Below are 69,677 nucleotides of genomic sequence, written 5' to 3' on the forward strand. Positions count from 1 at the left end.
TTGGTGTAAGTGTGTGTCTTCGTTACTTGGTGTCCATGTGTGTCTGTGTTACTGGTTGTCAGTGTATGTCTTTGTTACTGGGTGTCAGTGTATGTCTTTGTTACTTGGTGTAAGTGTGTGTCTGTGTTACTGGGTATCAGTGTATGTCTTTGTTACTTGGTGTCAGTGTATGTCTGTGTTACTTGGTGTAAGTGTGTGTCTGTGTTACTGGGTGTCAGTGTGTGTCTGTGTTACTTGGTGCAAGTGTGTGTCTTGGTTACTTGGTGTCCGTGTGTGTCTGTGTTACTGGGTGTCATTGCATGTCTTTGTTACTTGGTGCCAGTGTATAACTGTGTTACTTGGTGTAAGTGTGTGTCTTTGTTACTTGGTGTAATTGTATGTCTTTGTTACTTGGTGTCAGTGCATGTCTGTGTTACTTGGTGTAAGTGTATGTCTTTGCTACTTGGTGTAAGTGTGTGTCTGTATTCCTGGGTATCAGTGCATGCCTGTGTTACTTGGTGTAAGTGTGTGTCTGTGTTACTGGGTATCAATGTATGTCTTTGTTACTTGGTGTCAGTGTATGTCTGTGTTACTTGGTGTAAATGTGTGTCTGTGTTACTGGGTGTCAGTGTTTGTCTGTGCTACTTGGTGTAAGTGTGTGTCTTTGTTACTTGGTGTCCATGTGTGTCAGCGTTACTGGGTGTCAGTGTATGTCTGTGTTACTTGGTGTAAATGTGTGTCTGTGTTACTGGGTGTCAGTGTGTGTCTTTGTTACTTGGTGTAAGTGTGTGTCTGTGTTACAGGGTATCAGTGTCTGTCTTTGTTACTTGGTGTAAGTGTGTGTCTGTGTTACTGGGTATCAGTGTATGTCTTTGTTACTTGGTGTCATTGTATGTCTGTGTTACTTAGATTAAGTTTGTGTCTGTTTTACTGGTTATCAGTGAATGTCTTTGTGAGTTGGTGTAATTGTATGTCTTTGTTACTTGGTGTCAGTGTATGTCTGTGTTACTTGGTGTAAGTGTATGTCTTTGTTACTTGGTGTAAGTGTGTGTCTGTGTTACTTGGTGTAAGTGTGTGTCTGTGTTCCTGGTTATCAGTGTATGTCTTTGTTACTTGGTGTCAGTCTATGTCTGTGTTACTTGATCTAAGTGTGTGTCTGTGTTACTGGGTATCAGTGTTTGTCTTTGTTACTTGGTGTCAGTGTATGTCTGTGTTACTTGGTGTAAGTGTGTGTCTGTGTTACTGGGTGTCAGTGTGTGTCTGTGTTACTTGGTGTAAGTGTGTGTCTTCGTTACTTGGTGTCCGTGTGTGTCTGTGTTACTGGTTGTCAGTGTATGTCTTTGTTACTTTGTGTCAGTGTATGTCTTTGTTACTTGGTGTAAGAGTGTGTCTGTGTTACTGGGTATCAGTGTATGTCTTTGTGACTTGGTGTCAGTGTATGTCTTTGTTACTGGGTGTCAGTGTGTGTCTTTGTGACTTAGTGTCAGTGTATGTCTTTGTTACTTGGTATAAGTGTGTGTCTGTGTTAATGGGTATCAGTGTATGTCTTTGTTACTTGGTGTCAGTGTATGTCTTTGTGACCGAGTGTCAGTGTATGTCTTTGTTACTTGGTGTAAGTGTGTGTCTGTGTTACTGGGTATCAGTGTCTTGCTTTGTTACTTGGTGTAAGAGTGTGTCTGTGTTACTGGGTATCGGTGTATGTATTTGTTACTTGGTGTCAGTGTATGTCTGTGTTACTTGGTGTAAGTGTGTGTCTGTGTTAATGGGAATCAGTGTATGTCTTTGTGACTTGGTGTCAGCGTAAGTCTTTGTTACTGGGTGTCAGTGTGTGTCTTTGTGACTTAGTGTCAGTGTATGTCTTTGTTACTGGGTGTCCGTGTGTGTCTGTGTTACTTGGTGTCAGTGTATGTCTTTGTTACTGTTTATTAGTGTTTCTCTCTGTTACTGGGTGTCAGTGTGTGTTTGTCTGTGTTACTGGGTGTCGGTGTATGTCTTTGTTACTTGGTGTAAGTTTGTGTCTGTGTTACTGGGTGTCAGTGTCTGTCTTTGTTACTTGGTGTCAGTGTATGTCTGTGTTACTTGGTGTAATTGTATGTCTTTGTTACTTGGTGTAAGTGTGTGTCTGTGTTACTAGGTGTAAGTGTGTGTCTGTGTTCCTGGGTATCATTGCATGCCTTTGTTACTTGGTGTCAGTGTATGTCTGTGTTACTTGGTGTAAGTGCGTGTCTGTGTTACTGGCTATCAGTGTATGTCTGTGTTACTTGGTGTAAGTGATTGTCTGTGTTACTGGGTGTCAGTGTGTGTCTGTGTTACTTGGTGTAAGTGTGTGTCTTTGTTACTTGGTGTCCGTGTGTGTCTGTGTTACTGGGTGTCAGTGCATGTCTTTGTTACTTGTTGCCAGTGTATATCTGTGTTACTTGGTGTAAGTGTGTGTCTTTGTTACTTGGTGTAATTGTATGTCTTTGTTACTTGGTGTCAGTGTGTGTCTGTGTTACTTGGTGTAAGTGTATGTCTTTGTTACTTGGTGTAAGTGTGTGTCTGTGTTACTTGGTGTAAGTGTGTGTCTGTGTTCCTGTGTATCAGTGTATGTCTTTGTTACTTGGTGTCAGTGTATGTCTGTGTTACTTGGTGTAAGTGTGTGTCTGTGTTACTGGCAATCAGTTTCTGTCTTTGTTACTTGGTGGAAGTGTGTGTCTGTGTTACTGGTTTTCAATGTATGTCTTTGTTACTTGGTGTCAGTGTATGTCTGTGTTACTTGGTGTAAGTGTGTGTCTTTGTTACTTGGTGTAAGTGTATGTCTGTGTTACTTGGTGTAAGTGTATGTCTTTGTTCCTTGGTGTCAGTGCATGTCCTTGTGACTTGGTGTAAGTGTATGTCTTTGTTACTTGGTGTCAGTTTACGTCTTTGATACTTGAGGTAAGTGTGTGTCTGTGTTACTGGGCATCAGTGTCCGTCTTTGTTACTTGGTGAAAGTGTGTTTCTGTGTTAGTTGGTATCAGTGTATGTCTTTGTTACTTGGTGTAAGTGCATGTCTTTGTTACTTGGTGTCAGTGTATGTCTTTGTACTTGGTGCAAGTGTATGTCTTTGTTAATTGGTGTCAGTGTATGTCTGTGTTACTTGGTTTCAGTGTGTGTCTTTGTTACTTGGTGTCAGTGTTTCTCTTTGTTACTGCGTGTCAGTGTGTATCTGTGTTCCTGGGTGTCAGTATATATCTTTGTTAGTTGGTGTCAGTGTATGTCTGTGTTAATTGGTGTAAGTGTGTGTCTTTGTTACTGGGTATCAGTGTATGTCTTTGTTACTTGGTGTAGGTGCGTGCCTGTGTTACTGGGTATCAGTGCATGTCTTTGTTACTTTTTGTCGGTGTATGTCTTTGCTACTTGGTGTCAGTGTATGTCTTTGTTACTTGGTGTAAGTGTGTGTCTGTGTTACTTGATATCAGTGTATGTCTTTGTTACTTGGTGTCAGTGTATGTCTTTGTTACTTGGTGTAAGTGTATGTCTTTGTGAGTTGGTATCAGTGCATGTCTTTGTTACTTGCTGTCAGTGTATGTCTTTGATACTTGGTGTAAGTGTGTGTCTGTGTTACTGGGTATCAGTGTCTGTCTTTGTTACTTGGTGTAAGAGTGTGTCTGTGTTGCAGGGTATCAGTGTATGTCTTTGTTACTTGGTGTCAGTGTAGGACTCTGTTACTTGGTGTAAGTGTGTGTCTTTCTTAACTTGGTGCAAGTGCATGTCTTTGTGACTTGGTGTAAGTGTATGTCTTTGTTACTTGGTTTCAGTGTATGTCTTTGTGACTTGGTATCAGTGTATATATTTGTTACTTGGTGTCAGTGAATGTCTGTGTTACTTGGTGTCAGTGTATGTCTGTGTTACTTGGTGTCAGTGTGCGTCTGTGTTACTGGGTGTCAGTGTGTGTCTGTCTTATTGGTTGTAAGTGTGTATCTTTGTTACTGGGTATCAGTGTATGTATTTGTTACTTGGTGTCAGTGTATGTCTTTGATACTTGGTGTAAGTGCATGTCTGTGTTACTTGGTGTAAGTTTGTGTCTTTGTTACTTGGTGTCAGTGTATGTATTTGTTACTTGGTGTCAGTGTATGTCTTTGTTACTTGGTGTAAGTGTGTGTCTTTGTTACTTGGTGTAAGTGTATGTCTTTGTTACTGGGTGTCAGTGCATGTCTTTGTGACTTTGTGTAAGTGTGTGTCTGTGTTACTGGGTATCAGTGTCTGTCTTAGTTACTGGGTGAAAGTGTGAGTCTTTGTGAGCTGGTGTAAGTGTGTGTCTGTGTTACTCGCAATCAGTGTCTGTCTTTGTTACATGGTGTAAGTGTGTGTCTGTGTTACTGGTTTTCAATGTATGTCTTTGTTACTTGGTGTCAGTGTATGTCTGTGTTACTTGGTGTAAGTGTGTGTCTTTGTTACTTGGTGTAAGTGTATGTCTGTGTTACTTGGTGTCAGTGTATGACTTTGTTACTTATGTCAGTGCATGTCTTTGTGACTTGGTGTAAGTGTATGTCTTTGTTACTTGGTGTCAGTGTATGTCTTTGATACTTGGTGTAATTGTGTGTCTGTGTTACTGGGTATCAGTGTCTGTCTTTGTTACTTGGTGTAAGATTGTGTCTGTCTTGCTGGGTATCAGTGTATGTCTTTGTGACTTGGTGTCAGTGTAGGTCTGTGTTACTTGGTGTAAGTGTATGTCTTTCTTACTTGGTGTCAGTGTATGTCTTTGATACTTGGTGTAAGAGTGTGTCTGTCTTGCTGGGTATCAGTGTATGTCTTTGTGACTTGGTGTACGTGTATGACTTTGTTACTTGGTGTCAGTGTATGCCTTTGTTGCTTGATGTAAGTGTATGTCTTTGTTACTTGGTGTCAGTGTATGTCTTTGATATTGAGGTAAGTGTGTGTCTGTGCTGGTGGGCATCAGAGTCTGTCTTTGTTACTTGGTGAAAGTGTGTGTCTGTGTTACTGGGTATCAGTGTATGTCTTTGTTACTTGGTGTAATTGCATGTCTTTGTTACTTGGTGTCAGTGTATGTCTTTGTATATGGTGTAAGAGGATGTCTTTGTTAATTGGTGTCAGTGTATGTCTGTGTTACTGGGTGTCAGTGTGTATCTGTGTTCCTGGGTGTCAGTATATATCTTTGTTAGTTGGTGTCAGTGCATGTCTGTGTTACTTGGTGTAAGTGTGTGTCTGTGTTACTGGGTATCAGTGTATGTCTTTGTTACTTGGTGTAGTTGTGTGCTTGTGTTACTGGGTATCAGTGTATGTCTTTGTTACTTTTTGTCAGTGAATGTCTTTGCTACTTGGTGTAAGTGTATGTCTTTGTTACTTGGTGTCAGTGTATGTCTTTGTTACTTGGTGTAAGTGTGTGTCTGTGTTACTGGATATCAGTGTACGTCTTTGTTACTTGCTGTCAGTGTATGTCTTTGTTACTTGGTGTAAGTGTATGTCTTTGTGAGTTGGTATCAGTGTATGTCTTTGTTACTTGGTGTCAATGTATGTCTTTGCTACTTGGTGTCAGTGTATGTCTTTGTTACTTGGTGTAAGTGTGTGTCTGTGTTACTGGATATCAGGTAATGTCTTTGTTACTTGGTGTCAGTGTATGTCTTTGTTACTTGGTGTAAGTGTGTGTCTGTGTTACTGGGTATCAGTGTATGTCTTTGTTACTTGGTGTCAGTGTATGTCTTTGATACTTGGTGTCAGTGTATGTCTTTGATACTTGGTGTAAGTGTGTGTCTGTGTTACTGGGTATCAGTGTATGTCTTTGTTACTTGGTGTCAGTGTCGGACTCTGTTACTTGGTGCAAGTGTGTGTCTTTCTTAACTTGGTGTAAGTGCATGTCTTTGTGACTTGGTGTAAGTGTATGTCTTTGTTACTTGGTGTCAGTGTATGTCTTTGATACTTGGTGTCAGTGTATGTCTTTGATACTTGGTGTAATTGTGTGTCTGTGTTACTGGGTATCAGTGTCTGTCTTTGTTATTTGGTGTAAGAGTGTGTCTGTCTTGCTGGGTATCAGTGTATGTCTTTGTGACTTGCTGTACGTGTATGCCTTTGTTACTTGGTGTCAGTGTATGCCTTTGTTGCTTGATGTAAGTGTATGTCTTTGTTACTTGGTGTCAGTGTATGTCTTTGATATTGGGGTAAGTGTGTGTCTGTGTTACTGGGCATCAGTGTCTGTCTTTGTTACTTGGTGAATGTGTGTGTCTGTGTTACTGGGTATCAGTGTATGTCTTTGTTACTTGGTGTAAGTGCATGTCTTTGTTACTTGGTGTCAGTGTATGTCTTTGTACTTGGTGTAAGTGGATGTCTGTGTTACTGGGTGTCAGTGTGTATCTGTGTTCCTGGGTGTCAGTATATATCTTTGTTAGTTGGTGTCAGTGTATGTCTGTGTTACTTGGTGTAAGTGTGTGTCTGTGTTACTGGGTATCAGTGTATGTCTTTGTCACTTGGTGTAGGTGTGTGCCTTTGTTACTGGGTATCAGTGTATGTCCTTGTTACTTTTTGTCAGTGTATGTCTTTGCTACTTGGTGTAAGTGTATGTCTTTGTTACTTGGTGTCAGTGTATGTCTTTGTTACTTGGTGTAAGTGTTTGTCTGTGTTACTGGATATCAGTGTATGTCTTTGTTACTTGGTGTCAGTGTATGTCTTTGTTACTTGGTGTAAGTGTATGTATTTGTGAGTTGGTATCAGTGAATGTCTTTGTTACTTGGTCTCAATTTATGTCTTTGCTACTTGGTGTCAGTGTATGTCTTTGTTACTTGGTGTAAGTGTGTGTCTGTGTTACTGGATATCAGTGTATGTCTTTGTTACTTAATGTCAGTGTATGTCTTTGTTACTTGGTGTAAGTGTATGTCTTTGTGAGTTGGTATCAGTGTATGTCTTTGTTACTTGGTGTCAGTGTATGTCTTTAATACTTGGTGTAAGTGTGTGTCTGTGTTACTGGGTATCAGTGTATGTCTTTGTTACTTGGTGTCAGTGTAGGACTCTGTTACTTGGTGCAAGTGTGTGTCTTTCGTAACTTGGTGTAAGTGCATGTCTTTGTGACTTGGTGTAAGTGTATGTCTTTGTTACTTGGTGTCAGTGTATGTCTTTGTGACTTGGTATCAGTGTATGTATTTGTTACTTGGTGTCAGTGTATGTCTGTGTTACTTGGTGTCAGTGTGTGGCTGTGTTACTGGGTATCAGTGTCTGTCTTTGTTACTTGGTGTAAGAGTGTGTCTGTCTTGCTGGGTATCAGTGTATGTCTTTGTTACTTGGTGTCAGTGTAGGTCTGTGTTACTTGGTGTAAGTGTGTGTCTTTCATACTTGGTGTAAGTGCATGTCTTTGTGACTTGGTGTACTTGTATGTCTTTGTTACTTGGTGTCAGTGTATGCCTTTGTTGCTTGATGTAAGTGTATGTCTTTGTTACTTGGTGTCAGTGTATGTCTTTGATACTTGGGGTAAGTGTGTGTCTGTGTTACTGGGCATCAGTGTCTCTCTTTGTTACTTGGTGAAAGTGTGTGTCTGTGTTACTGGGTACAGAGTACGTCTTTGTTAATTGGTGTCAGTGTATGTCTTTGTTACTTGGTGTAAATGTGTGTCTTTGTTACTTGGTGTAAGTGTATGTCATTGTTACTGGGCGTCAGTGCATGTCTTTGTGACTTTGTGTAAGTGTGTGTCTGTGTTACTGGGTATCAGTGTCTGTCTTAGTTACTGGGTGAAAGTGTCAGTCTTTGTGAGCTGGTGTAAGTGTGTGTCTGTGTTACTGGCAATCAGTGTCTGTCTTTGTTACTTGGTGTAAGTGTGTGTCTGTGTTACTGGTTTTCAATGTATGTCTTTGTTACTTGGTGTCAGTGTATGTCTGTGTTACTTGGTGTAAGTGTGTGTCTTTGATACTTGGTGTAAGTGTATGTCTGTGTTACTTGGTGTAAGTGTATGTCTTTGTTACTTGGTGTAAGTGCATGTCTTTGTGACTTGGTGTAAGTGTATGTCTTTGTTACTTGGTGTCAGTGTATGTCTTTGATACTTGGTGTAATTGTGTGTCTGTGTTACTGGGTATCAGTGTCTGTCTTTGTTACTTGGTGTAAGTGTGTGTCTGTCTTGCTGGGTATCAGTGTATGTCTTTGTTACTTGGTGTCAGTGTATGTCTGTGTTACTTGGTGTAAGTGTGTGTCTTTCTTACTTGTTGTAAGTGCATGTCTTTGTGACTTGCTGTACGTGTATGTCTTTGTTACTTGGTGTCAGTGTATGCCTTTGTTGCTTGATGTAAGTGTATGTCTTTGTTACTTGGTGTCAGTGTATGTCTTTGATACTTGGGGTAAGTGTGTGTCTGTGTTACTGGGCATCAGTGTCTGTCTTTGTTACTTGGTGTAAGTGTGTTTCTGTGTTACTGGGTATCAGAGTATGTCTTTGTTACTTGGTGTCAGTGTATGTCTTTGTACTTGGTGTAAGTGGATGTCTTTGTTAATTGGTGTCAGTGTATGTCTGTGTTACTTGGTGTAAGTGTGTGTCTTTGTTACTGGGTATCAGTGTATGTCTTTGTTACTTGGTGTAGGTGAGTGCCTGTGTTACTGGGTATCAGTGCATGTCTTTGTTACTTTTTGTCGGTGTATTTCTTTGCTACTTGGTGTCAGTGTATGTCTTTGTTACTTGGTGTCAGTGTATGTCTTTGTTACTTGGTGTAAGTGTATGTCTTTGTGAGTTGGTATCAGTGTATGTCTTTGTTACTTGGTGTCAGTGTATGTCTTTGATACTTGGTGTAAGTGTGTGTCTGTGTTACTGGGTATCAGTGTCTGTCTTTGTTACTTGGTGTAAGAGTGTGTCTGTGTTGCAGGGTATCAGTGTATGTCTTTGTTACTTGGTGTCAGTGTAGGACTCTGTTACTTGGTGTAAGTGTGTGTCTTTCTTAACTTGGTGCAAGTGCATGTCTTTGTGACTTGGTGTAAGTGTATGTCTTTGTTACTTGGTGTCAGTGTATGTCTTTGTGACTTGGTATCAGTGTATGTATTTGTTACTTGGTGTCAGTGAATGTCTGTGTTACTTGGTGTCAGTGTATGTCTGTGTTACTTGGTGTCAGTGTGTGTCTGTGTTACTGGGTGTCAGTGTGTGTCTGTCTTACTGGGTGTAAGTGTGTATCTGTGTTACTGGGTATCAGTGTATGTATTTGTTACTTGGTGTCAGTGTATGTCTTTGATACTTGGTGTCAGTGTATGTATTTGTCACTTGGTGTCAGTGTATGTCTGTGTTACTTGGTGTAAGTTTGTGTCTTTGTTACTTGGTGTCAGTGTATGTATTTGTTACTTGGTGTCAGTGTATGTCTGTGTTACTTGGTGTAAGTGTACGTCTTTGTTAATTGGTGTCAGTGTATGTCTTTGTTACTTGGTGTAAGTGTATGTCTTTGTTACTTGGTGTCAGTGTATGTCTTTGATACTTGGTGTAATTGTGTGTCTGTGTTACTGGGTATCAGTGTCTGTCTTTGTTACTTGGTGTAAGTGTGTGTCTGTCTTGCTGGGTATCAGTGTATGTCTTTGTTACTTGGTGTCAGTGTAGGTCTGTGTTACTTGGTGTAAGTGTGTGTCTTTCTTACTTGTTGTAAGTGCATGTCTTTGTGACTTGCTGTACGTGTATGTCTTTGTTACTTGGTGTCAGTGTATGCCTTTGTTGCTTGATGTAAGTGTATGTCTTTGTTACTTGGTGTCAGTGTATGTCTTTGATACTTGGGGTAAGTGTGTGTCTGTGTTACTGGGCATCAGTGTCTGTCTTTGTTACTTGTTGTAAGTGTGTGTCTGTGTTACTGGGTATCAGAGTATGTCTTTGTTACTTGGTGTCAGTGTATGTCTTTGTACTTGGTGTAAGTGGATGTCTTTGTTAATTGGTGTCAGTGTATGTCTGTGTTACTTGGTGTAAGTGTGTGTCTTTGTTACTGGGTATCAGTGTTTGTCTTTGTTACTTGGTGTAGGTGTGTGCCTGTGTTACTGGGTATCAGTGCATGTCTTTGTTACTTTTTGTCGGTGTATTTCTTTGCTACTTGGTGTCAGTGTATGTCTTTGAAACTTGGTGTAAGTGTGTGTCTGTGTTACTGGGTATCAGTGTCTGTCTTTGTTACTTGGTGTAAGAGTGTGTCTGTGTTGCAGGGTATCAGTGTATGTCTTTGTTACTTGGTGTCAGTGTAGGACTCTGTTACTTGGTGTAAGTGTGTGTCTTTCTTAACTTGGTGCAAGTGCATGTCTTTGTGACTTGGTGTAAGTGTATGTCTTTGTTACTTGGTGTCAGTGTATGTCTTTGTGACTTGGTATCAGTGTATGTATTTGTTACTTGGTGTCAGTGAATGTCTGTGTTACTTGGTGTCAGTGTATGTCTGTGTTACTTGGTGTCAGTGTGTGTCTGTGTTACTGGGTGTCAGTGTGTGTCTGTCTTACTGGGTGTAAGTGTGTATCTGTGTTACTGGGTATCAGTGTATGTATTTGTTACTTGGTGTCAGTGTATGTCTTTGATACTTGGTGTCAGTGTATGTATTTGTCACTTGGTGTCAGTGTATGTCTGTGTTACTTGGTGTAAGTTTGTGTCTTTGTTACTTGGTGTCAGTGTATGTATTTGTTACTTGGTGTCAGTGTATGTCTGTGTTACTTGGTGTAAGTGTACGTCTTTGTTAATTGGTGTCAGTGTATGTCTTTGTTACTTGGTGTAAGTGTGTGTCTTTGTTACTTGGTGTAAGTGTATGTCTGTGTTACTTGGTGTAAGTGTATGTCTTTGTTACTTGGTGTCAGTGCATGTCTTTGTGACTTGGTGTAAGTGTATGTCTTTGTTACTTGGTGTCAGTGTAGGTCTTTGTTGCTGGAGTAAGTGTGTGTCTGTGTTACTGGCAATCAGTGTCTGTCTTTGTTACTTGGTGTAAGTGTGTGTCTGTGTTACTGGTTTTCAATGTATGTCTTTGTTACTTGGTGTCAGTGTATGTATGTGTTACGTGGTGTAAGTGTGTGTCTTTGTTACTTGTTGTAAGTGTATGTCTGTGTGACTTGGTGTAAGTGTTTGTCTTTGTTACTTGGTGTCAGTGCATGTCTTTGTGACTTGGTGTAAGTGTATGTCTTTGTTACTTGGTGTCAGTGTATGTCTTTGATACTTGGTGTAATTGTGAGTCTGTGTTACTGGGTATCAGTGTCTGTCTTTGTTACTTGGTGTAATAGTGTGTCTGTCTTGCTGGGTATCATTGTATGTCTTTGTTACTTGGTGTCAGTGTAGGTCTGTGTTACTTGGTGTAAGTGTGTGTCTTTCTTACTTGGTGTAAGTGCATGTCTTTGTGACTTGGTGTACGTGTATGTCTTTGTTACTTGGTGTCAGTGTATGCCTTTGTTGCTTGATGTAAGTGTATGTCTTTGTTACTTGGTGTCAGTGTATGTCTTTGATACTTGGGGTAAGTGTGTGTCTGTGTTACTGGGCATCAGTGTCTGTCTTTGTTACTTGGTGAAAGTGTGTGTCTGTGTTACATGGTATCAGTGTATGTCTTTGTTACTTGGTGTAAGTGCATGTCTTTGTTACTTGGTGTCAGTGTATGTCTTTGTACTTGGTGTAAGTGGATGTCTTTGTTAATTGGTGTCAGTGTTTGTCTGTGTTACTGGGTGTCAGTGTGTATCTGTGTTCCTGGGTGTCAGTATATATCTTTGTTAGTTGGTGTCAGTGTATGTTTGTGTTACTTGGTGTAAGTGTGTGTCTGTGTTATTGGGTATCAGTGTATGTCTTTGTTACTTGGTGTAGGTGTGTGCCTGTGTTTCTGGGTATCAGTGTATGTCTTTGTTACTTTTTGTCAGTGTATGTCTTTGCTACTTGGTGTAAGTGTATGTCTTTGTTACTTGGTGTCAGTGTATGTCTTTGTTACTTGGTGTAAGTGTGTGTCTGTGTTACTGGATATCAGTGTATGTCTTTGTTACTTGGTGTCAGTGTATGTCTTTGTTACTTGGTGTAAGTGTATGCCTTTGTGAGTTGGTATCAGTGTATGTCTTTGTTACTTTTTGTCAGTGGATGTCTTTGCTACTTGGTGTCTGTGTATGTCTTTGTTACTTGGTGTAAGTGTCTGTCTGTGTTACTGGATATCAGTGTATGTCTTTGTTACTTGGTGTCAGTGTATGTCATTGTTACTTGGTGTAAGTGTATGTCTTTGTGAGTTGGTATCAGAGTATGTCTTTGTTACTTGGTGTCAGTGTATGTCTTTGATACTTGGTGTAAGTGTGTGTCTGTGTTACTGGGTATCAGTGTCTGTCTTTGTTACTTGGTGTAAGAGTGTGTCTGTGTTGCAGGGTATCAGTGTATGTCTTTGTTACTTGGTGTCAGTGTAGGACTCTGTTACTTGGTGTAACTGTGTGTCTTACTTAACTTGGTGTAAGTGCATGTCTTTGTGACTTGGTGTAAGTGTATGTCTTTGTTACTTTTTGTCAGTGTATGTCTTTGTGACTTGGTATCATTGTATGTATTTGTTACTTGGTGTCAGTGTATGTCTGTGTTACTTGGTGTCAGTGTATGTCTGTGTTACTGGGTGTCAGTGTGTGTCTGTCTTACTGGGTGTAAGTGTGTGTCTGTGTTACTGGGTATCAGTGTATGTATTTGTTACTTGGTGTCAGTGTATGTCTTTGATACTTGGTGTCAGTGTATGTCTGTGTTACTTGGTGTAAGTTTGTGTCTTTGTTACTTGGTGTCAGTGTATGTATTTGTTACTTGGTGTCAGTGTATGTCTGTGTTACTTGGTGCAAGTGTACGTCTTTGTTAATTGGTGTCATTGTATGTCTTTTTTACTTGCTGTAAGTGTGTGTCTTTGTTACTTGGTGTCAGTGCATGTCTTTGTGACTTTGTGTAAGTGTGTGTCTGTGTTACTGGGTATCAGCGTCTGTCTTAGTTACTGGGTGAAAGTGTGTGTCTTTGTGAGATGGTGTAAGTGTGTGTCTGTGTTACTGGCAATCAGTGTCTGTCTTTGTTACTTGGTGTAAGTGTGTGTCTGTGTTACTGGTTTTCAATGTTAGTCTTTGTTACTTGGTGTCAGTGTATGTCCTGGTTACTTGATGTAAGTGTGTGTCTGTGTTACTGGGTATCAGTGTATGTTTTGTTACTTGGTGTCAGAGTATGTCCGTGTTACTTGGTGTAAGTGTGTGTCTTTGTTACTTGGTGTAAGTGTATGTCTGTGTTACTTGGTGCAAGTGTGTGTCTGTGTTACTGGGTATCAGTGTATGTCTTTGTTACTTGGTGTAGGTGTGTGCCTGTGTTACTGGGTATCAGTGTATGTCTTTGTTACTTGGTGTAAGTGTATGTCTGTGTTACTTGGTGTCAGTGTATGTCTTTGTTACTTGGTGTAGGTGTGTGCCTGTGTTACTGGGTATCAGTGTATGTCTTTGTTACTTGGTGTCAATGTATGTCTTTGTTACTTGGTGTAAGTGTATGTCTTTGTTTCTTGGTGTCAGTGTATGTCTTTGTTACTTGGTGTCAGTATATGTCTTTGATACTTGGTGTAAGAGTGTGCCTGTGTTACTGGGTATCAGTGTATGTCTTTGTTACTTGGTGTCAGTGTATGTCTTCGTTACTTGGTGTCAGTATATGTCTGTGTTACTGGGTATCAGTGTATGTGTTTGTTACTTGTTGTAGGTGTGTGCCTGTGTTACTGGGTATCAGTGTATGTCTTTGTTACTTGGTGTCAGTGTATGTCTTTTTTACTTGGTGTAAGTGTATGTCTTTGTTACTTGGTGTCAGTGTATGTCTTTGTTACTTGGTGTAAGTGTGTGTCTGTGTTACTGGGTATCAGTGTCTGTCTTTGTTACTTGGTGTAAGAGTGTGTCTGTGTTGCAGGGTATCAGTGTATGTCTTTGTTACTTGGTGTCAGTGTAGGACTCTGTTACTTGGTGTAAGTGTGTGTCTTTCTTAACTTGGTGCAAGTGCATGTCTTTGTGACTTGGTGTAAGTGTATGTCTTTGTTACTTGGTGTCAGTGTATGTCTTTGTGACTTGGTATCAGTGTATGTATTTGTTACTTGGTGTCAGTGAATGTCTGTGTTACTTGGTGTCAGTGTATGTCTGTGTTACTTGGTGTCAGTGTGTGTCTGTGTTACTGGGTGTCAGTGTGTGTCTGTCTTACTGGGTGTAAGTGTGTATCTGTGTTACTGGGTATCAGTGTATGTATTTGTTACTTGGTGTCAGTGTATGTCTTTGATACTTGGTGTCAGTGTATGTATTTGTCACTTGGTGTCAGTGTATGTCTGTGTTACTTGGTGTAAGTTTGTGTCTTTGTTACTTGGTGTCAGTGTATGTATTTGTTACTTGGTGTCAGTGTATGTCTGTGTTACTTGGTGTAAGTGTACGTCTTTGTTAATTGGTGTCAGTGTATGTCTTTGTTACTTGGTGTAAGTGTGTGTCTTTGTTACTTGGTGTAAGTGTGTGTCTTTGTTACTTGGTGTAAGTGTATGTCTGTGTTACTTGGTGTAAGTGTATGTCTTTGTTACTTGGTGTCAGTGCATGTCTTTGTGACTTGGTGTAAGTGTATGTCTTTGTTACTTGGTGTCAGTGTAGGTCTTTGTTGCTGGAGTAAGTGTGTGTCTGTGTTACTGGCAATCAGTGTCTGTCTTTGTTACTTGGTGTAAGTGTGTGTCTGTGTTACTGGTTTTCAATGTATGTCTTTGTTACTTGGTGTCAGTGTATGTCTGTGTTACGTGGTGTAAGTGTGTGTCTTTGTTACTTGTTGTAAGTGTATGTCTGTGTTACTTGGTGTAAGTGTTTGTCTTTGTTACTTGGTGTCAGTGCATGTCTTTGTGACTTGGTGTAAGTGTATGTCTTTGTTACTTGGTGTCAGTGTATGTCTTTGATACTTGGTGTAATTGTGAGTCTGTGTTACTGGGTATCAGTGTCTGTCTTTGTTACTTGGTGTAATAGTGTGTCTGTCTTGCTGGGTATCATTGTATGTCTTTGTTACTTGGTGTCAGTGTAGGTCTGTGTTACTTGGTGTAAGTGTGTGTCTTTGTTACTTGGTGAAAGTGTGTGTCTGTGTTACATGGTATCAGTGTATGTCTTTGTTACTTGGTGTAAGTGCATGTCTTTGTTACTTGGTGTCAGTGTATGTCTTTGTACTTGGTGTAAGTGGATGTCTTTGTTAATTGGTGTCAGTGTTTGTCTGTGTTACTGGGTGTCAGTGTGTATCTGTGTTCCTGGGTGTCAGTATATATCTTTGTTAGTTGGTGTCAGTGTATGTTTGTGTTACTTGGTGTAAGTGTGTGTCTGTGTTACTGGGTATCAGTGTATGTCTTTGTTACTTGGTGTAGGTGTGTGCCTGTGTTTCTGGGTATCAGTGTATGTCTTTGTTACTTTTTGTCAGTGTATGTCTTTGCTACTTGGTGTAAGTGTATGTCTTTGTTACTTGGTGTCAGTGTATGTCTTTGTTACTTGGTGTAAGTGTGTGTCTGTGTTACTGGATATCAGTGTATGTCTTTGTTACTTGGTGTCAGTGTATGTCTTTGTTACTTGGTGTAAGTGTATGCCTTTGTGAGTTGGTATCAGTGTATGTCTTTGTTACTTTTTGTCAGTGGATGTCTTTGCTACTTGGTGTCTGTGTATGTCTTTGTTACTTGGTGTAAGTGTCTGTCTGTGTTACTGGATATCAGTGTATGTCTTTGTTACTTGGTGTCAGTGTATGTCATTGTTACTTGGTGTAAGTGTATGTCTTTGTGAGTTGGTATCAGAGTATGTCTTTGTTACTTGGTGTCAGTGTATGTCTTTGATACTTGGTGTAAGTGTGTGTCTGTGTTACTGGGTATCAGTGTCTGTCTTTGTTACTTGGTGTAAGAGTGTGTCTGTGTTGCAGGGTATCAGTGTATGTCTTTGTTACTTGGTGTCAGTGTAGGACTCTGTTACTTGGTGTAACTGTGTGTCTTACTTAACTTGGTGTAAGTGCATGTCTTTGTGACTTGGTGTAAGTGTATGTCTTTATTACTTTTTGTCAGTGTATGTCTTTGTGACTTGGTATCAGTGTATGTATTTGTTACTTGGTGTCAGTGTATGTCTGTGTTACTTGGTGTCAGTGTATGTCTGTGTTACTGGGTGTCAGTGTGTGTCTGTCTTACTGGGTGTAAGTGTGTGTCTGTGTTACTGGGTATCAGTGTATGTATTTGTTACTTGGTGTCAGTGTATGTCTTTGATACTTGGTGTCAGTGTATGTCTGTGTTACTTGGTGTAAGTTTGTGTCTTTGTTACTTGGTGTCAGTGTATGTATTTGTTACTTGGTGTCAGTGTATGTCTGTGTTACTTGGTGCAAGTGTACGTCTTTGTTAATTGGTGTCATTGTATGTCTTTTTTACTTGCTGTAAGTGTGTGTCTTTGTTACTTGGTGTCAGTGCATGTCTTTGTGACTTTGTGTAAGTGTGTGTCTGTGTTACTGGGTATCAGCGTCTGTCTTAGTTACTGGGTGAAAGTGTGTGTCTTTGTGAGATGGTGTAAGTGTGTGTCTGTGTTACTGGCAATCAGTGTCTGTCTTTGTTACTTGGTGTAAGTGTGTGTCTGTGTTACTGGTTTTCAATGTTTGTCTTTGTTACTTGGTGTCAGTGTATGTCCTGGTTACTTGATGTAAGTGTGTGTCTGTGTTACTGGGTATCAGTGTATGTCTTTGTTACTTGGTGTCAGAGTATGTCCGTGTTACTTGGTGTAAGTGTGTGTCTTTGTTACTTGGTGTAAGTGTATGTCTGTGTTACTTGGTGCAAGTGTGTGTCTGTGTTACTGGGTATCAGTGTATGTCTTTGTTACTTGGTGTAGGTGTGTGCCTGTGTTACTGGGTATCAGTGTATGTCTTTGTTACTTGGTGTAAGTGTATGTCTGTGTTACTTGGTGTCAGTGTATGTCTTTGTTACTTGGTGTAGGTGTGTGCCTGTGTTACTGGGTATCAGTGTATGTCTTTGTTACTTGGTGTCAATGTATGTCTTTGTTACTTGGTGTAAGTGTATGTCTTTGTTTCTTGGTGTCAGTGTATGTCTTTGTTACTTGGTGTCAGTATATGTCTTTGATACTTGGTGTAAGAGTGTGCCTGTGTTACTGGGTATCAGTGTATGTCTTTGTTACTTGGTGTCAGTGTATGTCTTCGTTACTTGGTGTCAGTATATGTCTGTGTTACTGGGTATCAGTGTATGTGTTTGTTACTTGTTGTAGGTGTGTGCCTGTGTTACTGGGTATCAGTGTATGTCTTTGTTACTTGGTGTCAGTGTATGTCTTTTTTACTTGGTGTAAGTGTATGTCTTTGTTACTTGGTGTCAGTGTATGTCTTTGTTACTTGGTGCAGGTGTGTGCCTGTGTTACTGGGTATCATTGTATGTCTTTGTTACTTGGTGTAAGTGTATGTCTTTGTTACTTGGTGTCAGTGTATGTCTTTGTTACTTGGTGTCAGTGTATGTCTTTGATACTTGGTGTAAGTGTGTGTCTGTGTTACTGGGTATCACTGTATGTCTTTGGTACTTGGTGTAGGTGTGTGCCTGTGTTACTGGGTATCAGTGTATGTCTTTGTTACTTGGTGTCAGTGTATGTCTTTGTTACTTGGTGTAAGTGTATGTCTTTGTTACTTGGTGTAAGTGTGTGTCTGTGTTACTGGGTATCTGTGTCTGTCTTTGTTACTTGGTGAAAGTGTGTGTCTGTGTTACTGGGTATCAGTGTATGTCTATGTTACTTGGTGTAAGTGCATGTCTTTGTTACTTGGTGTCAGTGTATGTCTTTGTACTTGGTGTAAGTGGATGTCTTTGTTACTGGGTGTCAGTGTATGTCTTTGTGACTTGGTGTAAGTGTGTGTCTGTGTTACTGGGTATCAGTGTCTGTCTTTGTTACTTGGTGTAATTGTGTGTCTGTGTTACTGGGTATCAGTGTCTGTCTTTGTTACTGGGTGTCAGTGTGTGTCTTTGTGAGCTGGCTTACGTGTGTGTCTGTGTTACTGGGAGTCAGTTTCTGTCCTGGTTACTTGGTGTAAGTGTGTGTCTGTGTTACTGGGTATCAGTGTATGTCTTTGTTACTTGGTGTCAGAGTATGTCCGTGTTACTTGGTGTAAGTGTGTGTCTTTGTTACTTGGTGTAAGTGTATGTCTGTGTTACTTGGTGTAAGTGCATGTCTTTGTTACTTGGTGTCAGTGTAAGTCTTTGTGACTTGGTGTAAGTGTATGTCTTTGTTACTTGATGTCAGTGTATGTCTTTGTTACTTGGTGTAAGTGTATGTCTTTGTTACTTGGTGTCAGTGTATGTCTTTGATACTTGGTGTAAGTGTGTGTCTGTGTTACTGCGTATCAGTGTCTGTCTTTGTTACTTTGTGTAAGAGTGTGTCGGTGTTGCTGGGTATCAGTGTATGTCTTTGTTACTTGATGTCAGTGTAGGTCTGTGTTACTTGGTGTAAGTGTGTGTCTTTCTTACTTGGTGTAAGTGCATGTCTTTGTGACTTGGTGCAAGTGTATGTCTTTGTTACTTGGTGTCAGTGTATGTCTTTGTTACTTGGTGTAAGTGTATGTCTTTGTTACTTGGTGTCAGTGTATGTCTTTGATACTTGGTGTAAGTGTGTGTCTGTGTTACTGGGTATCTGTGTCTGTCTTTGTTACTTGGTAAAAGTGTGTGTCTGTGTTACTGGGTATCCGTGTATGTCTTTGTTACTTGGTGTAAGTGCATGCCTTTGTTACTTGTTGTCAGTGTAGGTCTTGGCACTTGGTGTAAGTGGATGTCTTTGTTACTTGGTGTCAGTGTGTGTCTTTGTTACTTGGTGTCAGTGTTTCTCTGTGTTACTGGCTTTCAGTGTGAATCTGTGTTCCTGGGTGTCAGTATATGTCTTTGTTACTTGGTGTCAGTGTATGTCTGTGTTACTTGGTGTAAGTGTGTGTCTGTGTTACTGGGTATCAGTGTATGTCTTTGTTACTTGGTGTCAGTGTATGTCTTTGTTACTTGGTGTAAGTGTATGTCTTTGTTACTTGGTGTAAGCGTGTGTCTGTGTTACTGGGTAGCAGTGTATGTCTTTGATACTTGGTGTAAGTGTGTGTCTGTGTTACTGGGTATCAGTGTCTGTCTTTGTTACTTGGTGTCAGAGTGTGTCTGTGTTGCTGGGTATCAGTGTATGTCTTTGTTACTTGATGTCAGTGTAGGTCTGTGTTACTTGGTGTAAGTGTGTGTCTTTCTTACTTGGTGTAAGTGCATGTCTTTGTGTCTTGGTGTAAGAATATGTCTTTGTTACTTGGTATCAGTGTCTGTCTTTGTTACTTGGTGTAAGAGTGTATCTGTGTTGCTGGGTATCAGTGTATGTCTTTGTTACTTGGTGTCAGTGCAGGTCTGTGTTACTTGGTGTTGGTGTGTGTCTTTCTTACTTGGTGTAAGTGCATGTCTAAGTCACTTGGTGTAAGTGTATGTCTTTGTTACTTGGTGTCAGTGTATGTCTTTGTTACTTGGTGTCAGTGTATGTCTTTGATACTTGGTGTAAGTGTGAGTATGTGTTACTGGGTATCAATGTCTGTCTTTGTTACTTGGTGAAAGTGTGCGTCTGTGTTACTGGGTATCAGTGTATGTCTTTGTACTTGGTGTAAGTGCATGTATGTGTTACTTGGTGTCAGTGTATGTCTTTGTACTTGGTGTAAGTGGATGTCTTTGTTACTTGGTGTCAGTGTATGTCTGTGTTACTTGGTGTCAGTGTGTGTCTTTGTTACTTGGTGTCAGTGTATGTCTGTGTTACTTGGTGTAAGTGTGTATCTGTGTTCCTGGGTGTCAGTATATGTCTTTGTTACTTGGTGTAGGTGTGTGCCTGTGTTACTGGGTATCATTGTATGTCTTTGTTACTTGGTGTCAGTGTATGTCTTTCTTACTTGGTGGAAGTGCATGTCCTTGTTACTTGGTGTCAGTGTATGTCTTTGTTACTTGGTGTAAGTGTGTGTCTTTGTTACTGGGTATCAGTGTATGTCTGTGTTACTTGTTGTAAGTGTATGTCTTTGTTACTTGGTGTCAGTGTATGTCTTTGTTACTTGGTGTCAGTGTATGTCTTTGATACTTGGTGTAAGTGTCTGTCTGTGTTACTTGGTGTAAGTGTGTGTCTGTGTTACTGGGTATCAGTGTATGTCTTTGTTCCTTGGTGTAGGTGTGTGCCTGTGTTACTGGGTATCAGTGTATGTCTTTGTTACTTGGTGTCAGTGTATGTCTTTGTTACTTGGTGTAAGTGTATGTCTTTGTTACTTGGTGTCAGTGTATGTCTTTGTTACTTGGTGTCAGTGTATGTCTTTGATACTTGGTGTAAGTGTGTGTCTGTGTTACTGGGTATCTATGTCTGTCTTTCTTACTTGGTGAAAGTGTGTGTCTGTGTTACTGGGTATCAGTGTATGTCTTTGTTACTTGGTGTAAGTGCATGTCTTTGTTACTTGGTGTCAGTGTATGTCTTTGTACTTGGTGTAAGTGGATGTCTTTGTTACTGGGTGTCAGTGTATGTCTTTGTGACTTGGTGTAAGTGTGTGTCTGTGTTACTGGGTATCAGTGTCTGTCTTTGTTACTTGGTGTAAGTGTGTGTCTGTGTTACTGGGTATCAGTGTCTGTCTTTGTTACTGGGTGTCAGTGTGTGTCTTTGTGAGCTGGCTTACGTGTGTGTCTGTGTTACTGGGTGTCAGTGTCTGTCCTGGTTACTTGGTGTAGGTGTGTGCCTGTGTTACTGGGTATCAGTGTATGTCTTTGTTACTTGGTGTCAGTTTATGTCTTTGTTACTTGGTGTAAGTGTATGTCTTTGTTACTTGGTGTCAGTGTATGTCTTTGTTACTTGGTGTAAGTGTGTGTCTGTGTTACTGGGTATCAGTGTATGTCTTTGATACTTGGTGTAAGTGTGTGTCTGTGTTACTGGGTATCAGTGTCTGTCTTTGTTACTTGGTGTAAGAGTGTGTCTGTGTTGCTGGGTATCAGTGTATGTCTTTGTTACTTGGTGTCAGTGTAGGTCTGTGTTACTTGGTGTCAGTGTATGTCTTAGATACTTGGTGTAAGTGTGTGTCTGTGTTACTGGGTATCTGTGTCTGTCTTTGTTACTTGGTGAAAGTGTGCGTCCGTGTTACTGGGTATCAGTGTATGTCTTTGTTACTTGGTGTAAGTGCATGTATTTGTTACTTGGTGTCAGTGTATGTCTTTGTACTTGGTGTAAGTGGATGTCTTTGTTACTTGGTGTCAGTGTATGTCTTTGTTACTTGGTGTAAGTGTATGTCTTTGTTACTTGGTGTCAGTGTATGTCTTTGTTACTTGGTGTCAGTGTATGTCTTTGATACATGGTGTAAGTGTGAGTCTGTGTTACTGGGTATCAGTGTCTGTCTTTGTTACTTGGTGTAAGTGTGCGTCCGTGTTACTGAGTATCAGTGTATGTCTTTGTTACTTGGTGTAAGTGGATGTCTTTGTTACTTGGTGTCAGTGTATGTCTGTGTTACTTGGTGTCAGTGTGTGTCTTTGTTACTTGGTGTCAGTGTATGTCTGTATTACTTGGTGTAAGTGTATGTCTTTGTTACTTGTCGTAAGTGCATGTATTTGTTACTTGGTGTCAGTGTATGTCTTTGTACTTGGTGTAAGTGGATGTCTTTGTTACTTGGTGTCAGTGTATGTCTGTGTTACTTGGTGTCAGTGTGTGTCTTTGTTACTTGGTGTCAGTGATTGTCTGTGTTGCTTGGTGTAAGTGTGTATCTGTGTTCCTGGGTGTCAGTCTATGTCTTTGTTACTTGGTGTAGGTGTGTGCCTGTGTTACTGGGTATCATTGTATGTCTTTGTTACTTGGTGTCAGTGTATGTCTTTGTTACTTGGTGTAAGTGTATGTCCTTGTTACTTGGTGTCAGTGTATGTCTTTGTTACTTGGTGTAAGTGTCTATCTTTGTAACTGGGTATCAGTGTATGTCTTTGATACTTGGTGTCAGTGTATGTCTTTGTTACTTGGTGTAAGTGTATGTCTTTGTTACTTGGTGTCAGTGTATGTATTTGTTACTTGGTGTCAATGTATGTCTGTGTTACTTGGTGTAAGTGTATGTCTTTGTTACTTGGTGTCAGTGTATGTCTTTGTTACTTGGTGTCAATGTATGTCTTTGATACTTGGTGTAAGTGTGTGTCTGTGTTACTTGGTGTAAGTGTGTGTCTGTGTTACTGGGTATCAGTGTATGTCTTTGTTCCTTGGTGTAGGTGTGTGCCTGTGTTACTGGGTATCAGTGTCTGTCTTTGTTACTTGGTGTCAGTGTATGTCTTTGTTACTTGGTGTAAGTGTATGTCTTTGTTACTTGGTGTCAGTGTATGTCTTTGATACTTGGTGTAAGTGTGTGTCTGTGTTACTGGGTATCAGTGTCTGTCTTTGTTACTTGGTGTAAGTGTGTGTCTGTGTTACTGGGTATCAGTGTCTGTCTTTGTTACTGGGTGTCAGTGTGTGTCTTTGTGAGCTGGCTTACGTGTGTGTCTGTGTTAATGGGTGTCAGTGTCGGTCCTGGTTACTTGGTGTAAGTGTGTGTTGTGTTACTGGGTATCAGTGCATGTCTTTGTTACTTGATGTCAGAGTATGTCCGTGTTACTTGGTGTAAGTGTGTGTCTTTGTTACTTGGTGTAAGTGTATGTCTGTGTTACTTGGTTTAAGTGCATGTCTTTGTTACTTGGTGTCAGTGTATGTCTTTGTGACTTGTTGTAAGTGTATGTCTTTGTGACTTGGTGCAAGTGTATGTCTTTGTTACTTGGTGTCAGTGTATGTCTTTGTTACTTGGTGTAAGTGTATGTCTTTGTTACTTGGTGTCAGTGTATGTCTTAGATACTTGGTGTAAGTGTGTGTCTGTGTTACTGGGTATCTGTGTCTGTCTTTGTTACTTGGTGAAAGTGTGTGTCTGTGTGACTGGGTATCAGTGTATGTCTTTGTTACTTGGTGTAAGTGCATGTCTTTGTTACTTGGTGTCAGTGTATGTCTTTGTACTTGGTGTAAGTGGATGTCTTTGTTACTGGGTGTCAGTGTATGTCTTTGTGACTTGGTGTAAGTGTGTGTCTGTGTTACTGGGTATCTGTGTCTGTCTTTGTTACTTAGTGTAAATGTGTGTCTGTGTTACTGGTATCAGTGTCTGTCTTTGTTACTGGGTGTCAGTGTGTGTCTTTGTGAGCTGGCTTACGTGTGTGTCTGTGTTACTGGGTGTCAGTGTCTGTCCTGGTTACTTGGTGAAGGTGTGTGCCTGTGTTACTGGGTATCAGTGTATGCCTTTGTTACTTGGTGTCAGTTTATGTCTTTGTTACTTGGTGTAAGTGTATGTCTTTGTTACTTGGTGTCAGTGTATGTCTTTGCTACTTGGTGTGAGTGTGTGTCTGTGTTACTGGGTATCAGTGTCTGTCTTTGTTACTGGGTGTCAGTGTGTGTCTTTGTGAGCTGGCTTACGTGTGTGTCTGCGTTAATGGGTGTCAGTGTCTGTCCTGGTTACTTGGTGTAAGTGTGTGTTGTGTTACTGGGTATCAGTGTATGTCTTTGTTACTTGATGTCAGAGTATGTCTGTGTTACTTGGTGTAAGTGTACGTCTTTGTTAATTGGTGTCAGTGTATGTCTTTGTTACTTGGTGTAAGTGTGTGTCTTTGTTACTTGGTGTAAGTGTATGTCTGTGTTACTTGGTGTAAGTGTATGTCTTTGTTACTTCGTGTCAGTGCATGTCTTTGTGACTTGGTGTAATTGTATGTCTTTGTTACTTGGTGTCAGTGTATGTCTTTGTGAGCTGGAGTAAGTGTGTGTCTGTGTTACTGGCAATCAGTGTCTGTCTTTGTTACTTGGTGTAAGTGTGTGTCTGTGTTACTGGTTTTCAATGTATGTCTTTGTTACTTGGTGTCAGTGTATGTCTGTGTTACTTGGTGTAAGTGTGTGTCTTTGTTACTTGTTGTAAGTGTATGTCTGTGTTACTTGGTGTAAGTGTATGTCTTTGTTACTTGGTGTCAGTGCATGTCTTTGTGACGTGGTGTAAGTGTATGTCTTTGTTACTTGGTGTCAGTGTATGTCTTTGTTACTTGGTGTCAGTGTATGTCTTTGATACTTGGTGTAAGTGTCTGTCTGTGTTACTTGGTGTAAGTGTGTGTCTGTGCTACTGGGTATCAGTGTATGTCTTTGTTCCTTGGTGTAGGTGTGTGCCTGTGTTACTGGGTATCAGTGTATGTCTTTGTTACTTGGTGTCAGTGTATGTCTTTGTTACTTGGTGTAAGTGTATGTCTTTGATACTTGGTGTAAGTGTGTGTCTGTGTTACTGGGTATCTGTGTCTGTCTTTGTTACTTGGTGAAAGTGTGTGTCTGTGTTACTGGATATCAGTGTATGTCTTTGTTACTTGGTGTAAGTGCATGTCTTTGTTACTTGGTGTCAGTGTATGTCTTTGTACCTGGTGTAAGTGGATGTCTTTGTTACTGGGAGTCAGTGTATGTCTTTGTGACTTGGTGTAAGTGTGTGTCTGTGTTACTGGGTATCAGTGTCTGTCTTTGTTACTTGGTGTAAGTGTGTGTCTGTGTTACTGGGTATCAGTGTCTGTCTTTGTTACTGGGTGTCAGTGTGTGTCTTTGTGAGCTGGCTTACGTGTGTGTCTGTGTTACTGGGTGTCAGTGTCTGTCCTGGTTACTTGGTGTAGGTGTGTGCCTGTGTTACTGGGTATCAGTGTATGTCTTTGTTACTTGGTGTCAGTTTATGTCTTTGTTACTTGGTGTAAGTGTATGTCTTTGTTACTTGGTGTCAGTGTATGTCTTTGTTACTTGGTGTAAGTGTGTGTCTGTGTTACTGGGTATCAGTGTATGTCTTTGATACTTGGTGTAAGTGTGTGTCTGTGTTACTGGGTATCAGTGTCTGTCTTTGTTACTTGGTGTAAGAGTGTGTCTGTGTTGCTGGGTATCAGTGTATGTCTTTGTTACTTGGTGTCAGTGTAGGTCTGTGTTACTTGGTGTAAGTGTGTGTCTTTCTTACTTGGTGTAAGTGCATGTCTTTGTGACTTGGTGTAAGAGTATGTCTTTGTTACTTGTTTTCAGTGTCTGTCTTTGTTACTTGGTGTAAGAGTGTATCTGTGTTGCTGGGTATCAGTGTATGTCTTTGTTACTTGGTGTCCGTGTAGGTCTGTGTTACTTGGTGTTGGTGTGTGTCTTTCTTACTTGGTGTAAGTGCATGTCTTTGTGACTTGGTGTAAGTGTATGTCTTTGTTACTTGGTGTCAGTGTATGTCTTTGTTACTTGGTGTCAGTGTATGTCTTTGATACATGGTGTAAGTGTGAGTCTGTGTTACTGGGTATCAGTGTCTGTCTTTGTTATTTGGTTTAAGTGCATGTATTTGTTACTTGGTGTCAGTGTATGTCTTTGTACTTGGTGTAAGTGGATGTCTTTGTTACTTGGTGTCAGTGTATGTCTGTGTTACTTGGTGTCAGTGTGTGTCTTTGTTACTTGGTGTCAGTGTATGTCTGTATTACTTGGTGTAAGTGTATGTCTTTGTTACTTGTCGTAAGTGCATGTATTTGTTACTTGGTGTCAGTGTATGTCTTTGTACTTGGTGTAAGTGGATGTCTTTGTTACTTGGTGTCAGTGTATGTCTGTGTTACTTGGTGTCAGTGTGTGTCTTTGTTACTTGGTGTCAGTGATTGTCTGTGTTGCTTGGTGTAAGTGTGTATCTGTGTTCCTGGGTGTCATTCTACGTCTTTGTTACTTGGTGGAGGTGTGTGCCTGTGTTACTGGGTATCATTGTATGTCTTTGTTACTTGGTGTCAGTGTATGTCTTTGTTACTTGGTGTAAGTGTATGTCCTTGTTACTTGGTGTCAGTGTATGTCTTTGTTACTTGGTGTAAGTGTGTATCTTTGTAACTGGGTATCAGTGTATGTCTTTGATACTTGGTGTCAGTGTATGTCTTTGTTACTTGGTGTAAGTGTATGTCTTTGTTACTTGGTGTCAGTGTATGTATTTGTTACTTGGTGTCAATGTATGTCTGTGTTACTTGGTGTAAGTGTATGTCTTTGTTACTTGGTGTCAGTGTATGTCTTTGTTACTTGGTGTCAATGTATGTCTTTGATACTTGGTGTAAGTGTGTGTCTGTGTTACTTGGTGTAAGTGTGTGTCTGTGTTACTGGGTATCAGTGTATGTCTTTGTTCCTTGGTGTAGGTGTGTGCCTGTGTTACTGGGTATCAGTGTATGTCTTTGTTACTTGGTGTCAGTGTATGTCTTTGTTACTTGGTGTAAGTGTATGTCTTTGTTACTTGGTGTCAGTGTATGTCTTTGATACTTGGTGTAAGTGTGTGTCTGTGTTACTGGGTATCAGTGTCTGTCTTTGTTACTTGGTGTAATTGTGTGTCTGTGTTACTGGGTATCAGTGTCTGTCTTTGTTACTGGGTGTCAGTGTGTGTCTTTGTGAGCTGGCTTACGTGTGTGTCTGTGTTTATGGGTGTCAGTGTCTGTCCTGGTTACTTGGTGTAAGTGTGTGTTGTGTTACTGGGTATCAGTGTATGTCTTTGTTACTTGATGTCAGAGTATGTCCGTGTTACTTGGTGTAAGTGTGTGTCTTTGTTACTTGGTGTAAGTGTATGTCTGTGTTACTTGGTTTAAGTGCATGTCTTTGTTACTTGGTGTCAGTGTATGTCTTTGTGACTTGGTGTAAGTGTATGTCTTTGTGACTTGGTGCAAGTCTTTGTCTTTGTTACTTGGTGTCAGTGTATGTCTTTGTTACTTGGTGTAAGTGTATGTCTTTGTTACTTGGTGTCAGTGTATGTCTTAGATACTTGGTGTAAGTGTGTGTCTGTGTTACTGGGTATCTGTTTCTGTCTTTGTTACTTGGTGAAAGTGTGTGTCTGTGTTACTGGGTATCAGTGTATGTCTTTGTTACTTGGTGGAAGTGCATGTCTTTGTTACTTGGTGTCAGTGTATGTCTTTGTACTTGGTGTAAGTGGATGTCTTTGTTACTGGGTGTCAGTGTATGTCTTTGTGACTTGGTGTAAGTGTGTGTCTGTGTTACTGGGTATCAGTGTCTGTCTTTGTTACTTAGTGTAAATGTGTGTCTGTGTTACTGGTATTAGTGTCTGTCTTTGTTACTGGGTGTCAGTGTGTGTCTTTGTGAGCTGGCTTACGTGTGTGTCTGTGTTACTGGGTGTCAGTGTCTGTCCTGGTTACTTGGTGTAGGTGTGTGCCTGTGTTACTGGGTATCAGTGTATGTCTTTGTTACTTGGTGTCAGTTTATGTCTTTGTTACTTGGTGTAAGTGTATGTCTTTGTTACTTGGTGTCAGTGTATGTCTTTGCTACTTGGTGTGAGTGTGTGTCTGTGTTACTGGGTATCAGTGTCTGTCTTTGTTACTGGGTGTCAGTGTGTGTCTTTGTGAGCTGGCTTACGTGTGTGTCTGTGTTAATGGGTGTCAGTGTCTGTCCTGGTTACTTGGTGTAAGTGTGTGTTGTGTTACTGGGTATCAGTGTATGTCTTTGTTACTTGATGTCAGAGTATGTCCGTGTTACTTGGTGTAAGTGTGTGTCTTTCTTACTTGGTGTAAGTGTATGTCTGTGTTACTTGGTTTAAGTGCATGTCTTTGTTACTTGGTGTCAGTGTATGTCTTTGTGACTTGGTGTAAGTGTATGTCTTTGTTACTTGGTGTCAGTGTATGTCTTTGTTACTTGGTGTAAGTGTATGTCTTTGTTAATTGGTGTCAGTGTATGTCTTTGATACTTGGTGTAAGTGTGTGTCTGTGTTACTGGGTATCAGTGTCTGTCTTTGTTACTTTGTGTAAGAGTGTGTCGGTGTTGCTGGGTATCAGTGTATGTCTTTGTTACTTGATGTCAGTGCAGGTCTGTGTTACTTGGTGTAAGTGTGTGTCTTGCTTACTTGGTGTAAGTGCATGTCTTTGTGACTTGGTGCAAGTGTATGTCTTTGTTACTTGGTGTCAGTGTATGTCTTTGTTACTTGGTGTAAGTGTATGTCTTTGTTACTTGGTGTCAGTGTATGTCTTAGATACTTGGTGTAAGTGTGTGTCTTTGTTACTGGGTATCTGTGTCTGTCTTTGTTACTTGGTGAAAGTGTGTGTCTGTGTTACTGGGTATCAGTGTATGTCTTTGTTACTTGGTGTAAGTGCATGTCTTTGTTACTTGGTGTCAGTGGATGTCTTTGTACTTGGTGTAAGTGGATGTCTTTGTTACTGGGTGTCAGTGTATGTCTTTGTGACTTGGTGTAAGTGTGTGTCTGTGTTACTGGGTATCAGTGTCTGTCTTTGTTACTTAGTGTAAATGTGTGTCTGTGTTACTGGTATCAGTGTCTGTCTTTGTTACTGGGTGTCAATGTGTGTCTTTGTGAGCTGGCTTACGTGTGTGTCTGTGTTACTGGGTGTCAGTGTCTGTCCTGGTTACTTGGTGTAGGTGTGTGCCTGTGTTACTGGGTATCAGTGTATGGCTTTGTTACTTGGTGTCAGTTTATGTCTTTGTTACTTGGTGTAAGTGTATGTCTTTGTTACTTGGTGTCAGTGTATGTCTTTGCTACTTGGTGTGAGTGTGTGTCTGTGTTACTGGGTATCAGTGTATGTCTTTGATACTTGGTGTAAGTGTGTGTCTGTGTTACTGGGTATCAGTGTCTGTCTTTGTTACTTGGTGTAAGAGTGTGTCTGTGTTGCTGGGTATCAGTGTATGTCTTTGTTACTTGGTGTCAGTGTAGGTCTGTGTTACTTGGTGTAAGTGTGTGTCTTTCTTAATTGGTGCAAGTGCATGTCTTTGCGACTTGGTGTAAGAGTATGTCTTTGTTACTTGGTATCAGTGTCTGTCTTTGTTACTTGGTGTAAGAGTGTATCTGTGTTGCTGGGTATCAGTGTATGTCTTTGTTACTTGGTGTCAGTGTCGGTCTGTGTTACTTGGTGTTGGTGTGTGTCTTTCTTACTTGGTGTAAGTGCATGTCTTTGTGACTTGGTGTAAGTGTATGTCTTTGTTACTTGGTGTCAGAGTATGTCTTTGTTATTTGGTGTCAGTGTATGTCTTTGATACTTGGTGTAAGTGTGTGTCTGTGTTACTTGGTGTAAGTGTGTGTCTGTGTTACTGGGTATCAGTGTATGTCTTTGTTCCTTGGTGTAGGTGTGTGCCTGTGCTACTGGGTATCAGTGTATGTCTTTGTTACTTGGTGTCAGTGTATGTCTTTGTTACTTGGTGTAAGTGTATGTCTTTGTTACTTGGTGTCAGTGTATGTCTTTGATACTTGGTGTAAGTGTGTATCTGTGTTACTGGGTATCAGTGTCTGTCTTTGATACTTGGTGTAAGTGTGTGTCTGTGTTACTGGGTATCAGTGTCTGTCTTTGTTACTGGGTGTCAGTGTGTGTTTTTGTGAGCTGGCTTACGTGTGTGTCTGTGTTAATGGGTGTCAGTGTCTGTCCTGGTTACTTGGTCTAAGTGTGTGTTGTGTTACTGGGTATCAGTGTATGTGTTTGTTACTTGATGTCAGAGTATGTCCGTGTTACTTGGTGTAAGTGTGTGTCTTTGTTACTTGGTGTAAGTGTATGTCTGTGTTACTTGGTGTAAGTGCATGTCTTTGTTACTTGGTGTCAGTGTATGTCTTTGTGACTTGGTGTAAGTGTATGTCTTTGTTACTTGGTGTCAGTGTATGTCTTTGTTACTTGGTGTAAGTGTATGTCTTTGTTAATTGGTGTCAGTGTATGTCTTTGATACTTGGTGCAAGTGTGTGTCTGTGTTACTGGGTATCAGTGTCTGTCTTTGTTACTTTGTGTAAGAGTGTGTCGCTGTTGCTGGGTATCAGTGTATGTCTTTGTTACTTGATGTCAGTGCAGGTCTGTGTTACTTGGTGTAAGTGTGTGTCTTGCTTACTTGGTGTAAGTGCATGTCTTTGTGACTTGGTGCAAGTGTATGTCTTTGTTACTTGGTGTCAGTGTATGTCTTTGTTACTTGGTGTAAGTGTATGTCTTTGTTACTTGGTGTCAGTGTATGTCTTTGTACTTGGTGTAAGTGGATGTCTTTGTTACTGGGTGTCAGTGTATGTCTTTGTGACTTGGTGTAAGTGTGTGTCTGTGTTACTGGGTATCAGTGTCTGTCTTTGTTACTTAGTGTAAATGTGTGTCTGTGTTACTGGGTATCAGTGTCTGACTTTGTTACTGGGTGTCAGTGTGTGTCTTTGTGAGCTGGCTTACGTGTGTGTCTGTGTTACTGGGTGTCAGTGTCTGTCCTGGTTACTTGGTGTAGGTGTGTGCCTGTGTTACTAGGTATCAGTGTATGTCTTTGTTACTTGGTGTCAGTTTATGTCTTTGTTACTTGGTGTAAGTGTATGTCTTTGTTACTTGGTGTCAGTGTATGTCTTTGCTACTTGGTGTAAGTGTGTGTCTGTGTTACTGGGTATCAGTGTATGTCTTTGATACTTGGTGTAAGTGTGTGTCTGTGTTACTGGGTATCAGTGTCTGTCTTTGTTACTTGGTGTAAGAGTGTGTCTGTGTTGCTGGGTATCAGTGTATGTCTTTGTTACTTGGTGTCAGTGTAGGTCTGTGTTACTTGGTGTAAGTGTGTGTCTTTCTTACTTGGTGTAAGTGCATGTCTTTGTGACTTGGTGTAAGAGTATGTCTTTGTTACTTGGTATCAGTGTCTGTCTTTGTTACTTGTTGTAATAGTGTATCTGTGTTGCTGGGTATCAGTGTATATCTTTGTTACTTGGTGTCAGTGTGTGTCTGTGTTACTTGGTGTAGGTGTGTGCCTGTGTTACTGGTTATCAGTGTATGTCTTTGTTACTTGGTGTCAGTGTATGTCTTTGTTACTTGGTGTAAGTGTATGTCTTTGTTACTTGGTGTCAGTGTATGTCTTTGATACTTGGTGTAAGTGTGTGTCTGTGTTACTGGGTATCAGTGTCTGTCTTTGTTACTTGGTGTAAGTGTGTGTCTGTGTTACTGGGTATCAGTGTCTGTCTTTGTTACTGGGTGTCAGTGTGTGTTTTTGTGAGCTGGCTTACGTGTGTGTCTGTGTTAATGGGTGTCAGTGTCTGTCCTGGTTACTTGGTGTAAGTGTGTGTTGTGTTACTGGGTATCAGTGTATGTCTTTGTTACTTGATGTCAGAGTATGTCCGTGTTACTTGGTGTAAGTGTGTGTCTTTGTTACTTGGTGTAAGTGTATGTCTGTGTTACTTGGTGTAAGTGCATGTCTTTGTTACTTGGTGTCAGTTTATGTCTTTGTGACTTGGTGTAAGTGTATGTCTTTGTTACTTGGTGTCAGTGTATGTCTTTGTTACTTGGTGTAAGTGTATGTCTTTGTTAATTGGTGTCAGTGTATGTCTTTGATACTTGGTGCAAGTGTGTGTCTGTGTTACTGGGTATCAGTGTCTGTCTTTGTTACTTTGTGTTAGAGTGTGTCGCTGTTGCTGGGTATCAGTGTATGTCTTTGTTACTTGATGTCAGTGCAGGTCGGTGTTACTTGGTGTAAGTGTGTGTCTTGCTTACTTGGTGTAAGTGCATGTCTTTGTGACTTGGTGCAAGTGTATGTCTTTGTTACTTGGTGTCAGTGTATGTCTTTGTTACTTGGTGTAAGTGTATGTCTTTGTTACTTGGTGTCAGTGTATGCCTTTGTACTTGGTGTAAGTGGATGTCTTTGTTACTGGGTGTCAGTGTATGTCTTTGTGACTTGGTGTAAGTGTGTGTCTGTGTTACTGGGTATCAGTGTCTGTCTTTGTTACTTAGTGTAAATGTGTGTCTGTGTTACTGGGTATCAGTGTCTGTCTTTGTTACTGGGTGTCAGTGTGTGTCTTTGTGAGCTGGCTTACGTGTGTGTCTGTGTTACTGGGTGTCAGTGTCTGTCCTGGTTACTTGGTGTAGGTGTGTGCCTGTGTTACTAGGTATCAGTGTATGTCTTTGTTACTTGGTGTCAGTTTATGTCTTTGTTACTTGGTGTAAGTGTATGTCTTTGTTACTTGGTGTCAGTGTATGTCTTTGCTACTTGGTGTAAGTGTGTGTCTGTGTTACTGGGTATCAGTGTATGTCTTTGATACTTGGTGTAAGTGTGTGTCTGTGTTACTGGGTATCAGTGTCTGTCTTTGTTACTTGGTGTAAGAGTGTGTCTGTGTTGCTGGGTATCAGTGTATGTCTTTGTTACTTGGTGTCAGTGTAGGTCTGTGTTACTTGGTGTAAGTATGTGTCTTTCTTACTTGGTGTAAGTGCATGTCTTTGTGACTTGGTGTAAGAGTATGTCTTTGTTACTTGGTATCAGTGTCTGTCTTTGTTACTTGTTGTAATAGTGTATCTGTGTTGCTGGGTATCAGTGTATGTCTTTGTTACTTGATGTCAGTGTAGGTCTGTGTTACTTGGTGTAAGTGTGTGTCTTTCTTACTTGGTGTAAGTGCATGTCTTTGTGACTTGGTGTAAGAGTATGTCTTTGTCACTTGGTATCAGTGTCTGTCTTTGTTACTTGGTGTAAGAGTGTATCTGTGTTGCTGGGTATCAGTGTATGTCTTTGTTACTTGGTGTCCGTGTAGGTCTGTGTTACTTGGTGTTTGTGTGTGTCTTTCTTACTTGGTGGAAGTGCATGTCTTTGTGACTTGGTGTAAGTGTATGTCTTTGTTACTTGGTGTCAGAGTATGTCTTTGTTACTTGGTGTCAGTGTATGTCTTTGATACTTGGTGTAAGTGTGTGTCTGTGTTACTTGGTGTAAGTGTGTGTCTGTGTTACTGGGTATCAGTGTATGTCTTTGTTCCTTGGTGTAGGTGTGTGCCTGTGTTACTGGGTATCATTGTATGTCTTTGTTACTTGGTGTTGGTGTATGTCTTTGTTACTTGGTGTAAGTGCATGTCTGTGTTACTTGGTGTCAGTGTATGTCTTTGATACTTGGTGTAAGTGTGTGTCTGTGTTACTTGGTGTAAGTGTATGTCTGTGTTACTTGGTGTAAGTGCATGTCTTTGTTACTTGGTGTCAGTGTATGTCTTTGTGACTTGGTGTAAGTGTATGTCTTTGTTACTTGGTGTCAGTGTATGTCTTTGTTACTTGGTGTAAGTGTATGTCTTTGTTAATTGGTGTCAGTTTATGTCTTTGATACTTGGTGTAAGTGTGTGTCTGTGTTACTGGGTATCAGTGTCTGTCTTTGTTACTTTGTGTAAGAGTGTGTCGGTGTTGCTGGGTATCAGTGTATGTCTTTGTTACTTGATGTCAGTGCAGGTCTGTGTTACTTGGTGTAAGTGTGTGTCTTGCTTACTTGGTGTAAGTGCATGTCTTTGTGACTTGGTGCAAGTGTATGTCTTTGTTACATGGTGTCAGTGTATGTCTTTGTTACTTGGTGTAAGTGTATGTCTTTGTTACTTGGTGTCAGTGTATGTCTTAGATACTTGGTGTAAGTGTGTGTCTGTGTTACTGGGTATCTGTGTCTGTCTTTGTTCCTTGGTGAAAGTGTGTGTCTGTGTTACTGGGTATCAGTGTATGTCTTTGTTACTTGGTGTAAGTGCATGTCTTTGTTACTTGGTGTAAGTGTATGTCTTTGTACTTGGTGTTAGTGGATGTCTTTGTTACTGGGTGTCAGTGTATGTCTTTGTGACTTGGTGTAAGTGTGTGTCTGTGTTACTGGGTATCAGTGTCTGTCTTTGTTACTTAGTGTAAATGTGTGTCTGTGTTACTGGGTATCAGTGTCTGTCTTTGTTACTGGGTGTCAGTGTGTGTCTTTGTGAGCTGGCGTACTTGTGTGTCTGCGTTACTGGGTGTCACTGTCTGTCCTGGTTACTTGGTGTAGGTGTGTGTCTTTCTTACTTGGTGTAAGTGCATGTCTTTGTGACTTGGTGTAAGTGTATGTCTTTGTTACTTGGTGTCAGAGTATGTCTTTGTTACTTGGTGTCAGTGTATGTCTTTGATACTTGGTGTAAGTGTGAGTCTGTGTTACTGGGTATCAGTGTCTGTCTTTGTTACTTGGTGAAAGTGTGCGTCCGTGTTACTGGGTATCAGTTTATGTCTTTGTTACTTGGTGTAAGTGCATGTATTTGTTACTTGGTGTCAGTGTATGGCTTTGTACTTGGCGTAAGTGGATGTCTTTGTTACTTGGTGTCAGTGTATGTCTGTGTTACTTGGTGTCAGTGTGTGTCTTTGTTACTTGGTGTCAGTGTATGTCTGTGTTACTTGGTGTAAGTGTATGTCTTTGTTACTTGGTGTAAGTGCATGTATTTGTTACTTGGTGTCAGTGTATGTCTTTGTACTTGGTGTAAGTGGATGTCTTTGTTACTTGGTGTCAGTGTATGTCTGTGTTACTAGGTGTCAGTGTGTGTCTTTGTTACTTGGTGTCAGTGAATGTCTGTGTTACTTGGTGTAAGTGTGTATCTGTGTTCCTGGGTGTCAGTCTATGTCTTTGCTACTTGGTGTAGGTGTGTGCCTGTGTTACTGTGTATCATTGTATGTCTTTGTTACTTGGTGTCAGTGTATGTCTTTGTTACTTGGTGTAAGTGTGTGTCTTTGTAACTGGGTATCAGTGTATGTCTTTGATACTTGGTGTCAGTGTATGTCTTTGTTACTTGGTGTAAGTGTCTGTCTTTGTTACTTGGTGTCAGTGTATGTATTTGTTACTTGGTGTCAATGTATGTCTGTGTTACTTGGTGTAAGTGTATGTCTTTGTTACTTGGTGTCAGTGTATGTCTTTGTTACTTGGTGTCAGTGTATGTCTTTGATACCTGGTGTAAGTGTGTGTCTGTGTTACTTGGTGTAAGTGTGTATCTGTGTTCCTGGGTGTCAGTATATGTCTTTGTTACGTGGTGTAGGTGTGTGCCTGTGTTACTGGGCATCAGTGTATGTCTTTGTTACTTGGTGTCAGTGTATGTCTTTGTTACTTGGTGTCAGTGTATGTCATTGATACTTGGTGTAAGTGTGTGTCTGTGTTACTGGGTATCAGTGTCTGTCTTTGTTACTTGGTGTAAGTGTGTGTTGTGTTACTATGTATCATTGTATGTCTTTGTTACTTGGTGTCAGAGTATGTCCGTGTTACTTGGTGTAAGTGTGTGTCTTTGTTACTTGGTGTAACTGTATGTCTGTTTTACTTGGTGTAAGTGCATGTCTTTGTTACTTGGTGTCAGTGTATGTCTTTGTGACTTGGTGTAAGTGTATGTCTTTGTTACTTGGTGTCAGTGTATGTCTTTGTTACTTGGTGTAAGTGTCTGTCTTTGTTAATTGGTGTCAGTGTATGTCTTTGATACTTGGTGTAAGTGTTTGTCTGTGTTACTGGGTATCAGTGTCTGTCTTTGTTACTTTGTGTAAGAGTGTGTCGGTGTTGCTGGGTATCAGTGTATGTCTTTGTTACTTGATGTCAGTGTAGGTCTGTGTTACTTGGTGTAAGTGTGTGTCTTGCTTACTTGGTGTAAGTGGATGTCTTTGTTACTTGGTGTCAGTGTATGTCTGTGTTACTTGGTGTCAGTGTGTCTCTTTGTTACTTGGTGTCAGTGTATGTCTGTGTTACTTGGTGTAAGTGTGTATCTGTGTTCCTGGGTGTCAGTATATGTCTTTGTTACGTGGTGTAGGTGTGTGCCTGTGTTACTGGGTATCATTGGGGCGGCACAGTGGCGCAGTGGTTAGCACCGCAGCCTCACAGCTCCAGGGACCCGGGTTCGATTCCGGGTACTGCCTGTGTGGAGTTTGCAAGTTCTCCCTGTGTCTGCGTGGGTTTTCTCCGGGTGCTCCGGTTTCCTCCCACAAGCCAAAAGACTTGCAGGTTGATAGGTAAATTGGCCATTATAAATTGTCACTAGTATAGGTAGGTGGTAGGGAAATATAGGGACAGGTGGGGATGTTTGGTAGGAATAGGGGATTAGTGTAGGATTAGTATAAATGGGTGGTTGATGTTCGGCACAGACTCGGTGGGCCGAAGGGCCTGTTTCAGTGCTGTATCTCTAATCTAATCTAATCTAATCATTGTATGTCTTTGTTACTTGGTGTCAGTGTATGTGTTTGTTACTTGGTGTAAGTGTATGTCCTTGTTACTTGGTGGCAGTGTATGTCTTTGTTACTTGGTGTAAGTGTGTGTCTTTGTTACTGGGTATCAGTGTATGTCTTTGTTACTTGGTGTAAGTGCATGTCTTTGTTACTTGGTGTCAGTGTCTGTCTTTGTACTTGGTGTAAGTGGATGTCTTTGTTACTGGGTGTCAGTGTATGTCTTTGTGACTTCGTGTAAGTGTGTGTCTGTGTTACTGGGTATCAGTGTCTGTCTTTGTTACTTGGTGTAAGTGGATGTCTTTGTTACTGGGTGTCAGTGTATGTCTTTGTGACTTCGTGTAAGTGTGTGTCTGTGTTACTGGGTATCAGTGTCTCTCTTTGTTACTGGGTGTCAGTGTGTGTCTTTGTGAGCTGGCTTACGTGTGTGTCTGTGTTACTGGGTGTCAGTGTCTGTCCTGTTTACTTGGTGTAAGTGTGTGTTGTGTTACTGGGTATCAGTGTATGTCTTTGTTACTTGGTGTCAGAGTATGTCCGTGTTACTTGGTGTAAGTGTGTGTCTTTGTTACTTGGTGTAAGTGTATGTCTGTGTTACTTGGTGTAAGTGCATGTCTTTGTTACTTGGTGTCAGTGGATGTCTTTGTGACTTGGTGTAAGTGTATGTCTTTGTTACTTGGTGTCAGTGTATGTATTTTTTACTTGGTGTAAGTGTATGTCTTTGTTAATTGGTGTCAGTGTATGTCTTTGATACTTGGTGTAAGTGTGTGTCTGTGTTACTGGGTATCAGTGTCTGTCTTTGATACTTTGTGCAAGAGTGTGTCGGTGTTGCTGGGTATCAGTTTATGTCTTTGTAACTTGATGTCAGTGTAGGTCTATGTTACTTGGTGTAAGTGTGTGTCTTGCTTACTTGGTGTAAGTGCATGTCTTTGTGACTTGGTGCAAGTGTATGTCTTTGTTACTTGGTGTCAGTGTATGTCTTTGTTACTTGGTGTAAGTGTATGTCTTTGTTACTTGGTGTTAGTGTATGTCTTTGATACTTGGTGTAAGTGTGTGTCTGTGTTACTGGGTATCTGTGTCTGTCTTTGTTACTTGGTGAAATGTGTGTCTGTGTTACTGGGTATCAGTGTATGTCTTTGTTACTTGGTGTAAGTGCATGCCTTTGTTACTTGGTGTCAGTGTATGTCTTTGTACTTGGTGTAAGTGGATGTCTTTGTTACTTCGTGTCAGTGCATGTCTGCGTTACTTGGTGTCAGTGTGTGTCTTTGTTACTTGGTGTCAGTGTTTCTCTGTGTTACTGGCTGTCAGTGTGAATCTGTGTTCCTGGGTGTCAGTATATGTCTTTGTGACTTGGTGTCAGTGTATGTCTGTGTTACTTGGTGTAAGTGTGTGTCTGTGTTACTGGGTGTCAGTGTATGTCTTTGTTAATTGGTGTAGGTGTGTGCCTGTGTTACTGGGTATCAGTGTATGTCTTTGTTACTTGGTGTCAGTGAATGTCTTTGTTACTTGGTGTAGGTGTGTGTCTGTGTTACTGGGTATCTGTGTCTGTCTTTGTTCCTTGGTGAAAGTGTGTGTCTGTGTTACTGGGTATCAGTGTATGTCTTTGTTACTTGGTGTAAGTGCATGTCTTTGTTACTTGGTGTAAGTGTATGTCTTTGTACTTGGTGTTAGTGGATGTCTTTGTTACTGGGTGTCAGTGTATGTCTTTGTGACTTGGTGTAAGTGTGTGTCTGTGTTACTGGGTATCAGTGTCTGTCTTTGTTACTTAGTGTAAATGTGTGTCTGTGTTACTGGGTATCAGTGTCTGTCTTTGTTACTGGGTGTCAGTGTGTGTCTTTGTGAGCTGGCGTACTTGTGTGTCTGCGTTACTGGGTGTCACTGTCTGTCCTGGTTACTTGGTGTAGGTGTGTGTCTTTCTTACTTGGTGTAAGTGCATGTCTTTGTGACTTGGTGTAAGTGTATGTCTTTGTTACTTGGTGTCAGAGTATGTCTTTGTTACTTGGTGTCAGTGTATGTCTTTGATACTTGGTGTAAGTGTGAGTCTGTGTTACTGGGTATCAGTGTCTGTCTTTGTTACTTGGTGAAAGTGTGCGTCCGTGTTACTGGGTATCAGTGTATGTCTTTGTTACTTGGTGTAAGTGCATGTATTTGTTACTTGGTGTCAGTGTATGGCTTTGTACTTGGCGTAAGTGGATGTCTTTGTTACTTGGTGTCAGTGTATGTCTGTGTTACTTGGTGTCAGTGTGTGTCTTTGTTACTTGGTGTCAGTGTATGTCTGTGTTACTTGGTGTAAGTGTATGTCTTTGTTACTTGGTGTAAGTGCATGTATTTGTTACTTGGTGTCAGTGTTTGTCTTTGTACTTGGTGTAAGTGTATGTCTTTGTTACTTGGTGTCAGTGTATGTCTGTGTTACTTGGTGTCAGTGTGTGTCTTTGTTACTTGGTGTCAGTGAATGTCTGTGTTACTTGGTGTAAGCGTGTATCTGTGTTCCTGGGTGTCAGTCTATGTCTTTGCTACTTGGTGTAGGTGTGTGCCTGTGTTACTGTGTATCATTGTATGTCTTTGTTACTTGGTGTCAGTGTATGTCTTTGTTACTTGGTGTAAGTGTGTGGCTTTGTAACTGGGTATCAGTGTATGTCTTTGATACTTGGTGTCAGTGTATGTCTTTGTTACTTGGTGTAAGTGTATGTCTTTGTTACTTGGTGTCAGTGTATGTATTTGTTACTTGGTGTCAATGTATGTCTGTGTTACTTGGTGTAAGTGTATGTCTTTGTTACTTGGTGTCAGTGTATGTCTTTGTTACTTGGTGTCAGTGTATGTCTTTGATACCTGGTGTAAGTGTGTGTCTGTGTTACTTGGTGTAAGTGTGTATCTGTGTTCCTGGGTGTCAGTATATGTCTTTGTTACGTGGTGTAGGTGTGTGCCTGTGTTACTGGGCATCAGTGTATGTCTTTGTTACTTGGTGTCAGTGTATGTCTTTGTTACTTGGTGTCAGTGTATGCATTGATACTTGGTGTAAGTGTGTGTCTGTGTTACTGGGTATCAGTGTCTGTCTTTGTTACTTGGTGTAAGTGTGTGTTGTGTTACTGGGTATCATTGTATGTCTTTGTTACTTGGTGTCAGAGTATGTCCGTGTTACTTGGTGTAAGTGTGTGTCTTTGTTACTTGGTGTAACTGTATGTCTGTTTTACTTGGTGTAAGTGCATGTCTTTGTTACTTGGTGTCAGTGTATGTCTTTGTGACTTGGTGTAAGTGTATGTCTTTGTTACTTGGTGTCAGTGTATGTCTTTGTTACTTGGTGTAAGTGTCTGTCTTTGTTAATTGGTGTCAGTGTATGTCTTTGATACTTGGTGTAAGTGTTTGTCTGTGTTACTGGGTATCAGTGTCTGTCTTTGTTACTTTGTGTAAGAGTGTGTCGGTGTTGCTGGGTATCAGTGTATGTCTTTGTTACTTGATGTCAGTGTAGGTCTGTGTTACTTGGTGTAAGTGTGTGTCTTGCTTACTTGGTGTAAGTGGATGTCTTTGTTACTTGGTGTCAGTGTATGTCTGTGTTACTCGGTGTCAGTGTGTCTCTTTGTTACTTGGTGTCAGTGTATGTCTGTGTTACTTGGTGTAAGTGTGTATCTGTGTTCCTGGGTGTCAGTATATGTCTTTGTTACGTGGTGTAGGTGTGTGCCTGTGTTACTGGGTATCATTGTATGTCTTTGTTACTTGGTGTCAGTGTATGTGTTTGTTACTTGGTGTAAGTGTATGTCCTTGTTACTTGGTGGCAGTGTATGTCTTTGTTACTTGGTGTAAGTGTGTGTCTTTGTTACTGGGTATCAGTGTATGTCTTTGTTACTTGGTGTAAGTGCATGTCTTTGTTACTTGGTGTCAGTGTCTGTCTTTGTACTTGGTGTAAGTGGATGTCTTTGTTACTGGGTGTCAGTGTATGTCTTTGTGACTTCGTGTAAGTGTGTGTCTGTGTTACTGGGTATCAGTGTCTGTCTTTGTTACTTGGTGTAAGTCTGTGTTACTGGGTATCAGTGTCTCTCTTTGTTACTGGGTGTCAGTGTGTGTCTTTGTGAGCTGGCTTACGTGTGTGTCTGTGTTACTGGGTGTCAGTGTCTGTCCTGGTTACTTGGTGTAAGTGTGTGTTGTGTTACTGGGTATCAGTGTATGTCTTTGTTACTTGGTGTCAGAGTATGTCCGTGTTACTTGGTGTAAGTGTGTGTCTTTGTTACTTGGTGTAAGTGTATGTCTGTGTTACTTGGTGTAAGTGCATGTCTCTGTTACTTGGTGTCAGTGGATGTCTTTGTGACTTGGTGTAAGTGTATGTCTTTGTTACTTGGTGTCAGTGTATGTATTTTTTACTTGGTGTAAGTGTATGTCTTTGTTAATTGGTGTCAGTGTATGTCTTTGATACTTGGTGTAAGTGTGTGTCTGTGTTACTGGGTATCAGTGTCTGTCTTTGATACTTTGTGCAAGAGTGTGTCGGTGTTGCTGGGTATCAGTTTATGTCTTTGTAACTTGATGTCAGTGTAGGTCTATGTTACTTGGTGTAAGTGTGTGTCTTGCTTACTTGGTGTAAGTGCATGTCTTTGTGACTTGGTGCAAGTGTATGTCTTTGTTACTTGGTGTCAGTGTATGTCTTTGTTACTTGGTGTAAGTGTATGTCTTTGATACTTGGTGTAAGTGTGTGTCTGTGTTACTGGGTATCTGTGTCTGTCTTTGTTACTTGGTGAAATGTGTGTCTGTGTTACTGGGTATCAGTGTATGTCTTTGTTACTTGGTGTAAGTGCATGCCTTTGTTACTTGGTGTCAGTGTATGTCTTTGTACTTGGTGTAAGTGGATGTCTTTGTTACTTCGTGTCAGTGCATGTCTGCGTTACTTGGTGTCAGTGTGTGTCTTTGTTACTTGGTGTCAGTGTTTCTCTGTGTTACTGGCTGTCAGTGTGAATCTGTGTTCCTGGGTGTCAGTATATGTCTTTGTGACTTGGTGTCAGTGTATGTCTGTGTTACTTGGTGTAAGTGTGTGTCTGTGTTACTGGGTGTCAGTGTATGTCTTTGTTAATTGGTGTAGGTGTGTGCCTGTGTTACTGGGTATCAGTGTATGTCTTTGTTACTTGGTGTCAGTGAATGTCTTTGTTACTTGGTGTAGGTGTATGTCTTTGTTACTTGGTGACAGTGTATGTCTTTGTTACTTGGTGTAAGTGTGTGTCTGTGTTACTGGGTATCAGTGTATGTCTTTGATACTTGTTGTAAGTGTGTGTCTGTGTTACTGGGTATCAGTGTCTGTCTTTGTTACTTGGTGTAAGAGTGTGTCTGTGTTGCTGGGTATCAGTGTATGTCTTTGTTACTTGGTGTCAGTGTAGGTCTGCGTTACTTGGTGTAAGTGTGTGTCTTTCTTACTTGGTGTAAGTGCATGTCTTTGTGACTTGGTGTAAGAGTATGTCTTTGTTACTTGGTATCAGTTTCTGTCTTTGTTACTTGGTGTAAGAGTGTATCTGTGATGCTGGGTATCAGTGTATGTCTTTGTTACTTGGTGTCAGTGTAGGTCTGTGTTACTTGGTGCAAGTGTGTGTCTGTGTTACTGGGTATCAGTGAATGTCTTTGTTACTTGGTGTAGGTGTGTGCCTGTGTTACTGGGTATCAGTGTATGTCTTTGTTACTTGGTGTCAGTGTATTTCTTTGTTACTTGGTGTAAGTGTATGTCTTTGTTACTTGGTGTCAGTGTATGTCTTTGTTACTTGGTGTAAGTGTGTGTCTGTGTTATTGGGTATCAGTGTATGTCTTTGATACTTGGTGTAACTGTGTGTCTGTGTTACTGGGCATTAGTGTCTTTCTTTGTTACTTGGTGTAAGAGTGTGTCTGTGTTACTGGGTATCAGTGTATGTCTTTGTTACTTGGTGTCAGTGTATGTTTTTGTTACTTGGTGTAAGTGTATGTCTTTGTTACTTGGTGTCAGTGTATGTCTTTGTTACTTGGTGTAAGTGTGTGTCTTTCTTACTTGGTGTAAGTGCATGTCTCTGTGACTTGGTGTAAGAGTATGTCTTTGTTACTTGGTTTCAGTGTCTGTCTTTGATACTTGGTGTAAGAGTGTATCTTTGTTGCTGGGTATCAGTGTATGTCTTTGTTACTTGGTGTCAGTGTAGGTCTGTGTTACTTGGTGTTGGTGTGTGTCTTTCTTACTTGGTGTCAGTGTATGTCTTTGTGACTTGGTGTCATTGTATGTCTTTGATACTTGGTGTAAGTGTGAGTCTGTGTTACTGGGTATCAGTGTCTGTCTTTGTTACTTGGTGAAAGTGTGCGTCCGTGTTACTGGGTATCAGTGTATGTCTTTGTTACTTGGTGTAAGTGCATGTATTTGTTACTTTGTGTCAGTGTATGTCTTTGTACTTGGTGTAAGTGTATGTCCTTGTTACTTGGTGGCAGTGTATGTCTTTGTTACTTGGTGTAAGTGTGTGTCTTTGTTACTGGGTATCAGTGTATGTCTTTGTTACTTGGTGTAAGTGCATGTCTTTGTTACTTGGTGTCAGTGTATGTCTTTGTACTTGGTGTAAGTGGATGTCTTTGTTACTGGGTGTCAGTGTATGTCTTTGTGACTTCGTGTAAGTGTGTGTCTGTGTTACTGGGTATCAGTGTCTGTCTTTGTTACTTGGTGTAAGTCTGTGTTACTGGGTATCAGTGTCTCTCTTTGTTACTGGGTGTCAGTGTGTGTCTTTGTGAGCTGGCTTACGTGTCTGTCTGTGTTACTGGGTGTCAGTGTCTGTCCTGGTTACTTGGTGTAAGTGTGTGTTGTGTTACTGGGTATCAGTGTATGTCTTTGTTACTTGGTGTCAGAGTATGTCCGTGTTACTTGGTGTAAGTGTGTGTCTTTGTTACTTGGTGTAAGTGTATGTCTGTGTTACTTGGTGTAAGTGCATGTCTTTGTTACTTGGTGTCAGTGGATGTCTTTGTGACTTGGTGTAAGTGTATGTCTTTGTTACTTGGTGTCAGTGTATGTATTTGTTACTTGGTGTAAGTGTATGTCTTTGTTACTTGGTGTCAGTGTATGTCTTTGATACTTGGTGTAAGTGTGTGTCTGTGTTACTGGGTATCAGTGTATGTCTTTGTTACTTGGTGTAAGTGCATGCCTTTGTTACTTGGTGTCAGTGTATGTCTTTGTACTTGGTGTAAGTGGATGTCTTTGTTACTTCGTGTCAGTGCATGTCTGCGTTACTTGGTGTCAGTGTGTGTCTTTGTTACTTGGTGTCAGTGTTTCTCTGTGTTACTGGCTGTCAGTGTGAATCTGTGTTCCTGGGTGTCAGTATATGTCTTTGTGACTTGGTGTCAGTGTATGTCTGTGTTACTTGGTGTAAGTGTGTGTCTGTGTTACTGGGTGTCAGTGTATGTCTTTGTTAATTGGTGTAGGTGTGTGCCTGTGTTACTGGGTATCAGTGTATGTCTTTGTTACTTGGTGTCAGTGAATGTCTTTGTTACTTGGTGTAGGTGTATGTCTTTGTTACTTGGTGACAGTGTATGTCTTTGTTACTTGGTGTAAGTGTGTGTCTGTGTTACTGGGTATCAGTGTATGTCTTTGATACTTGTTGTAAGTGTGTGTCTGTGTTACTGGGTATCAGTGTCTGTCTTTGTTACTTGGTGTAAGAGTGTGTCTGTGTTGCTGGGTATCAGTGTATGTCTTTGTTACTTGGTGTCAGTGTAGGTCTGCGTTACTTGGTGTAAGTGTGTGTCTTTCTTACTTGGTGTAAGTGCATGTCTTTGTGACTTGGTGTAAGAGTATGTCTTTGTTACTTGGTATCAGTTTCTGTCTTTGTTACTTGGTGTAAGAGTGTATCTGTGATGCTGGGTATCAGTGTATGTCTTTGTTACTTGGTGTCAGTGTAGGTCTGTGTTACTTGGTGCAAGTGTGTGTCTGTGTTACTGGGTATCAGTGAATGTCTTTGTTACTTGGTGTAGGTGTGTGCCTGTGTTACTGGGTATCAGTGTATGTCTTTGTTACTTGGTGTCAGTGTATTTCTTTGTTACTTGGTGTAAGTGTATGTCTTTGTTACTTGGTGTCAGTGTATGTCTTTGTTACTTGGTGTAAGTGTGTGTCTGTGTTATTGGGTATCAGTGTATGTCTTTGATACTTGGTGTAACTGTGTGTCTGTGTTACTGGGCATTAGTGTCTTTCTTTGTTACTTGGTGTAAGAGTGTGTCTGTGTTACTGGGTATCAGTGTATGTCTTTGTTACTTGGTGTCAGTGTATGTTTTTGTTACTTGGTGTAAGTGTATGTCTTTGTTACTTGGTGTCAGTGTATGTCTTTGTTACTTGGTGTAAGTGTGTGTCTTTCTTACTTGGTGTAAGTGCATGTCTCTGTGACTTGGTGTAAGAGTATGTCTTTGTTACTTGGTTTCAGTGTCTGTCTTTGATACTTGGTGTAAGAGTGTATCTTTGTTGCTGGGTATCAGTGTATGTCTTTGTTACTTGGTGTCAGTGTAGGTCTGTGTTACTTGGTGTTGGTGTGTGTCTTTCTTACTTGGTGTCAGTGTATGTCTTTGTGACTTGGTGTCATTGTATGTCTTTGATACTTGGTGTAAGTGTGAGTCTGTGTTACTGGGTATCAGTGTCTGTCTTTGTTACTTGGTGAAAGTGTGCGTCCGTGTTACTGGGTATCAGTGTATGTCTTTGTTACTTGGTGTAAGTGCATGTATTTGTTACTTTGTGTCAGTGTATGTCTTTGTACTTGGTGTAAGTGTATGTCCTTGTTACTTGGTGGCAGTGTATGTCTTTGTTACTTGGTGTAAGTGTGTGTCTTTGTTACTGGGTATCAGTGTATGTCTTTGTTACTTGGTGTAAGTGCATGTCTTTGTTACTTGGTGTCAGTGTATGTCTTTGTACTTGGTGTAAGTGGATGTCTTTGTTACTGGGTGTCAGTGTATGTCTTTGTGACTTCGTGTAAGTGTGTGTCTGTGTTACTGGGTATCAGTGTCTGTCTTTGTTACTTGGTGTAAGTCTGTGTTACTGGGTATCAGTGTCTCTCTTTGTTACTGGGTGTCAGTGTGTGTCTTTGTGAGCTGGCTTACGTGTCTGTCTGTGTTACTGGGTGTCAGTGTCTGTCCTGGTTACTTGGTGTAAGTGTGTGTTGTGTTACTGGGTATCAGTGTATGTCTTTGTTACTTGGTGTCAGAGTATGTCCGTGTTACTTGGTGTAAGTGTGTGTCTTTGTTACTTGGTGTAAGTGTATGTCTGTGTTACTTGGTGTAAGTGCATGTCTTTGTTACTTGGTGTCAGTGGATGTCTTTGTGACTTGGTGTAAGTGTATGTCTTTGTTACTTGGTGTCAGTGTATGTATTTGTTACTTGGTGTAAGTGTATGTCTTTGTTACTTGGTGTCAGTGTATGTCTTTGATACTTGGTGTAAGTGTGTGTCTGTGTTACTGGGTATCTGTGTCTGTCTTTGTTACTTGGTGAAATTTGTGTCTGTGTTACTGGGTATCAGTGTATGTCTTTGTTACTTGGTGTAAGTGCATGCCTTTGTTACTTGGTGTCAGTGTATGTCTTTGTACTTGGTGTAAGTGGATGTCTTTGTTACTTCGTGTCAGTGCATGTCTGTGTTACTTGGTGTCAGTGTGTGTCTTTGTTACTTGGTGTCAGTGTATGTCTGTGTTACTTGGTGTAAGTGTGTGTCTGTGTTACTTGGTATCAGTGTATGTCTTTGTTACTTGGTGTCAGTGTATGTCTTTGTTACTTGGTGCAAGTGTATGTCTTTGTTACTTGGTGTCAGTGTATGTCTTTGTTACTTGGTGTAAGTGTGCGTCTGTGTTACTGGGTATCAGTGTATGTCTTTGATACTTGGTGAAAGTGTGTGTCTGTGTTACTGGGTATCAGTGTCTGTCTTTGTTACTTGGTGTAAGAGTGTGTCTGTGTTGCTGGGTATCAGTGGATGTCTTTGTTACTTGGTGTCAGTCTAGGTCTGTGTTACTTGGTGTAAGTGTGAGTCTTTCTTACTTGGTGTAAGTGCATGTCTTTGTGACTTGGTGTAAGAGTATGTCTTTGTTACTTGGTATCATTGTCTGTCTTTGTTACTTGGTGTAAGAGTGTAACTGTGTTGCTGGGTATCAGTGTATGTCTTTGTTACTTGGTGTCAGTGTAGGTCTGTGTTACTTGGTGTTGGTGTGTGTCTTTCTTACTTGGTGTAAGTGCATGTCTTTGTGAATTGGTGTAAGTACATGTCTTTGTTACTTGCTGTCAGTGTATGTCTTTGATACTTGGTGTAAGTGTGAGTCTGTGTTACTGGGTATCAGTGTCTGTCTTTGTTACTTGGTGAAAGTGTGCGTCCGTGTTACTGGGTATCAGTGTATGTCTTTGTTACTTGGTGTAAGTGCATGTATTTGTTACTTGTTGTCAGTGTATGTCTTTGTTCTTGTTGTAAGTGGATGTCTTTGTTACTTGGTGTCAGTGTATGTCTGTGTTACTTGGTGTCAGTGTGTGTCTTTGTTACTTGGTGTCAGTGTATGTCTGTGTTACTTGGTGCAAGTGTATGTCTTTGTTACGTGGTGTAAGTGCATGTATTTGTTACTTGGTGTCAGTGTATGTCTTTGTACTTGGTGTAAGTGGATGTCTTTGTTACTTGGTGTCAGTGTATGTCTGTGTTACTTGGTGTCAGTGTGTCTCTTTGTTACTTGGTGTCAGTGTATGTCTGTGTTACTTGGTGTCAGTGTGTGTCTTTGTTACTTGGTGTCAGTGTAGGTCTGTGTTACTTGGTGTAAGTGTATGTCTTTGTTACTTGGTGTAAGTGCATGTATTTGTTACTTGGTGTCAGTGTGTCTTTGTACTTGGTGTAAGTGGATGTCTTTGTTACTTGGTGTCAGTGTGTGTCTTTGTTACTTGGTGTCAGTGTATGTCTGTGTTACTTGGTGTCAGTGTGTGTCTTTGTTACTTGGTGTCAGTGTATGTCTGTGTTACTTGGTGTAAGTGTGTATCTGTGTTCCTGGGTGTCAGTATATGTCTTTGTTACTTGGTGTAGGTGTGTGCCTGTGTTACTGGGTATCATTGTATGTCTTTGTTACTTGGTGTCAGTGTATGTCTTTGTTACTTGGTGTAAGTGTGTGTCTTTGTTCCTGGTATCAGTGTATGTCTTTGATACTTGATGTCAGTGTATGTCTTTGTTACTTGGTGTAAGTGTATGTCTTTGTTACTTGGTGTCAGTGTATGTATTTGTTACTTGGTGTCAATGTATGTCTCTGTTACTTGGTGTAAGTGTATGTCTTTGTTACTTGGTGTCAGTGTATGTCTTTGATACTTGGTGTAAGTGTGTGTCTGTGTTCCTTGGTGCAGGTGTGTGCCTGTGTTACTGGGTATCAGTGTATGTCTTTGTTACTTGGTGTCAGTGTATGTCTTTGTTACTTGGTGTAAGTGTATGTCTTTGTTACTTGGTGTCAGTGTATGTCTTTGATACTTGGTGTAAGTGTATGTCTGTGTTACTGGGTATCTGTGTCTGTCTTTGTTACTTGGTGAATGTGTGTGTCTGTGTTACTGGGTATCAGTGTATGTCTTTGTTACTTGGTGTAAGTGCATGTCTTTGTTACTTTGTGTCAGTGTATGTCTTTGTACTTGGTGTAAGTGGATGTCTTTGTTACTGGGTGTCAGTGTATGTCTTTGTGACTTCGTGTAAGTGTGTGTCTGTGTTACTGGGTATCAGTGTCTGTCTTTGTTACTTGGTGTAAGTGTGTGTCTGTGTTACTGGGTATCAGTGTCTGTCTTTGTTACTGGGTGTCAGTGTGTGTCTTTGTGAGCTGGCTTACGTGTGTGTCTGTGTTACTGGGTGTCAGTGTCTGTCCTGGTTACTTGGTGTAAGTGTGTGTTGTGTTACTGGGTATCAGTGTATGTCTTTGTTACTTGGTGTCAGAGTATGTCCGTGTTACTTGGTGTAAGTGTGTGTCTTTGTTACTTGGTGTAAGTGTATGTCTGTGTTACTTGGTGTAAGTGCATGCCTTTGTTACTTGGTGTCAGTGTATGTCTTTGTGACTTGGTGTAAGTGTATGTCTTTGTTACTTGGTGTCAGTGTATGTATTTGTTACTGGGTATCAGTGTATGTCTTTGTGACTTGGTGTAAGTGTATGTCTTTGTTACTTGGTGTCAGTGTATGTATTTGTTACTGGGTATCAGTGAATGTCTTTGTTACTTGGTGTAGGTGTGTGCCTGTGTTACTGGGTATCAGTGCATGTCTTTGTTACTTGGTGTCAGTGTATGTCTTTGTTACTTGGTGCAGGTGTGTGCGTGTGTTACTGCATATCGGTGTATGTCTTTGTTACTTGGTGTCAGTGTATGTCTTTGTTACTTGGTGTCAGTGTATGTCTGTGTTACTTGGTGTAAGTGTATGTCTTTGTTACTTGGTGTCAGTCTATGTCTTTGTTACTTTGTGCAAGAGTGTGTCTGTGTTGCTGGGTATCAGTGTATGTCTTTGTTACTTGGTGTCAGTGGAGGTCTGTGTTACTTAGTGTAAGTGTGTGTCTTTCTAACTTGGTGTAAGTGTCTGTCGTTGTGACTTGGTGTACGTGTATGTCTTTGTTACTTGGTGTAAGTGTATGTCTTTTTTACTTGGTGTCAGTGTATGTCTTTGATACTTGGTGTAAGTGTGTGTCTGTGTTACTGGGTATCAGTGTCTGTCTTTGTTACTTGGTGAAAGTGTGTGTCTGTGTTACTGGGTATCAGTGTATGTCTTTGTTACTTGGTGTAAGTGCATGTCTTTGTTACTTGGTGTCAGTGTATGTCTTTGTACTTGGTGAAAGTGGATGTCTTTGTTGCTTGGTGTCAGTGTATGTCTGTGTTAGTGGGTATCAGTGTATGTCTTTGTTACTTGATGTCAGTGTCTGTCTTTGTTACTTGGTGTAAGTGTGTGTCTGTGTTACTGGGTATCAGTGTCTGTCTCTGTTACTTGGTCAAAGTGTGTGTCTGTGTTACTGGGTATTAGTGTATGTCTTTGTTACTTGGTGTCAGTGTATGTCTGTGTTACTTGGTGTAAGTGTGTGTCTGTGTTACTGGGTATCAGTGTATGTCTTTGTGACTTGGTGTCAGTGTATGTCTTTGTTACAGGGTGTCAGTGTGTGTCTTTGTGACTTGGTGTCAGTGTATGTCTTTATTACTTGGTGTAAGTGTGTGTCTGTGTTACTGGGTATCATTGTATGTCTTTGTTACTTGGTGTCAGAGTATGTCAAAATAATTGGTGTAAGTGTATGTCTTTGTTACTTGGTGTCAGTGTATGTCTTTGTACTTGGTGTAAGTGGATATCTTTGTAACTTGGTGTCAGTGTATGTCTGTGTTACTTGGTGTCAGTGTGTGTCTTTGTTACTTGGTGTCAGTGTTTCTCTGTGTTAGTGGGTGTCAGTGTGTATCTGAGTTCCTGGGTGTCAGTATATGTCTTTGTTACTTGGTGTCAGTGTATGTCTGTGTTACTTGGTGTAAGTGTGTGTCTGTGTTACTGGGTATCAGTGTATGTCTTTGTTACTTGGTGTCAGTGAATGTCTTTGTTACTTGGTGTAAGTGTATGTCTTTGTTACTTGGTTTCAGTGTATGTGTTTGTTACTTGGTGTCAGTGTATGTTTTTGTTACTTGGTGTCAGTGTATGTCTTTGCTACTTGGTGTAAGTTTATGTCTTTGTTACTTGGTGTCAGTGTATGTCTTTGTTACTTGATGTAAGTGTGTGTCTGTGTTACTGGGTATCAGTGTCCGTCTTTGTTACTGGGTGAAAGATTGTGTCTGTGTTGCTGGGTATCATTGTATGTCTTTGTTACTTGGTGTCAGTGTAGGTCTGTGTTACTTGGTGTAAGTGTGTGTCTTTCTTACTTGGTGTAAGTGCATGTCTTTGTGACTTGGTGTAAGTGTATGTCTTTGTTACTTGGTGTCAGTGAATGTCTTTGATACTTGGTGTAAGTGTGTGTCTGTGTTACTGGGTATCAGTGTCTGTCTTTGTTACTTGTTGTAAGTGTGTGTCTGTGTTACTGGGTATCAGTGTATGTCTTTGTTACTTGGTGAAAGTGGATGTCTTTGTTACTTGATGTCAGTGTATGTCTGTGTTACTTGGTGTAAGTGTGTGTCTGTATTACTGGGTATCAGTGTCTGTCTTTGTTACTTGGTGTAATTGTATGTCTTTGTTACCTCGTGTCAGTGCATGTCTGTGTTACTTGGTGTCAGTGTGTATCTTTGTTACTTGGTGTCAGTGTTTCTCTGTGTTACTTGGTGTAAGTGTGTGTCTGTGTTACTGGGTGTCAGTGTATGTCTTTGTTACGTGGTGTAGGTGTGTGCCTGTGTTACTGGGTATCAGTGTATGTCTTTGTTACTTGGTGTCAGTGTATGTCTTTGTTACTTGGTGTAGGTGTATGTCTTTGTTACTTGGTGTCAGTGTATGTCTTTGTTACTTGGTGTAAGTGTGTGTCTGTGTTACTGGGTATCAGTGTATGTCTTTGATACTTGTTGTAAGTGTGTGTCTGTGTTACTGGGTATCAGTGTCTGTCTTTGTTACTTGGTGTAAGAGTGTGTCTGTGTTGCTGGGTATCAGTGTATGTCTTTGTTACTTGGTGTCAGTGTAGGTCTGCGTTACTTGGTGTAAGTGTGTGTCTTTCTTACTTGGTGTAAGTGCATGTCTTTGTGACTTGGTGTAAGAGTATGTCTTTGTTACTTGGTATCAGTTTCTGTCTTTGTTACTTGGTGTAAGAGTGTATCTGTGTTGCTGGGTATCAGTGTATGTCTTTGTTACTTGGTGTCAGTGTAGGTCTGTGTTACTTGGTGTAAGTGTGTGTCTGTGTTACTGGGTATCAGTTTATGTCTTTGTTACTTGGTGTAAGTGTGTGCCTGTGTTACTGGGTATCAGTGTATGTCTTTGTTACTTGGTGTCATTGTATTTCTTTGTTACTTGGTGTAGGTGTATGTCTTTGTTACTTGGTGTCAGTGTATGTCTTTGTTACTTGGTGTAAGTGTGTGTCTGTGTTACTGGGTATCAGTGTATGTCTTTGATACTTGTTGTAAGTGTGTGTCTGTGTTACTGGGTATCAGTGTCTGTCTTTGTTACTTGGTGTAAGAGTGTGTCTGTGTTGCTGGGTATCAGTGTATGTCTTTGTTACTTGGTGTCAGTGTAGGTCTGCGTTACTTGGTGTAAGTGTGTGTCTTTCTTACTTGGTGTAAGTGCATGTCTTTGTGACTTGGTGTAAGAGTATGTCTTTGTTACTTGGTATCAGTTTCTGTCTTTGTTACTTGGTGTAAGAGTGTATCTGTGTTGCTGGGTATCAGTGTATGTCTTTGTTACTTGGTGTCAGTGTAGGTCTGTGTTACTTGGTGTAAGTGTGTGTCTGTGTTACTGGGTATCAGTTTATGTCTTTGTTACTTGGTGTAGGTGTGTGCCTGTGTTACTGGGTATCAGTGTATGTCTTTGTTACTTGGTGTCAGTGTATTTCTTTGTTACTTGGTGTAAGTGTATGTCTTTGTTACTTGGTGTCAGTGTATGTCTTTGTTACTTGGTGTAAGTGTGTGTCTGTGTAACTGGGTATCAGTGTATGTCTTTGATACTTCGTGTAACTGTGTGTCTGTGTTACTGGGCATTAGTGTCTGTCTTTGTTACTTGGTGTAAGAGTGTGTCTGTGTTACTGGGTATCAGTGTATGTCTTTGTTACTTGGTGTCAGTGTATGTCTTTGTTACTTGGTGTAAGTGTATGTCTTTGTTACTTGGTGTCAGTGTATGTCTTTGTTACTTGGTGTAAGTGTGTGTCTGTGTTACTTGGTGTCAGTGTAGGTCTGTGTTACTTGGTGTAAGTGTGTGTCTTTCTTACTTGGTGTAAGTGCATGTCTTTGTGACTTGGTGTAAGAGTATGTCTTTGTTACTTGGTATCAGTGTCTGTCTTTGTTACTTGGTGTAAGAGTGTATCTGTGTTGCTGGGTATCAGTGTATGTCTTTGTTACTTGGTGTCAGTGTAGGTCTGTGTTACTTGGTGTTGGTGTGTGTCTTTCTTACTTGGTGTCAGTGTATGTCTTTGTGACTTGGTGTCAGTGTATGTCTTTGATACTTGGTGTAAGTGTGAGTCTGTGTTACTGGGTATCAGTGTCTGTCTTTGTTACTTGGTGTAATTGTATGTCTTTGTTACCTCGTGTCAGTGCATGTCTGTGTTACTTGGTGTCAGTGTGTATCTTTGTTACTTGGTGTCAGTGTTTCTCTGTGTTACTTGGTGTAAGTGTGTGTCTGTGTTACTGGGTGTCAGTGTATGTCTTTGTTACTTGGTGTAGGTGTGTGCCTGTGTTACTGGGTATCAGTGTATGTCTTTGTTACTTGGTGTCAGTGTATGTCTTTGTTACTTGGTGTAGGTGTATGTCTTTGTTACTTGGTGTCAGTGTATGTCTTTGTTACTTGGTGTAAGTGTGTGTCTGTGTTACTGGGTATCAGTGTATGTCTTTGATACTTGTTGTAAGTGTGTGTCTGTGTTACTGGGTATCAGTGTCTGTCTTTGTTACTTGGTGTAAGAGTGTGTCTGTGTTGCTGGGTATCAGTGTATGTCTTTGTTACTTGGTGTCAGTGTAGGTCTGCGTTACTTGGTGTAAGTGTGTGTCTTTCTTACTTGGTGTAAGTGCATGTCTTTGTGACTTGGTGTAAGAGTATGTCTTTGTTACTTGGTATCAGTTTCTGTCTTTGTTACTTGGTGTAAGAGTGTATCTGTGTTGCTGGGTATCAGTGTATGTCTTTGTTACTTGGTGTCAGTGTAGGTCTGTGTTACTTGGTGTAAGTGTGTGTCTGTGTTACTGGGTATCAGTTTATGTCTTTGTTACTTGGTGTAAGTGTGTGCCTGTGTTACTGGGTATCAGTGTATGTCTTTGTTACTTGGTGTCATTGTATTTCTTTGTTACTTGGTGTAGGTGTATGTCTTTGTTACTTGGTGTCAGTGTATGTCTTTGTTACTTGGTGTATGTGTGTGTCTGTGTTACTGGGTATCAGTGTATGTCTTTGATACTTGTTGTAAGTGTGTGTCTGTGTTACTGGGTATCAGTGTCTGTCTTTGTTACTTGGTGTAAGAGTGTGTCTGTGTTGCTGGGTATCAGTGTATGTCTTTGTTACTTGGTGTCAGTGTAGGTCTGCGTTACTTGGTGTAAGTGTGTGTCTTTCTTACTTGGTGTAAGTGCATGTCTTTGTGACTTGGTGTAAGAGTATGTCTTTGTTACTTGGTATCAGTTTCTGTCTTTGTTGCTTGGTGTAAGAGTGTATCTGTGTTGCTGGGTATCAGTATATGTCTTTGTTACTTGGTGTAGGTGTGTGCCTGTGTTACTGGGTATCATTGTATGTCTTTGTTACTTGGTGTCAGTGTATGTCTTTGTTACTTGGTGTAAGTGTATGTCTTTGTTACTTGGTGTAAGTGTATGTCTTTGTTACTTGGTGTAAGTGTATGTCTTTGTTACTTGGTGTCAGTGTATGTATTTGTTACTTGGTGTCAATGTATGTCTCTGTTACTTGGTGTAAGTGTATGTCTTTGTTACTTGGTGTCAGTGTATGTCTTTGTTACTTGGTGTCAGTGTATGTCTTTGATACTTGGTGTAAGTGAGTGTCTGTATTCCTTGGTGCAGGTGTGTGCCTGTGTTACTGGGTATCAGTGTATGTCTTTGTTACTTGGTGTCAGTGTATGTCTTTGTTACTTGGTGTAAGTGTATGTCTTTGTTACTTGGTGTCAGTGTATGTCTTTGATACTTGGTGTAAGTGTGTGTCTGTGTTACTGGGTATCTGTGTCTGTCTTTGTTACTTGGTGAAAGTGTGTGTCTGTGTTACTGGGTATCAGTGTATGTCTTTGTTACTTGGTGTAAGTGCATGTCTTTGTTACTTGGTGTCAGTGTATGTCTTTGTAATTGGTGTAAGTGGATGTCTTTGTTACTGGGTGTCAGTGTATGTCTTTGTGACTTCGTGTAAGTGTGTGTCTGTGTTACTGGGTATCAGTGTCTGTCTTTGTTACTTGGTGTAAGTGTCTGTCTGTGTTACTGGGTATCAGTGTCTGTCTTTGTTACTGGGTGTCAGTGTGTGTCTTTGTGAGCTGGCTTACGTGTGTGTCTGTGTTACTGGGTGTCAGTGTCTGTCCTGGTTACTTGGTGTAAGTGTGTGTTGTGTTACTGGGTATCAGTGTATGTCTTTGTTACTTGGTGTCAGAGTATGTCCGTGTTACTTGGTGTAAGTGTGTGTCTTTGTTACTTGGTGTAAGTGTATGTCTGTGTTACTTGGTGTAAGTGCATGCCTTTGTTACTTGGTGTCAGTGTATGTCTTTGTGACTTGGTGTAAGTGTATGTCTTTGTTACTTGGTGTCAGTGTATGTATTTGTTACTGGTATCAGTGTATGTCTTTGTGACTTGGTGTAAGTGTATGTCTTTGTTACTTGGTGTCAGTGTATGTATTTGTTACTGGGTATCGGTGTATGTCTTTGTTACTTGGTGTAGGTGTGTGCCTGTGTTACTGGGTATCAGTGCATGTCTTTGTTACTTGGTGTCAGTGTATGTCTTTGTTACTTGGTGCAGGTGTGTGCGTTTGTTACTGCGTATCGGTGTATGTCTTTGTTTCTTGGTGTCAGTGTATGTCTTTGTTACTTGGTGTCAGTGTATGTCTGTGTTACTTGGTGTAAGTGTATGTCTTTGTTACTTGGTGTCAGTGTATGTCTTTGTTACTTTGTGCAAGAGTGTGTCTGTGTTGCTGGGTATCAGTGTATGTCTTTGTTACTTGGTGTCAGTGGAGGTCTGTGTTACTTTGTGTAAGTGTGTGTCTTTCTTACTTGGTGTAAGTGCCTGTCTTTGTGACTTGGTGTACGTGTATGCCGTTGTTACTTGGTGTCAGTGTCTGTCTTTGTTACTTGGTGTAAGTGTATGTCTTTTTTACTTGGTGTCAGTGTATGTCTTTGTACTTGGTGAAAGTGGATGTCTTTGTTGCTTGGTGTCAGTGTATGTCTGTGTTAGTGGGTATCAGTGTATGTCTTTGTTACTTGATGTCAGTGTCTGTCTTTGTGACTTGGTGTAAGTGTGTGTCTGTGTTACTGGGTATCAGTGTCTGTCTCTGTTACTTGGTCAAAGTGTGTGTCTGTGTTACTTGGTATTAGTGTATGTCTTTGTTACTTGGTGTCAGTGTATGTCTGTGTTACTTGGTGTAAGTGTGTGTCTGTGTTATTGGGTATCAGTGTATGACTTTGTGACTTGGTGTCAGTGTATGTCTTCGTTACTTGGTGTAAGTGTATGTCTTTGTACTTGGTGTAAGTGGATATCTTTGTAACTTGGTGTCAGTGTATGTCTGCGTTACTTGGTGTCAGTGTGTGTCTTTGTTACTTGGTGTCAGTGTTTCTCTGTGTTAGTGGGTGTCAGTGTGTATCTGAGTTCCTGGGTGTCAGTATATGTCTTTGTTACTTGGTGTCAGTGTATGTCTGTGTTACTTGGTGTAAGTGTGTGTCTGTGTTACTGGGTATCAGTGTATGTCTTTGTTACTTGGTGTGAGTGTATGTCTTTGTTACTTGGTGTAAGTGTATGTCTTTGTTACTTGGTTTCAGTGTATGTGTTTGTTACTTGGTGTCAGTGTATGTTTTTGTTACTTGGTGTCAGTGTATGTCTTTGCTACTTGGTGTAAGTTTATGTCTTTGTTACTTGGTGTCAGTGTATGTCTTTGTTACTTGATGTAAGTGTGTGTCTGTGTTACTGGGTATCAGTGTCCGTCTTTGTTACTTGGTGTAAGATTGTGTCTGTGTTGCTGGGTATCATTGTATGTCTTTGTTACTTGGTGTCAATGTAGGTCTGTGTTACTTGGTGTAAGTGTGTGTCTTTCTTACTTGGTGTAAGTGCATGTCTTTGTGACTTGGTGTAAGTGTATGTCTTTGTTACTTGCTGTCAGTGAATGTCTTTGATACTTGGTGTAAGTGTGTGTCTGTGTTACTGGGTATCAGTGTCTGTCTTTGTTACTTGGTGAAAGTGTGTGTCTGTGTTACTGGGTATCAGTGTATGTCTTTGTTACTTGGTGAAAGTGGATGTCTTTGTTACTTGATGTCAGTGTATGTCTGTGTTACTTGGTGTAAGTGTGTGTCTGTGTTACTGGGTATCAGTGTCTGTCTTTGTTACTTGGTCAAAGTGTGTGTCTGTGTTACTGGGTGTCGGTGTTTGTCTGTGTTACTTGGTGTAAGTGTGTGTCTGTGTTACTGGCTATCAGTGTATGTCTTTGTGACTTGGTGTCAGTGTATGTCTTTGTTACAGGGTGTCAGTGTGTGTCTTTGTGACTTGGTGTCAGTGTATGTCTTCATTACTTGGTCTACGTGTGTGTCTGTGCTACTGGGTATCATTGTATGTCTTTGTTACTTGGTGTCAGAGTATGTCAAAATACTTGGTGTAAGTGTATGTCTTTGTTACTTGGTGTCAGTATATGTCTTTGCACTTGGTGTAAGTGGATATCTTTGTTACTTGGTGTCAGTGTATGTCTGTGTTACTTGGTGTCAGTGTGTGTCTTTGTTACTTGGTGTAAGTGTATGTCTGTGTTACTTGGTGTAAGTGTGTGTCTGTGTTACTGGGTATCAGTGTATGTATGTGTTACATGGTGTAGGTGTGTGCCTGTGTTATTGGGTATCAGTGTATGTCTTTGTTACTTGGTGTCAGTGTATGTCTTTGTTACTTGGTGTAAGTGTATGTCTTTGTTGCTTGGTTTCAGTGCATGTCTTTGTTACTTGGTGTAAGTGTATGTTTTTGTTACTTGGTGTCAGAGTATGTCTTTGTTACTTGGTGTCCGTGTGTGTCTGTGTTACTGGTTGTCAGTGTAAGTATTTGTTACTGGGTGTCAGTGTATGTCTTTGTTACTTTGTGTAAGTGTGTGTCTGTGTTACTGGGTATCAGTGCCTGTCTTTGTACTTGGTGTAAGTGTGTGTCTGTGTTACTGGGTATCAGTGTATGTCTTTGTGACTTGGTGTCAGTGTATGTCTGTGTTACTTGGTGTAAGTGTGTGTCTGTGTTACTGGGTATCAGTGTACGTCTTTGTGACTTGGTGTCAGATTATGTCTTTGTTACTGGGTGTCAGTGTGTGTCTTTGTGACTTGGTGTCAGTGTATGTCTTTGTTACTTGGTGTAATTGTCTGTCTTTGTTACTTGGTGTAAGTGTATGTCTTTGTTAGTTGATGTCAGTGTATGCCTTTGTTACTTGGTGTCAGTGTATGTCTGTGTTAATTGTTGTAAGTGTGTGTCTTTGTTACTTGGTGTAAGTGTGTGTCTTTGTTAATTGGTGTCAGTGCATGTCTTTGTTACTTGGTGTCAGTGTGTGTCTTTGTGACTGGGTATCAGTGTATGTCTTTGTGACTTGGTATCAGTGTATGTCTTTGTTCCTGGGTGTCAGTGTGTGTCTTTGTTACTGGCTATCAATGTATGTCTTTGTGACTTGGTATCAGTGTATGTCTTTGTTACTGGGTGTCAGTGTGTTTCTGTGTTACTGGGTATCAGTGTATGTCTTTGTTACTTTGTATCAGTGTATGTCATTGTTACTGGGTGGCAGTGTGTGTCTGTGTTCCTGGGAATCAGTGTATGTCTTTGTGACTTGGTGTCAGTGAATGTCTTTGTTACTGGGTGTCAGTGTGTGTCTTTGTGACTTGGTGTCAGTGTATGTCTTTGTTACTTGATGTAAGTGTGTGTCTGTGATACTGGTTATCAGTGTATGTCTTTGTTACTTGGTGTCAGTGTATGTCTGTGTTACGTGGTGTAAGTGTTGTGTGTGTTACTGGGTGGCAGTGTGTGTCTGTGTTACTTTGTGTAAGTGTGTGTCTTTGTTACTTGGTGTCCGTGTGTGTCAGTGTTACTGGGTGTTAGTGCATGTCTTTGTTACTTGTTGCCATTGTATATCTGTGTTACTTGGTGTAAGTGTGTGTCTTTGTTATTTGGTGTAATTGTATGTCTTTGTTACTTGGTGTCAGTGTATGTCTGTGTTACTTGGTGTAAGTGTATGTCTTTGTTACTTGGTGTAAGTGTGTGTCTGTGTTACGTGGTGTAAGTGTGGGTCTGTGTTCCTGGGTATCAGTGTATGTCTTTGTTACTTGGTGTAAGTGTGTGTCTGTGTTACTTGGTGTAAGTGTGTGTCTTTGTTACTTGGTGTAAGTGTATGACTTTGTTACTTGGTGTCTGTGCATGTCTTTGTTACTTGCTGACAGGGTGTGTCTCTGTTGCTGGGTATCAGTGTATGTCTTTGTGACTTGGTATCAGTGTATGTCTTTGTTACTGGGTGTCAGTGTGTGTCTGTGTTACTGGGTGTCAGTGTGTGTCTGTGTTACTTGGTGTAAGTGTGTGTCTGTTACTTGGTGTCCGCGTGTGCCTGTGTTACTGGGTGTCAGTGCATGTCTTTGTTACTTGGTGTAAGTGTGTGTCTGTGTTACTGGGTATCAGTGTATGTATTTGTTACATGGTGTAGGTGTGTGCCTGTGTTATTGGGTATCAGTGTATGTCTTTGTTACTTGGTGTCAGTGTATGTCTTTGTTACTTGGTGTAAGTGTATGTCTTTGCTGCTTGGTTTCAGTGTATGTCTTTGTTACTTGGTGTAAGTGTATGTTTTTGTTACTTGGTGTCAGAGTATGTCTTTGTTACTTGGTGTCCGTGTGTGTCTGTGTTACTGGGTGTCAGTGTAAGTATTTGTTACTGGGTGTCAGTGTATGTCTTTGTTACTTTGTGTAAGTGTGTGTCTGTGTTACTGGGTATCAGTGTATGTCTTTGTGACTTGGTGTCAGTGTATGTCTGTGTTACTTGGTGTAAGTGTGTGTCTGTGTTACTGGGTATCAGTGTATGTCTTTGTGACTTGGTGTCAGATTATGTCTTTGTTACTGGGTGTCAGTGTGTGTCTTTGTGACTTGGTGCAAGTGTATGTCTTTGTTACTTGGTGTAAGTGTGTGTCTGCGTTACTGGGTATCATTGTATGTCTCTGTTACTTGGTGTCAGTGTATGTCAAAATACTTGGTGTAAGTGTATGTCTTTGTTACTTGGTGTAAATGTCTGTCTTTGTTACTTGGTGTAAGTGTATGTCTTTGTTACTTGATGTCAGTGTATGCCTTTGTTACTTGGTGTCAATGTATGTCTGTGTTACTTGTTGTATGTGTGTGTCTTTGTTACTTGGTGTAAGTGTGTGTCTTTGTTAATTGGTGTCAGTGCATGTCTTTGTTACTTGGTGTCAGTGTGTGTCTTTGTTACTGGGTATCAGTGTATGTCTTTGTCACTTGGTATCAGTGTATGTCTTTGTTCCTGGGTGTCAGTGTGTGTCTGTGTTACTGGCTATCAGTGTATGTCTTTGTGACTTGGTATCAGTGTATGTCTTTGTTACTGGGTGTCAGTGTGTTTCTGTGTTACTGGGTATCAGTGTATGTCTTTGTTACTTTGTATCAGTGTATGTCATTGTTACTGGGTGGCAATGTGTGTCTGTGTTCCTGGGAATCAGTGTATGTCTTTGTGACTTGGTGTCAGTGTATGTCTTTGTTACTGGGTGTCAGTGTGTGTCTTTGTGACTTGGTGTCAGTGTATGTCTTTGTTACTTGATGGAAGTGTGTGTCTGTGATACTGGTTATCAATGTATGTCTTTGTTACTTGGTGTCAGTGTATGTCTGTGTTACGTGGTGTAAGTGTTGTGTGTGTTACTGGGTGGCAGTGTGTGTCTGTGTTTCTTTGTGTAAGTGTGTGTCTTTGTTACTTGGTGTCCGTGTGTGTCAGTGTTACTGGGTGTTAGTGCATGTCTTTGTTACTTGTTGCCATTGTATATCTGTGTTACTTGGTGTAAGTGTGTGTCTTTGTTACTTGGTGTAATTGTATGTCTTTGTTACTTGGTGTCAGTGTATGTCTGCGTTACTTGGTGTAAGTGTATGTCTTTGTTACTTGGTGTAAGTGTGTGTCTGTGTTACGTGGTGTAAGTGTGGGTCTGTGTTCCTGGGTATCAGTGTATGTCTTTGTTACTTGGTGTAAGTGTGTGTCTGTGTTACTTGGTGTAAGTGTGTGTCTTTGTTACTTGGTGTAAGTGTATGACTTTGTTACTTGGTGTCTGTGCATGTCTTTGTTACTTGCTGACAGGGTGTGTCTCTGTTACTGGGTATCAGTGTATGTCTTTGTGACTTGGTATCAGTGTATGTCTTTGTTACTGGGTGTCAGTGTGTGTCTGTGTTACTGGGTGTCAGTGTGTGTCTGTGTTACTTGGTGTAAGTGTGTGTCTGTGACTTGGTGTCCGCGTGTGCCTGTGTTACTGGGTGTCAGTGTATGTCTTTGTTACTGGGTGTCAGTGTGTGTCTGTGTTACTGGGCATCAGTGTATGTTTTTGTTACTTGGTGGCAGTGTATGTCTGTGTTACTTGGTGTAAGTGTGTGTCTGTGTTACTGGGTGGCAGTGTGTGTCTTTGTGACTTGGTATCAGTGTATGTCTGTGTTACTTGGTGTCAGTGTGTGTCTGTGTTACTGGGCATCAGTGTATGTTTTTGTTACTTGGTGGCAGTGTATGTCTGTGTTAATTGGTGTAAGTGTGTGTCTGTGTTACTGGGTGGCAGTGTGTGTCTGTGTTACTTTGTGTAAATGTGTGTCTTTGTTACTTGGTGTAAGTGTGTGTCTGTGATACTGGGTATCAGTGTATGTCTTTGTTACTTGATGTCAGTGTATGTCTGTGTTACTTGGTGTCAGTGTGTGTCTGTGTTACTGGGCATCAGTGTATGTTTTTGTTACTTGGTGGCTGTGTATTTCTGGGTTACTTGGTGTAAGTGTGTGTCTGTGTTACTGGGTGGCAGTGTGTGTCTGTGTTACTTTGTGTAAATGTGTGTCTTTGTTACTTGGTGTCCCTGTGTGTCTGTGGTACTGGGTGTTAGTGCATGTCTTTGTTACTTGTTGCCATTGTATATCTGTGTTACTTGGTGTAAGTGTGTGTCTTTCTTACTTGGTGTAATGGTATGTCTTTGTTACTTGGTGTCAGTGTATGTCTGTGTTACTTGTTGTAAGTTTATGTCTGTGTTCCTGGGTATCAGTGTATGTCTTTGTTACTTGGTGTCAGTGTATGTCTGTGTTACTTGGTGTAAGTGTGTGTCTGTGTTACTGGGTATCAGTGTATGTCTTTGTTAGTTGGTGTCAGTGTATGTCTGTGTTACTTGGTGTAAGTGTGTGTCTGTGTTACTGGGTGTCAGTGTGTGTCTGTGTTACTTGGTGTAAGTGTGTGTCTTTGTCACTTGGTGTCCGCGTGTGCCTGTGCTACTGGGTGTCAGTGTATGTTTTTGTTACTGGGTGTCAGTGTATGTCTTTGTTACTTGGTGTAAGTGTGTGTCTGTGTTACTGGGTATCAGTGTCTGTCTTTGTTACTTGGTGTAAGTGTGTGTCTGTGTTACTTGGTGTAAGTGTGTGTCTTTGTTACTTGGTGTAAGTGTATGTCTTTGTTAATTGGTGTCTGTGTGTGTCTTTGTTACTTGGTGACAGGGTGTGTCTGTGTTACTGGGTATCAGCGTATGTCTTTGTGACTTGGTATCAGTGTATGTCTTTGTTACTGGGTGTCAGTGTGTGTCTGTGTTACTGGGTATCAGTGTATGTCTTTGTTACTTAGTAACAGTGTATGTCTTTGTAACTGGGTGTCAGTGTGTGTCTGTGTTACTGGGTATCAGTGTATGTCATTGTGACTTGGTATCAGTGTATGTCTTTGTTACTAGGTGTCAGTGTGTGTCTGTGTTCCTGGGTATCAGTGTATGTCTTTGTGACTTGGTGTCAGTGTATGTCTTTGTTACTGGGTGTCCGCGTGTGTCTTTGTGATTGGTGTCAGTGTATGTCTGTGTTACTTGGTGTAAGTGTGTGTCTGTGTTACTGGGTGTCAGTGTATGTCTTTGTTACTTGGTGTCAGTGTATGTCTGCGTTACTTGGGGTATGTATGTGTCTGTGTTACTGGGTGTCAGTGTGTGTCTGTGTTACTTGGTGTAAGTCTATGTCTGTGTTACTGGGGGTCTGTGTGTGTCTGTGATACTGGGGGTCAGTGTGTGTTTCTAACTGGATGTCAGTGTGTGTCTGTGTTACTGGGTGTCAGTGTATGTCTTTGTTACTGGATGTATGTGTGTGTCTGTGTTACTGGGTATCAGTGTATGTCTTTGTTACTTGGTGTCAGTGTATGTCTGTGTTACTTGGTGTAAGTGTGTGTCTGTGTATCAGTGTATGTCTTAGTGACTTGGTGTCAGTGTATGTCTTTGTTACTGGGTATCAGTGTATGTCTTTGTTACTTGGTGTCAGTGTATATCTGTGTTACTTGGTGTAAGTGTCTGTCTTTGTTACTTGGTGTAAGTGTGTGTCTGTGTTACTTGGTGTAAGTGTGTGTCTGTGTTCCTGGGTATCAATGTATTTCTTTGTTACTTGGTGTCAGTGTATGTCTGTGTTACTTGGTGTAAGTGTGTGTCTTTGTTAATTGGTGTCCGTGTGTGTCTGTGTTACTGGGTGTCAGTGTATGTCTTTGTTACTGGGTGTCAGTGTATGTCTTTGTTACTTGGTGTAAGTGTGTGTCTGTGATACCGGGTATCAGTGTATGTCTTTGTGACTTGGTAACAGTGTATGTCTTTGTTACTGGGTGTCAGTGTGTGTCTGTGTTACTGGGTATCAGTGTATGTCTGTGTGACTTGGTATCAGTGCATGTCTTTGTTACTAGGTGTCAGTGTGTGTCTGTGTTCCTGGGTATCAGTGTATGTCTTTGTGACTTGGTATCAGTGTATGTCTTTGTTACTGGGTGTCAGTGTGTGTCTTTGTGATTGGTGTCAGTGTATGTCTGTGTTACTTGGGCTAAGTGTGTGTCTGTGTTACTGGGTGTCAGTGTATGTCTTAGTTACTTGGAGTCAGTGTATATCTGCGTTACTTGGGGTAAGTATGTGTCTGTGTTACTGCGTGTCAGTGTGTGTCTGTGTTACTTGGTGTAAGTCTATGTCTTTGTTACTTGGTGTCCGTGTGTGTCTGTGTTACTGGGTTTCAGTGTATGTCTTTGTTACTGGGTGTCAGTGTGTTTCTGTGTTACTGGGTATCAGTGTATGTCTTTGTGACTTGGTATCAGTGTATGTCTTTGTTACTGGGTGTCAGTGTGTGTCTGTGTTCCTGGGAATCAGTGTATGTCTTTGTTACTGGGAGTCAGTGTGTGTGTTTGTGACTTGGTATCAGTGTATGTCTGTGTTACTTGGTGTCAGTGTGTGTCTGTGTTACTGGGCATCAGTGTATGTTTTTGTTACTTGGTGGCAGTGTATGTCTGTGTTACTTGGTGTAAGTGTGTGTCTGTGTTACTGGGTGGCAGAGTGTGTCTGCGTTACTTTGTGTAAATGTGTGTCTTTGTTACTTGGTGTAAGTGTGTGTCTGTGATACTGGGTATCAGTGTATGTCTTTGTTACTTGATGTCAGTGTATGTCTGTGTTACTTGGTGTCAGTGTGTGTCTGTGTTACTGGGCATCAGTGTATGTTTTTGTTACTTGTTGGCAGTGTATTTCTGTGTTACTTGGTGTAAGTGTGTGTCTGTGTTACTGGGTGGCAGTGTGTGTCTGTGTTACTTTGTGTAAATGTGTGTCTTTGTTACTTGGTGTCCCTGTGTGTCTGTGGTACTGGGTGTTAGTGCATGTCTTTGTTACTTGTTGCCATTGTATATCTGTGTTACTTGGTGTAAGTGTGTGTCTTTCTTACTTGGTGTAATGGTATGTCTTTGTTACTTGGTGTCAGTGTATGTCTGTGTTACTTGTTGTAAGTTTATGTCTGTGTTCCTGGGTATCAGTGTATGTCTTTGTTACTTGGTGTCAGTGTATGTCTGTGTTACTTGGTGTAAGTGTGTGTCTGTGTTACTGGGTATCAGTGTATGTCTTTGTTAGTTGGTGTCAGTGTATGTCTGTGTTACTTGGTGTAAGTGTGTGTCTGTGTTACTGGGTGTCAGTGTGTGTCTGTGTTACTTGGTGTAAGTGTGTGTCTTTGTCACTTGGTGTCCGCGTGTGCCTGTGTTACTGGGTGTCAGTGTATGTTTTTGTTACTGGGTGTCAGTGTATGTCTTTGTTACTTGGTGTAAGTGTGTGTCTGTGTTACTGGGTATCAGTGTCTGTCTTTGTTAATTGGTGTAAGTGTGTGTCTGTGTTACTTGGTTTAAGTGTGTGTCTTTGTTACTTGGTGTAAGTGTATGTCTTTGTTAATTGGTGTCTGTGTGTGTCTTTGTTACTTGGTGACAGGGTGTGTCTGTGTTACTGGGTATCAGCGTATGTCTTTGTGACTTGGTATCAGTGTATGTCTTTGTTACTGGGTGTCAGTGTGTGTCTGTGTTACTGGGTATCAGTGTATGTCTTTGTTACTTGGTAACAGTGTATGTCTTTGTAACTGGGTGTCAGTGTGTGTCTGTGTTACTGGGTATCAGTGTATGCCATTGTGACTTGGTATCAGTGTATGTCTTTGTTACTAGGTGTCAGTGTGTGTCTGTGTTCCTGGGTATCAGTGTATGTCTTTGTGACTTGGTGTCAGTGTATGTCTTTGTTACTGGGTGTCCGCGTGTGTCTTTGTGATTTGTGTCAGTGTATGTCTGTGTTACTTGGTGTAAGTGTGTGTCTGTGTTCCTGGGTGTCAGTGTATGTCTTTGTTACTTGGTGTCAGTGTATGTCTGCGTTACTTGGGGTATGTATGTGTCTGTGTTACTGGGTGTCAGTGTGTGTCTGTGTTACTTGGTGTAAGTCTATGTCTGTGTTACTGGGGGTCTGTGTGTGTCTGTGATACTGGGGGTCAGTGTGTGTTTCTAACTGGATGTCAGTGTGTGTCTGTGTTACTGGGTGTCAGTGTATGTCTTTGTTACTGGGTGTATGTGTGTGTCTGTGTTACTGGGTATCAGTGTATGTCTTTGTTACTTGGTGTCAGTGTATGTCTGTGTTACTTGGTGTAAGTGTGTGTCTGTGTATCAGTGTATGTCTTAGTGACTTGGTGTCAGTGTATGTCTTTGTTACTGGGTATCAGTGTATGTCTTTGTTACTTGGTGTCAGTGTATATCTGTGTTACTTGGTGTAAGTGTCTGTCTTTGTTACTTGGTGTAAGTGTGTGTCTGTGTTACTTGGTGTAAGTGTGTGTCTGTGTTCCTGGGTATCAATGTATTTCTTTGTTACTTGGTGTCAGTGTATGTCTGTGTTACTTGGTGTAAGTGTGTGTCTTTGTTAATTGGTGTCCGTGTGTGTCTGTGTTACTGGGTGTCAGTGTATGTCTTTGTTACTGGGTGTCAGTGTATGTCTTTGTTACTTGGTGTAAGTGTGTGTCTGTGATACCGGGTATCAGTGTCTGTCTTTGTGACTTGGTGTCAGTGTATGTCTTTGTTACTTGGTGTCAGTGTATGTCAAAATACTTGGTGAAAGTGTATGTCTTTGTTACTTGGTGTAATTGTCTGTCTTTGTTACTTTGTGTAAGTGTATGTCTTTGATACTTGATGTCAGTGTATGCCTTTGTTATTTGGTGTCAGTGAATGTCTGTGTTACTTGGTGTAAGTGTGTGTCTTTGTTACTTGGTGTAATTGTATGTCTTTGTTACTTGGTGTCAGTGCATGTCTTTGTTACTTGGTGTCAGTGTGTGTCTGTGTTACTGGGTATCAGTGTATGTCTTTGTGACTTGGTATCAGTGTATGTCTTTGTTCCTGGGTGTCAGTGTGTGCTTGTTTTACTAGGTATCAGTGTATGTCTTTGTGACTTGGTATCAGTGTATGTCTTTGTTAATGGGTGTCAGTGTGTTTATGTGTTACTGGGTATCAGTGTATGGCTTTGTGACTTGGTATCAATGTATGTCATTGTTACTGGGTGTCAGTGTATGTCTGTGTTCCTGGGTATCAGTGTATGTCTTTGTGACTTGGTGTCAGTGTATGTCTTTGTTACTGGGTGTCAGTGTGTGCCTTTGTGACTTGGTGTCAGTGTATGTCATTGTTACTTGATGTAAGTGTGTGCCTGTGATACTGGGTATAAGTGTATGTCTTTGTTTCTTGGTGTCAGTGTATGTCTGTGTTACTTGGTGTAAGTGCGTGTCTGTGTATCAGTGTATGTCTTTGTGACTTGGTGTCAGTGTATGTGTTTGTTACTGGGTGTCAGTGTTTGTCTTTGTGATTTGGTGTCAGTGTATGTCTGTGTTACTGGGGGTCAGTGTGTGTCTGTGTTACTGGGGGTCAGTGTGTGTTTCTAACTGGGTGTCAGTGTGTGTCTGTGTTACTGGGTATCAGTGTATGTCTTTGTTACTTGGTGTCAGTGTATGTCTGTGTTACTTGGTGTAAGTGTATGTCTTTGTTACTTGATGTAAGTGTGTGTCTGTGTTACTTGGTGTAAGTGTGTGTCTGTGTTCCTGGGTATCATTGTATGTCTTTGTTACTTGGTGTCAGTGTATGTCTGTGTTACTTGGTGTCCGTGTGTGTCTGTGTTACTGGGTGTTAGTGCATGTCTTTGTTACCTGTTGCCATTGTATATCTGTGTTACTTGGAGTAAGTGTGTGTCTTTGTTACTTGGTGTAATTGTATGTCTTTGTTACATGGTGTCAGTGTATGTCTGTGTTCCTGGGTATCAGTGTATGTCTTTGTTACTTGGTTTCAGTGTATGTCTGTGTTACTTGGTGTAAGTGTGTGTCTGTGTTACTGGATATCAGTGTATGTCTTTGTTACTTGGTGTCAGTGTGTGTCTGTGTTACTTGGTGTAAGTGTGTGTCTTTGTTACTTGGTGGCCGTGTGTGTCTGTGTTACTGGGTGTCAGTGTATGTCTTTGTTACTGGGTGTCAGTGTATGTCTTTGTTACTTGGTGTAAGTGTGTCTCTATGTTACTGGGTATCAGTGTCTGACTTTGTTAATTGGTGTAAGTGTATGTCTGTGTTACTTGGTGTCAGTGTGTGTCTTTGTTACTTGGAGTCCGTGTGTGTCTGTGTTACTGGGTGCCAGTGCATGTCTTTGTTACTTGGTGCCAGTGTATATCTGTGTTACTTGGTGTAAGTGTGTGTCTTTGTTACTTGATGTAATTGTATGTATTTGTTACTTGGTGTAAGTGTGTGTCTGTGTTACTTGGTGTAAGTGTTTGTCTGTGTTCCTGGGTATCAATGTATTTCTTTGTTACTTGGTGTCAGTGTATGTCTGTGTTACTTGGTGTAAGTGTGTGTCTTTGTTAATTGGTGTCCGTGTGTGTCTGTGTTACTGGGTGTCAGTGTATGTCTTTGTTACTGGGTGTCAGTGTATGTCTTTGTTACTTGGTGTAAGTGTGTGTCTGTGATACCGGGTATCAGTGTCTGTCTTTGTGACTTGGTGTCAGTGTATGTCTTTGTTACTTGGTGTAAGTGTGTGTCTGTGTTACTGGGATTCAGTGTTTGTCTTTGTTACCTGGTGTCAGTGTATGTCAAAATACTTGGTGAAAGTGTATGTCTTTGTTACTTGGTGTAATTGTCTGTCTTTGTTACTTGGTGTAAGTGTATGTCTTTGATACTTGATGTCAGTGTATGCCTTTGTTATTTGGTGTCAGTGAATGTCTGTGTTACTTGGTGTAAGTGTGTGTCTTTGTTACTGGGTGTCAGTGTGTGTCTTTGTGACTTGGTGTCAGTGTATGTCTGTGTTACTGGGGGTCAGTGTGTGTCTGTGTTACTGGGGGTCAGTGTGTGTTTCTAACTGGGTGTCAGTGTGTGTCTGTGTTACTGGGTATCAGTGTATGTCTTTGTGACTTGGTATCAGTGTATGTCTTTGTTCCTGTGTGTCAGTGTGTGCTTGTTTTACTAGGTATCAGTGTATGTCTTTGTGACTTGGTATCAGTGTATGTCTTTGTTACTGGTTGTCTGTGTGTTTCTGTGTTACTGGGTATCAGTGTATGTCTTTGTGACTTGGTATCAGTGTATGTCATTGTTACTGGGTGTCAGTGTGTGTCTGTGTTCCTGGGTATCAGTGTATGTCTTTGTGACTTGGTATCAGTGTATGTCTTTGTTACTGGGTGTCAGTGTGTGCCTTTGTGACTTGGTGGCAGTGTATGTCATTGTTACTTGATGTAAGTGTGTGCCTGTGATACTGGGTATAAGTGTATGTCTTTGTTTCTTGTTGTCAGTGTATGTCTGTGTTACTTGGTGTAAGTGCGTGTCTGTGTATCAGTGTATGTCTTTGTGACTTGGTGTCAGTGTATGTGTTTGTTACTGGGTGTCAGTGTGTGTCTTTGTGACTTGGTGTCAGTGTATGTCTGTGTTACTGGGGGTCAGTGTGTGTCTGTGTTACTGGGGGTCAGTGTGTGTTTCTAACTGGGTGTCAGTGTGTGTCTGTGTTACTGGGTATCAGTGTATGTCTTTGTTACTTGGTGTCAGTGTATGTCTGTGTTACTTGGTGTAAGTGTATGTCTTTGTTACTTGATGTAAGTGTGTGTCTGTGTTACTTGGTGTAAGTGTGTGTCTGTGTTCCTGGGTATCATTGTATGTCTTTGTTACTTGGTGTCAGTGAATGTCTGTGTTACTTGGTGTCCGTGTGTGTCTGTGTTACTGGGTGTTAGTGCATGTCTTTGTTACTTGTTGCCATTGTATATCTGTGTTACTTGGAGTAAGTGTGTGTCTTTGTTACTTGGTGTAATTGTATGTCTTTGTTACTTGGTGTCAGTGTATGTCTGTGTTCCTGGGTATCAGTGTATGTCTTTGTTACTTGGTTTCAGTGTATGTCTGTGTTACTTGGTGTAAGTGTGTGTCTGTGTTACTGGATATCAGTGTATGTCTTTGTTACTTGGTGTCAGTGTGTGTCTGTGTTACTTGGTGTAAGTGTGTGTCTTTGTTACTTGGTGTCCGTGTGTGTCTGTGTTACTGGGTGTCAGTGTATGTCTTTGTTACTGGGTGTCAGTGTATGTCTTTGTTAATTGGTGTAAGTGTATGTCTGTGTTACTTGGTGTAAGTGTGTGTCTTTGTTACTTGGAGTCCGTGTGTGTCTTTGTTACTTGATGTAATTGTATGTATTTGTTACTTGGTGTAAGTGTGTGTCTGTGTTACTTGCTGTAAGTGTGTGTCTGTGTTCCTGGGTATCATTGTATGTCTTTGTTACTTGGTGCAGTGTGTGTCTGTGTAACTTGGTGTCCGTGTGTGTCTGTGTTACGGGGTGTCAGTGCATGTCTTTGTTACTTGTTGCCATTGTATATCTATGTTACTTGGTGTAAGTGTGTGTCTTTGTTACTTGGTGTAATTGTATGTCTTTGTTACTTGGTGTCAGTGTATATCTGTGTTCCTGGGTATCAGTGTCTGTCTTTGTGACTTGGTTTCAGTGTATGTCTGTGTTACTTGGTGTAAGTGTGTGTCTGTGTCACAGGGTATCAGTGTATGTCTTTGTTACTTGGTGTCAGTGTGTGTCTGTGTTACTTGGTGTAAGTGTGTGTCTTTGTTACTTGGTGTCCGTGTGTGTCTGTGTTACTGGGTGTCAGTGTATGTCTTTGTTACTTGGTGTAAGTGTATGTCTTTGTTACTTGGTGTAAGTGTGTGTCTGTGTTACTTGGTGTAAGTGTGTGTCTGTGTTCATGGGTATCATTGTCTGTCTTTGTTACTTCGTGTCAGTGTATGTCTGTGTTACTGGGGGAAAGTGTGTGTTTCTAACTGGGTGTCAGTGTGTGTCTGTGTTACTGGGTATCAGTGCATGTCTTTGTTACTTGGTGTCAGTGTATGTCTGTGTTACTTGGTGTAAGTGTATGTCTTTGTTACTTGGTGTAAGTGTGTGTCTGTGTTACTTGGTGTAACTGTGTGTCTGTGTTCATGGGTATCATTGTCTGTCTTTGTTACTTCGTGTCAGTGTATGTCTGTGTTACTTGGTGTAAGTGTGTGTCTGTGTTACTGGGTGGCAGTGTGTGTCTGTGTTACTTTGTGTAAGTGTGTGTATTTGTTACTTGGTTTCCGTGTGTGTCTGTGTTACTTGGTGTAAGTGTGTGTCTGTGTTACTGGGTATCAGTGTATGTCTTTGTTACTTGGTGTCAGTGTATGCCTGTGTTACTTGGTGTAAGTG

The sequence above is a fragment of the Heterodontus francisci genome, chromosome 39, assembly GCF_036365525.1.
Source record: "Heterodontus francisci isolate sHetFra1 chromosome 39, sHetFra1.hap1, whole genome shotgun sequence".
Classification (NCBI taxonomy): domain Eukaryota; kingdom Metazoa; phylum Chordata; class Chondrichthyes; order Heterodontiformes; family Heterodontidae; genus Heterodontus; species Heterodontus francisci.